The following is a 53,261-nucleotide window of genomic DNA, read 5'->3' as shown; positions in this document are numbered from 1 at the left end:
GAATCGAGTTGGAGAAACCCTGTATTTAGCTAATCAACACTTTTCGTACTGTAGCAGAGGCTACAAAGGTCACCTTGACAACATAATCTATTGTTTTAACACAAATGATAACCATCCTACGGGAGCTGTGTAAACAGTATTATGTAATGTTTTCTGGTGGCAGGTAGCCTAGAGGTTAAGAGCTTTGGGCCAATAATCGAAATGTTGAGGGTTCGAATCCCGGAGCCGCCTAGGTGAAGTCTGTCGACGCAATTAAACTGAGATTATCCATTATATTATGCTCAAGGTCAAATCAAACTTTGACACATGCGCTGAATACAACCAGTGCAGACGTTACTGTGAAATGCTTACTTACAAGCCCTTAACCAACAGGCCAGGTCAAGAAAAGAGTTACCAAGTACATTAAAATAAAAAGTAATAAAACGTAACACAATAAGAATAACAAGGTTATATACAGGGGGCACCGGTACCAAGTCAGTGTGCGGGGTTACAGGCTAGTTGCGGTAATTTGTACATATTGGTGGGGGTGGTGACTATGCATAGATAAACAGCAAGTAGCAGCAATGTACAAAAGGGAGGGGAGGGGAGGGGGGGGGGGTCAACATAAATTGTCCGGTGGTGATTTTATTAATTGTTCAGCAGTCTTATGGCTTGGGGTTAGAAGCTGTTGAGGAACCCTTTGGTCCTAGACTTGGCGCTCCGGTGCCGCTTGCTGTGTGGTCGCAGAGAAAACAGTCTATGACTTGGGTCTGACAATTTTATGGGCTTTCCTCTAACTCTGCAAAAAAAGAAACATCCTCTGTTCACTTCGTTTATTTTCAACAAAATTAACATGTGCAAATATTTTTATGAACATAAGATTCAACAACAGACAAACTGAACAAGTTCCACAGACATGTGACTAGCAGAAATGGAATAATGTGTCCCTGATCAAAAGGGAGGGGGGGGGTCAAAATCCAAAGTAACATTCAGTAGCTGTGTGGCCACCAGCTGTATTAAGTACTGCAGTGCATCTCCTCCTCGTAGACTGCCCCAGATTTGCCAGTTCTTGCTGTGAGATGTTACCCCACTCTTCCACCAAGGCACCTGCAAGATCCCTGACATTTCTGGGGGAATGGCCCTTGTCCTCACCCTCCAATCAAACAGGTCCCAGATGTGCTCAATGGGATTGCGATCCGGGCTCTTCGCTGGCCATGGCAGAACACTGACATTCCTGTCTTGCAGAAGTCACCCACAGAACGAGCAGTACGGCTGGTGGCATTGTCATGCTGGAGGGTCATGTCAGGATGAGCCTGCAGGAAGGGTACCACATGAGGGAGGATGTCTTCCCTGTAAAGCACAGCGTTGAGATTGCCTGCAATGACAACAAGCTCAGTCCGATGATGCTGTGACACACCGCCCCAGACCATGACAGACCCTCCACCTCCAAATCAATCCCGTACCAGAGTACAGGCCTCGGTGTAACACTCATTCCTTTGACGATAAATGCGAATCTGACCATCACCCCTGGTGAGACATAACCACGACTCATCAGAGAAGAGCACTTTTTGCCAGTCCTGTCTGGTCCAGCGACTGTGGGTTTGTGCCCATAGGCGACATTGTTGCCGGTAATGCCTGGTGAGGACCTGCCTTACAAAAGGCCTACAAGCCCTCAGTCTAGCCTCTCTCAGCCTATTGCAGACAGTCTGAGCACTGATGGAGGGATTGTGTGTTCCTGGTGTAACAGTTGTTGCCATCCTGTACCTGTCCCGCAGGTGTGATGTTCGGATGTACTGATCCTGTGCAGGTGTTATACGTGGTCTGCTACTGCGATGACGATCAGCTGTCCATCCTGTCTCCCTGTAGGGCTGTCTTAGGCGTCTCACAGCATGGACATTGCAATTTATTGTCCTGGCCACATCTGCAGTCATCATGCCTCCTTGGTGTATGCCTAAGGCACATTCACACAGGTGAGCAGGGACCCTGGGAATCTTTCTTTTGGTGTTTTTTCCAGTCAATAGAAAAGCCTCTTCAGTGTCCTAAGTGTTCATAACTGTAACATTGCCTACCGTCTGTAAGCTGTTAGTGTCTTAACGACCGTTCCACAGCTGCATGTTCATTAATTGTTTATGGTTCATTGAACAGGCATGGGAAACGGTGTTGAAACCCTTTACAATGAAGATTGTGAAGTTATTTGGATTTTTGCGAATTATCTTTGAAAGACAAGGTCCTGAAAAAGGGATGTTTCTTTTTTTACTGAGTTTGTGCAAGATGCTTCCTTGACTCAGGCTGCTTGACTAGACTGACAAATTTCAAAAGGCAGTAAGGTAATTTCTGCATGACCAAATTGACATTTTTTGCTTAGTTTCATTTATGCTTTCACAAAGAATATAAACCACATAGGCTATGGGATTATACGTTTTATATTTGTAGCTACATCCATTATAACAAGAAATAGATGACAATGGTGGTCATGTCAACCCATTGTATTTTCTACAAAAGTGCTATGACTGATTTTCAGTGTAGTATGTCACCACAGGTGGCTCACAGTTCAATGGTTGAGGTTTCTAAACCCACATGAGCTAAAAGTACCCAAAACCAGAGTTCATTTGACCATTGGAAAAAGAGCTACTGTGTAAATACTGCAATGCGGGTTGGATTAACTGAGCCCCTAATCTTCATTTAAGGTGATTGCACTTTCCTTCCAAACACAATGTTGCAATATGCAAGTCTACGTTTAGCATCATTTTTGCACCTCATTGGGGATTTGAATTACATTGCAAGTGGTGGAAATCGATGTCAGGGACTCAGCGCGTTAACCACAGTGAGCCAACTGGCCAGGGACTTAGCGCGTTAACCACAGTGAGCCAACTGGCCAGGGACTCAGCGCGTTACCACAGTGAGCCAACTGGCCAGGGACTCAGCGCGTTAACCACAGTGAGCCAACTGGCCAGGGACTCAGCACGTTACCACAGTGAGCCAACTGGCCAGACATCTGCTCGTAGTGGACATTATTTTATTAGAGCATGCCAGTGGACTTCTAAGTGTGCTTTAGTGAGAAAGTGTTGGGATCAGGTTCAACTACATGTACCCAACAAAATTATTCAGAAGCAATTTCACCCACCCACAACTTCACCAGAATGCATTTTATTAATTTGAATGCGTTGGGCAGAGGCTGCATTTGGGGTTTAGTTACACCCTTTCACCCAAATTGCTCATGTAAGTCACTCTGGATAACAGAGTCTGCTAAATGTTGACATCCAATTGCGCAAAATTGTTGTGGTGAGTCATAACTCCTGTGGGCTCATTTTACCTGTTGGAGCATACTTACCCAATGGATTGTTTTGGGCTCTGTATGCTAATTCAATTACATTAAAGAGGTACATTAAAACAGCTAAATGCATGTGTTTGGTACCACAGCACTGCTCAAATTAACTCCAAGATTATATTAATTGTCTTGTGAAATCAGAGCACATTGCAAAGCCATCGTGTGTCAATATTTGATATGTAGCTACTGAAAGTAGATATACACACCCCAAAAGAAGTACTTTGCCTCTGAAAAGTATTAAACCATTTCCCCAGGTGGCTATGCAGCAGCAACCTGTGCTGCAGAGTACATGCCAGCCATGGCAGACTTCCTCAAGCAGCACAGCCTGTCAGATGACCAGAGGATTTCTGTGCTGGAGGGGCTGTCTGGTGTCTGTTATGTCCACTTGACCAACCAGAAGCAGGCCCACTCAATAGGCCTCTACGCCACACTACAGGTAGCCTAGAGAAAGGTTATTCAACACTTACCCTATGAGGTCCAGAGCCTGCTGGTTCTGTTCTGATAATTCATTGCACCCAGCTGGTGTCCCAGGTCTAAAGCAATCCTTGATTAGAGAAGAACAATGAAATGCAGTGGCATTGTGGTAGAGTTGGCATTTGAAGGGCCTGGAGGTTAGAGCAGCAGGTAGGGACAGCAGTTACCTCTGGCTATAGATGTTCACCTGCCATTGTGGCCTTGAGCAAGGCACTGAAGCCATAATATAAATTTTTGCATAAAATTCCAAGCCAAAATTGATCTTCACCTACAGGAGCTGATGGACCCCACCTGCCCACTGTCTCTATCCACCAAGGCTAAAATGTGGAGCTGCTACTTGCTCAACATCCTGTGTTGTAACAACATCCCAGTTATACGCACCTTGGTGGGGTCACAGAGCCTGAGGCTGACCCTAGAGGTTCTGGAGGGACAGGACTGGTACGGCTGGCCGAAGAACTACGCCAGGGAACTGCTCTGCATGCTAGGGTTCTGGGCACCACAGGCTGTTACAGCACTAGGCGCAGGACAGGTTACAGTGCAAAACTATGGCTCTTAAGCCACTCATTTCTGATGCCTTTGTTTGAGGTCAGGTTTTAACATAGGCCAACCGATGTCACTATTCCTTTGAAAGTTTGAGAAATTAAAAGGCAAATTAGTAAAAAAAAATGTTTATTTCACAGAAGACCAGAAGCATATGTACAGAGTGCATTACAACAGCACTATAATGAACAATTCTCAAACATAGGTTAACACAAATAGATTTAAACAGCAAAGATAAAACAAGGGAAACTTCCATTTTCATAAATCAGGTGGTATGCTGTTGTGGTTTATCAAACAAAAAATCTTATGCAAATAAGATCTTTAGATGTAAGCAGAGAAAATATATAAAGCTACTACAGGCATCAGTGCCAGAATGGCAAGTCCATAACATAGTCCAGACATCTCCCAAAGTTGAGTTTCACCAGTGCACTGGAGTTCTGTCACTCAATCATCCTCTGAGGGTTCATCTTCCTGTTGTTCTGTGACATCATCCAAGACATCAGCCCTGGGTGTGAAATCACTGCTGGTACATTGGTCATCAGATTCATCTAGCGCTTTCAACTCATCTTCGGTACCAAGGGTGATCTCTCTCAAGTCATCCAGACTTTCTGGACTCTTTCCAGTCAACCTCTGAGGAGACAGAATGAGCTTTGAACATCACAAGTGACCTTAGGTTTAAAAGCATCCAGCAAAGACAGACAAATTCCCCTTTATGTCGCATCAATTTCCCTAGTTACTAGTTACCTCTATCATGTCAGCCATGTGATGTATGTGCTGGGCCAGCTCCTGAAGCTCATCATTCTCAGTCTTCAGCTGGGCTATCTGCTCATCCTTGGCATCAATGTCTTTGTGCAACTAATCAAACAAGGTGAAAGTCAGCTTGAGAAATTGACAGTTTCAGGCTTCACCATCAGCTAAAAAGGTAATTTCAGAGCCAACTATCAGCTTAAGTCAACAGCACTATATCCAAACAACCTGGGATCAAAGTGCCACAAGAATGTGAAAAACAGACAACACCCACTGTGACAGAGATAGATTTTGACAAATTGCACCGTGGGACAGGGACAAGTTGATGGCTACACATTAGTCAGTTTTCAGTGATTAACTCACTTTCTCATTCTCCTGGAGAACGCTGTAGAGCGCTTTTCGTCTCTCCTCAGCTACCTCCTTCCAGTAAGAAGAGGGAGGGGTTTCTGAAACAGAGGGGGTAGGCCATTTCAATTGAACAACCATTAGAGATTAATGAGAGAATATAGATTTCATTCTATGGGATTAAAAGTACGACATTGTACATTTAGACAAAAACCCAGTCCAGTCGTGAAACATGGATGTGATAAATGGGATTAGGATCATGGTCAGCCATAAAACAGTTCATGCTTACAATTCTTTGAATACAAAACATACCTTTGACCATTAGTTCATAGGCCTCCTTGGTAAGGCCATCAGGTAGTTCATCATTTTCTGTGTTTATAGATTTGACAGCAACTTCAGCCTTCATCCTCTTTGAGCCCTTCCCTTGTTCCGCGTTCCACTGTTTTCTTTTGGGAACCACCTTTCCTGTCTAACAAAAACTTAATCAGCACATCAGTTGTTGGTAGACCATTTACCAATTAAAATGACAGCTGTGCCACAGGTTGCAAAACAGTTGGGAAGAAACGTGCAATGTTGATTCCGTGGCACATGATTAATGAACTGACAACGCCTACTCCAAAATTAAGTCTTTCAATTTAAATTCTACAAAATTCTAGCAACCAATAGAAAGTAATGTATATGGGGACACAGTCATCCCAGCACTGCAGAGTTTGCTGGAGGCAGTTGTTTTTAGGGCTGAGCCCAATTAGGCGACTGGCCGATTGTTTGGTCTGTTGGTCGAAAGAGATTGCGCAGTAACACAGGTGCACATACCTCAGTGAACTAATCCATTGCAGAGGCCTGGACTAAAAGCAAATGTATGCTTGATTTGAAAATGTGGTCAGAGACTCCATATAGAGGGTGTGACAATTGCAGAGCCCCCAGAGGCCCAAAAATAAAATATAAAGCTCTGTAACACATTGCCCAAAATGTAATAATGCGGAAGGCTCTGTATAGTGCCACATTGACATGACTGGTTGACTGTAGGTGGGGTGGTACATCCTATATAAAACAAACTCATTTCCTTGACAACAGCTCTGTGAAGTAGTATGAATGTCCCAACTTCTGCTCCAGCAATATCACCGTAAATGCTGCATGGCCAATGAGGAAGTTGGATTGACCATGCGACCAGATGCACTTCACTCCAGTATTCTCCTCCCCCCCCAGGAAAGCTGCCGTTACCGTCAATATTACTCACCAACAGGACATCAAACTAATATCCTATGCTTCACGGAATTGTGGCTGAATTACAACATGGATATTCAACTAGCGGGATACAATTACCACCACAGACAGATGCTGGCACCAAGACCGCACTAAGTCAGCTGTATGAAGAAATAAGCAAACAGGAAACCACTCACCCAGAGGTGGCGCTCCTAGTGGCCGGAGACTTAAATGCAGGGAAACTTAAATCAGTGCCACCAAATCTTTATCAACATGTTAAATGTGCAACCAGAGGGATTTTTTTTATAGATCTCCTGTACTCCACACACAAAGACGTGTACAAAGCTCTCCCTCGCCCTCCATTTGGTAAATCCGACCACAACTCTATCCTCCTAATTCCTGCTTACAAGCAAAAATTAAAAGCAGGAAGCACCAGTGACTCGGTCTATTAAAATAAATGGTCAGATGAAGCAGATGCTAAACTACAGGACTGCTTTGCTTTCATAGACTGGAACATGTTCTAGGATTCTTCCGATGACATTGAGGAATACACCACATCAGTCACTGGCTTTATCAATAAGTGCATTGAGGACGTTGTCCCCACAGTGACCGTACGTACATACCCCAACCAGAAGCCATGGATTACAGGTAACATTCACACTGAGCTAAAGGGTAGAGCTACCGCTTTCAAGGCACGGGACTCTAACCTGGAAGCTTACAAGAAATCCTGCTATGCCCTGCGACAAACCATCAAACAGGCAAAGATTCAATACAGAGCTAAGATTGAATCATACTACACAGGCTCTGATGCTCGTCTTATGTGGCAGGGGATGCAAACTATTACAGACTACAAAGGGAAGCACATCTGTGAGCTGCCCAGTGACAAGAGCCTACCAGATGAGCTAAATCAGTTCTATGCTCGCTTCGAGGCAAGCAACACTGTCGCATGCATGAGAGCATCAACCGTTCTGGACGACTGTGTGATCACGCTCTCTGTAGCCGACGTGAGTAAGACCTTTAAACAGGTCAACATACACAAGGCTGCGGGGCCAGACGGATTACCAGGACGTGTGCTCTGGGCATGTGCTGACCAACTGGCAGGTGTCTTCACTGACATTTTCAACATGTCCCTGATTGAGTCGAATACCAACATGTTTCAAGCAGACCACCATAGTCCCTGTGCCCAAGAACAAAGGCAACCTGCCTAAATGACTACAGACCTGTAGCACTCATGTCCGTAGTCATGAAGTGCTTTGAAAGGTTGGTAATGGCTCACATCAACACCATTATCCCAGAAACACTAGACCCACTCCAATTTGTATACCGCATAAAACAGATCAACAGATGATGCAATCTCTATTGCACTCCACACTGCCCTTCCCCACCTGGACAAAAAGAACACCTATGTGAGAATGCTGTTCATTGACCACAGCTCAGCGTTCAACACAATAGTACCCTCAAAGCTCATCACCAAGCTAAGGATCCTGGGACTAAACACCTCCCTCTGCAACTGGATCCTGGACTTCCTGACGGGCTGCCCCCAGGTGGTCAGGGTAGGTAGCAACACATCTGCCATGCTGATCCTCAACACTGAACTCCACAGGAGTGTGTGCTCAGTCCCCTCCTGTACTCCCTGTTCATCCACAACTGCATGGCCAGGCATGACTCCAACACAATCATTAAGTTTGCTGACGACATAGTGGTAGGCCTGACCAGCATCAACGACGAGAGCCTATAGGGAGGAGGTCAGAGACCTGGCCGGGTGGTTCCAGAATAACAACCTATCCCTCAATGTAACCAAGACTAAGGAGATGATTGTAGACTAGAGGAAAATGAGCACATCCCCATTCTCATCGACGGGGCTGTAGTGGAGCAGGTTGAGAGCTTCAAATTCCTTGGTGTCCACATCAACAAACTAGAATGGTCCAAACACACCAAGACAGTTGTGAAGAGGGCACGACAAAGCCTATTCCCCCTCAGGAAACTAAAAGGATTTGGCATGGGTCCTGTGATCCTCAAAAGGTTCTACAGCTGCAACACCATCCTGTCCGGCTGCATCACTGCCTGGTACGGCAATTGCTCGGGCTCCAACCACAAGGCACTTCAGAGGGTAGTGCGTGCAGCCCAGTACATCACTGGGGCTAAGCTGCCTGCCATCCAGGACCTCTTCACCAGGCGGTGTCAGAGGAAGGCCTGAAAAATTGTCACAGACTGTTCTCTCTACTATCTCATGGCAAGCGGTACCGGAGTGCCAAGTCTGGGACAGAAAGGTTTCTCAACAGTTTTTACCCCCAAGCCATAGGATTCCTGAACAGGTAACCAAATGGTTACCCGGACTATTTGCATTGTGTGCCCCCCCCAACCACTCTGTTTATATCTTATATGCAGTCACCAACTATACATTCATGTACATACTACCTAATTGGCCTGACCAACCAGTGCTCTCGCACATTGGCTAACCGGGCTCTCTTTTTACGCTTCTGCTACTCGCTGTTCATCATATATGCATAGTCACTTTAAAAGATACCTACATGTACATACTACCTCAATAAGCCTGACTAACAGGTGTCTGTATATAGTTGACACTTTTTTCAAATGTCTTTTTACTGTTTTATTTCCTTACCTACACACTTTTTCCACACCATTGGTTAGAGCCTGTAAGTAAGCATTTCACTGTAAGGTCTACTACACCTGTTGTATTCGGCGCACGTGACAAATAAACTTTGATTTGAACAAATATGACCAGCAGTACATTTACCATGAATTCACATTTTTAATCTATAATGTTATGGTCTTTTATTTTAATGCAGTCAATATTATTTACAGTCTTCCTGTTCTCAATGTCAGAGTGGCTACAATGTTTGCAGTCAAAATCCTACACTACCCTTGTGAGAAACAAATTTTGGTTACTTTAATTCCACTTACAAGTCGTGTCAATTTAGTCATCGTCTTTTGTTTGGCGCACCCCTGTCAATGTTAATAAGGATGCGCACGCATAGAAGTAGGCCTACACGCTGCCTGCGTGCAAATGTAAGCATACATTTGGGGTATCTGATTGGCTTAACACCACCATTAATGACCTTTGGAGCTTCTCAAACTAATGCTTTCACCTCAAAAAGCAAAATAATAAATAATCTGATTTACATCCATTGAGATTCACAACAGTTCCTCAATGAACGTGAAAAATAATTCCAGCATGCTGCCTTTCCATAACCCCAAAGGGTCATAAAATAGGCTTCTAATCCAAGCTGGACTTGGACTGAAATACTCAGCTCCTGTGAGCTCCTACCCAAGTCAATTGTTGCTTCTTATCCCTTGTGCAAATAGCCTACAGCTGTGTCCCGAGCTCAGTGGCACTGGAACCGGAGGGCCTAGAATATTTTACACAATGTTTCAAGTTCACTAGCACATTGCAGGCAAGTCCCCAAATTAATATGACCTTTCAAGTTTGTTGCTGACAGGCCATGTGTAGCCAATGTGAGTTATAGAATATTTTTTAAATCAGAATATTTTCTACCTGCAAAGTGGGCTATTTTTACATAGTTGGCAATGGCAATAGAAGTTAACTTTAGGTTTGTATCATTTAGATAGAATTGCGATTACCCACATGACAATGATTGAGATATGAAGACAAATGAAATTAAACTGTTAGTTACAAAGCATAGCTGGCTCGATAGAGCGGTAGAAGTGGTAAGAAGTTGGCGGGGTGGTAGGGTCAGAGGGAAATGTATAAATCAAAGGGGATTGGAAATTACACAAACAAAGACATTGGTAGAAGATTCAACATTAAGACTCTTCTCCCCCCCCAATACAACAATTTGTGCGACAGTCCCCAGGACATACCAGCATTCCTCTGCCAAGGTTCTTATTGACTGCAGCTTGCTGGAGGACTTGCAGAGTTTTCCTTGTAGGTCCCATGTCTTGAATGGACCCACCAAAAAAGCTCTGAGATAAAACATGAAGACAAACACATTTAAAGTTTAATCCAGTAGTTGGATAATTGTTGAATTGTTACACAAAAAGCCTGTGCTCATGTGATTCTATACAAGACTAGTCAGAAGTGTTACACCCCTCTCCATGAAAAACCATTAAGGTACAACATTGGTGGGAAACAAACAACCCCCTCCCTGACCTCAACAGTGAGCACATTCAGCATTTACCTGGATATAGTGCCATTCAACAAACCCTACTCTGGTTCCACTGTCACTTTTGGGATAGCAAATAAGTGTAGTGTCTGAACAGCCCTTCTCACGTGAAGGACCTGGGTTCAAATAACATTTTTTATTTTTAAATCACATGCTGTGTTTGAACTTTGTTGCAATGGAACCAATAGAAGATCCTAAACAATCCCCCCCCCCCCACAATCACCCAGGCTCCCTGGCACTCCAGGCAGGCTAAAGCAAATTTCCAATAGTATTTGAACCCAGGTCTGGTAACCAGAGGTGTGGACGCGAGTCACATGACTTGGACTCAAGTCACAAATATGATGACTTGCAACTCAACTTTGACACCAATGACTTGTGACTTAACTTGGACTTGAGCCTTTTGACTTGACCCGACACCCTCCAAGCACAGATATAAAAAATGCTATTTAAAAATAATATATAAATAAAGTGTGCAGCGCATCAACTCTTTACTTAACAGATTACAGTTTGAATTGGACAGCAGCCAATCAAATTGTGCCAGCTGAGAAAAGTTGCTTGTGGCAGTGTAGAGGAATGTCGGCAGGTGAATTCAGATGGAGCCCTTGGAAAGATGATACCTAAAAGTATTATTTTGGGGTATAAAGACTACGCTAGACGGAGGCGCAAAACTTCCAGCTTTGTTCGACATTTGAAGATGCACAAAAGAACGGTAAGTCGTGGCTAATATAGCCAACAGCTATATATTTTAAATCTTTGCTAGTGTAGCATGTAGGCTAACGTAACGTTAAATCAATGAGTATCCACAGTCAATCAATGTGGAAACGTAACTCAATCTTGGGTGCAATGTTCACAACTGGCGAGGCAGTTGGCAGCCTAAATCCTGCCGTGATGTTACCGCTGTTCCTAAAACCATTGACATACCACACAGAGGGTGTGTATGTGTGTTAAGGTTGGGCGATTGTGGGGGGTGGGGATCTCATGGCTACCCTTGCATTTCCATGGAATTATAAAGTTTACTTGGAAAGTAATAAATATTTAAAAGCATTCATGATTAGCGTAAATGTAATATACTAACTAATACTCATTTTGTGAAGAGCACATGACTTGTTCAGGACTTTCCTGTCTTGACTTGGGAATTGAGTGCTAAGACTTGAGACTTACAAAACAATGACTTGGTCCCACCTCTGCTGGTAACTGACCAGATTGCACAGGCAGGTGTGGGAGAAGGGCAGGCTTACCCCCGAGCCTAGCACAACTGCATACATGAGCCAATTGCCTTCCAATTCCCACAGGCTGCAATTTGCCCCAGGTCATCATCTTACCCGCTGACATTAACCAATTAATTACTGTGGGAACTAGTCTTAAAAACGAATTATGGGAAACTACAAGTTAGTGAGTATGCAAACATTAACCCTAACAATAGTAACAGGCACGAGGTAGAGTCATGAATTTCAAAACGTTGAGTTCCAGTTCTGGATGTGCATGAAGGATCTGTGGGTTAAAACCACTTCAGTTAACTTGCTGAATTGTAATGGTTCGCCTCGTTGCACATAATACTTCGTAAATTAACTTGACACTACAGTAGTCTGCTACAAAACACATCGATATCTTAGCACTAGACTGGGGATTTTGATATTATTTGCTTACCTTTATGTTCGCAGAGGCTTTATTCCCAGGTTTCATTTTCCTAATGGACATTTTGACAATACCTGGTGAGAAAGGGACACTGTAAATCCTAAAAGGTAATTTACAACTCGAAAAAAAGTGACTTAAGAATGATAAATTAAATCGTTAAAAATGTAGCCAAGAACGTGTGATTCTGGAATAGCGTTCTCTAGTTGTCACTGTCTAACAGACTTCGCATCTCGCCGGAGGAAAAAAGCCGCCAAAAATGGCTGGCAATTTACAGCCACAGACAAAAGCAGAAAGTTACCAGGATCTTTGGTATGCGGCCAGGTTAAGTAATACCTCTCTACATAGTTAACATTATCAATGTCTTGCTCCAAAGATACTAACGCGGACCAAATTATCTAGTTAGTAAAATAGAAAGGATCAAAATCATAAACTAAACCGGCTAAAACAAGTAACTAGCTGGCATGAGCTAACACAGTACTGGCTAACATTCATTTTGTCACAAAAAAGGCGCTATCATTCGTGGAATACACTTATTGACTTGAGCGTATTTGACCGGAGAGAAATTCAACATTTTATATTACCATATAATAACGTAACTCACAGTTTTGGCAGCTTCCCGGGAGTGGGATCAGATTGGTTTACTTCTTTATTTCTCGGAAGTCACTTTCCTTTCTCGCCAACTCGCGCCAGGAGCTTAAATGTCCTCTTAATCACGTGACGTGATGCTACTTCTGGATTTTTGTCACTCTTTCAAAATAAGAGTTGTCATCCGTTCTCGTTCTGTCCAGTAAACTAAATTAATTATGAAGGTAAAATGCTAGAAAGTATGCACAGTTATCAACAATCAATATATATTAGTTCATTTTCAAACATGCGTTTCTAAAAGTGAAAATAATGAAGTGATATTTGTTTACATTTTATTTTGTACGTTTTAAAAGGTAGACAGCGATATGACACAGATCAGGGCCTCCGGAAGAGGAAAATTGAGTCCATAGAGAAAGCAAGTAAAAGATGAGTGTCATCGATGGGGTGGTATTATTATCATAAGGAGATGTGTACTTGGAAAACAGAGGAGGAATGGAGATGGTAGAGGTAGAAGAGGTCTAAGAAGAGGTCTAAGAGAGTGAGCTTGAGTTGGATAAATGGTGGGAAAAAGGGAGATGGTTTATCAAAGAAAGAAAGAATGGTAGAAAGTATAGGCAGAGGGAGCTGAAGACAGGAGGAGAAATGGAAGTGAAAGAAGTTATCGGAGACAGAGGTTTGCACCAAGGATCAGGATGAAGAAGAGTCTGACAGTAGGATTGAAGTTCCTGGACTCTTGCCTTTTGGCTGATTAATTTGTGGTTTCATGGTGGGTGAAAAAAAAAGAGTTGGGTCATGTGGAATCGGTGAGGGTAACTAGAAGTGGTCTAGTGATAATTGTTTGTTTCTGTTGGGCAGAAGAGGAATGCGCTCGAAGTAAATCGAATGGGGGCAAGAAAAGTGAATTGTTTCGTTCAAGAAAACAGCACCAATGAAAGGAGTGATAACTGGGGTAGCAGTAGATATAAACGTTGACCAGCTTGGGGGCAAAGATTCCCGGTGTATGTGATGCACATCCTTTGATGCGACGCAGACAGGGTGGCGAGAGCGGGGAAACAGAAGATTCATTGTCTGTTCTCTTGAGTTTTGAAGTTGAGTCTTTGCCTGACAAAGTGAAGTTAGGATACAAGTTATCCTGTATGAGTATTAAGATGTTACAGGTGTCAAGCTTATGGGCATGTGGCATTAGTGTGTAGGAGGGAGGGTCCATTGTGTGAGAAGTGTGCAGAAGGGCATGTGGCATTAGTGTGTAGGAGGGAGGGTCCATTGTGTGAGAAGTGTGCAGAAGGGCATGAGACAAAGTAATGTGTAGTATTGGGGAAAGTAGTGGAATGTGTTCATTGTGGAGGTGCCAATGGAGATCTGGGGATCCCTGGGGATCAGAAATGTCTTGTGCGAGAGAGAGGCAGGTTGAGGTTTCCAGGGTTAGAGTAGAGCAGAAGTTGTCATATGCTGAGGCAGTGAAGAAAGTAGAGGAAGATGGGTTAAGGGGGAGGAGTGGTGAGAGTAGTAAAGATATACCAGTACAGAGGAATAGGCCAAAAAGTTAAATATATTTCAGTAAGATGGGATTTTTAGCATTTAAAGCAATGGTTATCAATTGTACTGCAGGGATGGACCGTAAGTCTCAGAATATTGAGGTTGTGGTGGCAGCTGCAGAGGTATGAGTCTTGACAGCAGAAGAGCTCAAAGGATGTGTTAAGTGGTGATGTCCCACCCTTTCAGGGTGATGGCATGAGGTAGGAGTAAATCATTTCATTAGGAGTAGGGGGGTGTTCATTTTAGAACATTTTCAAATTAGTGAGTATAGTGTTAGATGGTAGGGTATTTATTTAGTACATTTTTCTTTTCAAGTAAAGTATAAGGGAGTTGTACTCCAGTCTAGTAGGTGGTGGTAATGCAACACATTGGATGCTAACCGCTGTTAAACCTCAGAAGAAGAAGACACCATAGATCAGAGATGGGCAACTCCAGTCATTGGGTGCCGGAGGGGTGTCACACTTTTCCCCCATCCCTAGCAAACACAGCGGATTAAACAAATTGCATTGTAACCTGAAGATCATGATTAGTTTATTATTGTAGTCAGATGTGTCAGCTGGGACAAAAGTGTGACACTAATCAGGCTCCCGAGGACTAGAGTTGCCCATTCCTGATGTAGATGCTGGAAGTAAACAGCAGCATAGTAGGCCAATTTCCACAACAATAGCATTGAAGCGCAACTTCTCCGCTGTTTTGGTCCTGCACACATACGGAGTGAAATTGAAGTTGTGCATCTCACTCACCCCAATATCTGCAATGCTGCTCATGGCAACATTTCACAGAGTCTACCTTCAAAATGTTTGTGCCTGTGCATTCTCCTATCTAATGGACTGTAAATAAAACAACAACCATACATCATATCTCAATAGAAGGTTCATTGTACTCTGTAGCATCTATATAATATGCAAAACAAAACATTTACATCCCCCTGAACCCATTTTTATTTATATAAAGAATGTACAGGGGCAGTTTGGTAAGTTCCTTCACAAAAATGAAAATAGTGTGCTCTCATGGGAATATATATATAGAAGGCCTTTATTTAATAGTAAAAAGCAGATTAGTATTCACAACTCTGACTGAAGGCATAGCCTGACAGAGAGCATCTACTACATTGTTTTATAGATTATATTGTACACTATGTTCCAATGCACCACCAACCAAAAGGCAGTGTCTATTTTAAACTTAAAGGAGAAGTTTCCTTTTTTTAGAACCAAATCACAATTTTTGATGTAAATGGCATGTTATAGAAGGGTCCATGAACCTTTTTTGTGATTTCCCATGTTTTTGAGAAACTTAACACTAAACAGCAAATCACTTCCCCATTGTGTAGTATGGGGGCCCTGAAAAACATGAACAAATATGTAATTTTATTAGGTCTTTAGATATCGTGTCATTCAGAACTTTATCCGCAACATTTTGTTGCGACTCCAGCAAAACCTCTGTCCAGTCTCCATGTAACTGCCAAAATAAAGGAACGTCTTGAGTAAACAAGAGATATAAAGAGAGGAGGTTAGGGTCCTGGAAGAGGGGTGCCAGGAAAATAACCTCTCACTCGACGTCAACAAAACAAAGGATCTAATTCTGGACTTCAGGAAACAGCAGAGGGAGCACGGCCCTATCCACGTCAACGGGACTGCAGTGGAGAAGGTGGAAAGCTTCAAGATCCTCGGCGTACACATCACTGACGTTCTGAAATGGTCCAACCACAAAGACCTCAGGAGCCTGAAGAATTTTGGCTTGGCACCTAAAACTCTCAAACTTTTATAGATGCATAATTGAGAGCATCCCGTTGGGCTGTATCAACGCCTGGTAGGGCAACTGCACCACCCGCAACTGCAGGGCTCTCCAGAGGGTGGTGTGCTCTGCCCAACGCATCACAAGGGGCAAACTACCTGCCCTCCAGGACACCTACAGCACCCAGGAAGGCCAAAAGACATCAACCACCTGAGCCACGGCCTGTTCACCCCGCTATCATCCAGAAGGCGAGGTCAGTACAGGTGCATCAAAGCTGGGACCTGATATTAGCTGTTTTTCAGTCCATCACTAGCCGGCTTCCACCTGGTTACGCAAGCCTTCACCTTAGAGGCTGCTGCTCTATCTACAGACTTGGAATCGCTGGCCCCTTCAATAATGGAACACTTGTCACTTTAATAACGTTTACATACTGCTTTACTCTCTCATATGTATACTGTATTCTATTATATTGTATTTTAGTCAATGCAACGCCTACATTGCTCAATCTAATATTTATAAATTCCATGATTTAACTTTTAGATGTGTGTATTGTTGTGAATCATTTTTAGATACTACTGCACTGTTGGAGCTAGGAGCACAATCATTTCGCTACACCCGCTATAACATCTGCTAAATGTGTATGTGACCAATAAAATTTGATATTGAAAGCATGGGGTGCTTCCACACAGGAAGTTCCAGACACTTGTAGAATCTATGCCAAAGAGTATAGAAGCTGTTCTGGCGGCTCATGGTGGCCCAACGCCATATTAAGATGCTTTATGTTGGTGTTTCCTTTATTTTGGCAGTTATGTAGCAGCAGGCTACACAGAAAATGGAACAGCTGGATAAGGGAAATGACTTGTGCAAGGTAATATAACATTGTGGATATAGTTCGGAATGAACTAAAAGTACACATTTGGGTGTTTTTGGAGCCTTTGTTCCTGCTTTTTTAGGGACTGTATACTACACAATGAGGTGATTACACAATGAAGTGATTTGCCGTTTGAGTTAAGCTTCTCAAACATGCAAAATCACAAAAAAAGGTGTCTGTACTCTTCAAGAACATGCTATTTACATCAAAAATAGAGATTTGGTTGTAAAAAAATTAACTTGTCCTTTAAGTCATCTTCTGAGAATCAGGCACTTTCATGAAATTTGTGACGGTTCCTCAGGTGACTTTTAAGTAGCGGATTATTTCTAAAGCATCTGCCACAGAATTTGCACAGATACGGTTTCTCTCCGGAGTGAGTGGTCAGGTGTTGTGTCAGGTTGCCTGGGGTGGCAAAGCAATGTCCACAAACAGTGCACTTGAAAGGTCTCTCTCCTGTGTGAACCGCTGTGTGTCTGGTCAGTTCTTCCTTGCGCTTGAAGCTTTTGGGACACTGCTTGCAACCATGTGGTTTCTCACCTCTGTGAGTCCACATATGCATTTCCAGTTGTGTCTTCTGGTCAAAGTCTTGCCCACAGTCCTTACACCGATATGATTTCTCCCCTGTGTGGAACTTCATATGTGCTTTCAAGTATCCATTACAAGTGAAACTTTCTCCACATTCTTTGCATTGAAATGGTTTCTCCCCAGTGTGCAGTCTCATATGCAATTTCATATATCCCTTAGTTTTGAAGCATTTCCCACATTCTTTGCATTGATACTGTTTCTCTCCTGTGTGAGACACCATGTGTGTTCTCAGATTAGCATCACTAGGGAAGCATTTGCCACAAACATTACAAGTACGTGTTGCTTTTATGTGGGTTTGCAGGTGATCTGTCAGACTTGCCATGGACTCAAAGACTTCTTCACACACACCACACATTTTCGTATGCTTTGTGTGTACATTTTTCACATGGTTAACTAAAGGACCAATGTACACAAATGTACTTCCACACAACTTGCAACAATAAGGAGAAGCATTTGTGGTCGCCCTGCCCCCAGCAACGGTATGGAAGCTTAGTTCTTTCTTTGCCCATTTTCTGGATGATTCCAGTGGCTTTGACCCTGACGGTTGTCCCCCACTCTCCACCTCGTTGTCACTTCCGCTGTTTTCACTCTGAGCTGCAGAACAGCCTAGATATCCTTCTGATAGGGACTGAGAGGCACTGGTTGCTTCTGATACTGTGTAGTCCTCTCCATCAGGCTCAGTTTTGATCTCTTTAGGAATGAGGATGCATAACACATCATCCGCTTTGCTCTCGAAAGTGTGGCTTGAGAAATCCATTTGATAGGGCGGATAAGGTGGGTTACTCTCTTTCTCCTCACAGACAGTGAATATGGAGTCGTTGGTATCAGATTCTAGCCTTTCAAGCTCTTCCTCCTGATTTGTCCCGATTTCCTCTTGTTCATCTTTAATCTGTGTGGACTCTGGGTCCTTCTGCCCCAGATTGGGGCCCCACTTCTGCTCACCATGCTGCCGCTCAGGGGGAACCTCCTTTTCAGAGACTGGGAGCGTGAGCTGCTGGGGGTCTAGAAAAAAAAGTGGGGAAAGGGATAAATATGTGATCAATACACATTAGTATTTTATTTATTTACTTTTTACCACTTTTATCTCCCCAATTTCGTGATATACAAATTGGTAGCTACAGTCTTGTCCCTTCGCTGCAACTCCCGTACGGATTCAGGAGAGGCGAAGGTCAAGGAGCCATGCTTCCTATGAAACACGACCCTGCCAAGCCGTACTACTTCTTGACACACTGCATGTGCCCAGCCCGCCACAAGAGTCGCTAGTGCAAGATGGGACAAAGACATCCCGGCCAGACGATGCAGGGCCAATTGTGGGCCGCCTCATGGGTCTCCTGGTTGTGGTCGGCTGCAACACAGCAGGGGATTGAACCCGGGTCTGTAGTGATGCCTTAGACAGCTGTGCCACTCAGGAGGCCCGATCAATACATATTTGAACAATTTATGTAAATAACATAGGCCTATCCAGTGTTGTAGTACTCAAGTCCAGGACACAATTTTCATGACTCAATTATCTCGCTTGCATTATTCAACATGCTAGCTACAACAGCATATGTCAGAGCTACTTTATTTGCTGCTAGCCTTACCAATGTGCAAGACAGTAAAAGCTATCCAGCTTTCCATGTTACAAAATGTATCATTGAGCACTAACAACCCAGTAAGCATGGACTGACGCCCACGTCTTCTGAACGTCTTTTTTGGGTCCCGGACTTGATTTCAATGTCCACGGACCAGCCCGTCTAAATCTGAACCAATCATAGACATCTATGTGTCACAAGTTGACAGCACAGTACAGCAGAGTACAATACATTAGTCAATAAAATGATGGTACAGTACAATACAGTAGAGCACAGTAAAGTATAGTACAATGTACTCTACTGAATTAAACTCTACTTTACTGTACTCTACTGAACTGTGCTGCTGAAATGTGTGAAACACAACTGAACGAATCATAGACGTCTAGGCTTTGGTCTGATCCGGACCGACCAAATGTGTACTTGTTTAGGGTGCAGCTCATTAGAATAATACCCAGTTTTCTTCGTTTAAAAAAAACCCATTTTGGTCATTCAGCAGACGCTCTTATCCAAAGCAACTTACAGTCAGTGCATTAAACTAAGGTAGATAAACAACATATCACAGTCATAGCAAGAAAAAAATGTATGTAACCGTTGCTAAGAATGTTATTGTAGTTGAAGTGGTCTGTGGGTTTATTCTGTAGGTTGGATTACTTTGAACAATATAGCGGCCATACTGCAGTCTTCAGTTTGGTCAGTTTCCCAATTTTAAGTGGATAAAAAAAAAAATGTTGAATGTGACATAATGCTTTCTTCATTGACATGTATACACCTCATTTTCTAATATTGCTATGGGAACAGCGAAACAAAGGAAGTGATGGATTCGACTTCCGCTTTACTTCCCTAAACTTGCCAGGGTAAATTATTTGAAAAAGAGTAAATTTACAGAGTATTAAAGCCAAGTAAACAAATATAAGTATAATTTTATTTCATTAAAGTTTGCTAACGTTAGCTAGACTTACTAGTAGGCGAGTTCTGTTGTAATAATAATGTTAGTTGTGTCAGAGTTAAGGCCCGGGCCATCCACCAAGCCAATAACTATAACGATAAACTAACTATAGGCTACATAACTATAAAACGCTGGTGAGCAGCCACACTACACCGGTCAATCAACTGATCAAGGCACCCTACTGCACGTTTACTATTAATAAAGTGGTACCAAGACCATTCATGAGGTCTCTATCGTACAAATACTGGTTCAGACCATTCTGTGCTGTCAGGGTGTGTTCCTTGTCATAGTAGCAACTGAAAATCATACTTAATGTAAGCCTAATGAAAATAGTACAGTAATTTGTATTTAAATGTAGCAATTCAACAACAAATGCCGTTTAGCCTGTGCATCTTTTACAGCATGTCATTGTGGTTTGCAAGGGATTTCCATTTTGATAATGGTTGTCAATTCCTGTGGGTCTTTTTTTTCACTGTGCTTCACTGTCCTGTGCAACTATTCGTTATATTTCCAGCAATTAACAAGAGCAAGCTTCTTTCCCTGAATAGGCTATTAGGCCTCGTAGAAAAAAAGTATAGAAATAAATGTCCTGTTGCCTTTGTAGCCTATAGCTTTTCCTGGGATTTCACAAGAAGAGGGATGGCTTTTTGTGGAGAGGCATGTGTAGCCTATAGTCTGTTGCGGATGGGAACAGCTGGAAGAGAGGCTCCGCCCTATCTCAGTTCACTGGTTACGATGGCAACACCCACCCGTAGCACGCGCTCCAGCAGGTGTATCTCACTGATCATCGCTAAAGCCAACACCTCATTTAGCCGCCTTTCGTTCCAGTTCTCTGCTGCCTGTGACTGGAACGAATTGCAAAAAAAAAAAAAATATTGCCGAATTTGGAGACTTGTATCTCCCTCACCAACTTCAAACATCTGCTATCTGAGCAGCTAACCGATCGCTGCAGCTGTACATAGTCTATCGGTAATTAGCCCACCCATTTTTACCTACCTCATCCCCATACTGTTTTTATTTATTTACTTTTCTGCTCTTTTGCACACCAATATCTCTACCTGTACATGACCATCTGATCATTTATCACTCCAGTGTTAATCTGCAAAATTGTAATTATTTGCCTACCTCCTCATGCCTTTTGCACACAATGTATATAGACTCTTTTTTTTCTACTGTGTTATTGACTTGTTAATTGTTTACTCCATGTGTAACTCTGTGTTGTCTGTTCACACTGCTATGCTTTATCTTAGCCAGGTCGCAGTTGCAAATGAGAACTTGTTCTCAACTAGCCTACCTGGTTAAATAAAGGTGAAATAAATAAAAAGAGGCTGGTGATGTGTAGTATGAAGCTAAATATTAGCTAGATATTAGGTCATTTATTAGCTAAATATTAGGGTTATAGGCCAAATATTTACCTGACAAAGTGCAAGAAAAATAAATAAATCAGATTTTGAAATGGCAGATCTGTAGTCCGTTCCTCTAGGTTGCACTCTGTGGTCCCCGGGCATGCAAAGCTCCACTATTGATTAGGCCTAGGTTTTTAGACAAGGAAACAGTGCAACAGTGCAATGTCCATAGGATGTAAACTGCAATGATGTACCATAAAGTATGAAATTGTATGAAATTGTATCACTACCGTAAGTCGCTCTGGATAAGAGCATCTGTGAAATGACTCAGAAATGACTCAAAAATAATAATGTAGGCTCATTTGAATAACTGCTCACTCGAACCTAGTGTTTTGTTTCATGCCGATATAACTGCATAGGCCAATAGCCTAGACCTGATTATGCAACCATTTGGATCAGTGTGGGTCTATTCCAGTGGAGGCTGCTGAGGGGAGGACGGTTCATAGTAATGGCTGGAATGAAGTCAATGAAATGGTATCAACCACCATGTTTGATACCATTCCATTGACTCCATTCCAGCCATTATTATGAGCCTTCCTCCCCTCAGCAGCCTCCACTGGTCTATTCTCGACTGTTTAGAAGGTCCAGAAAGGTAGATTAGCAGGCCATTCATATGGTGTCGGCCGTCCTGATGGTGCCGGAGAGGGTGGCTGCTGTTTTATTGGCTCTTTAACAAACCATGCTATTTTTTTTCTCTCGCGTTGTTCGTAACTTATTTTGTACATAATGTTGCTGCTACCGTCTCTTATGACCGAAAAGAGCTTCTGTACATCAGAACAGCGATTACTCACCTCAAATTGGACGAAGAGTTTTTCTTTAATGAGTCGGACGGGAAGGATTTACTCCAAACACCCGAACAGTTACACATCCCTGTCATTCGCTTGAGACGGAAACAGATTTTGCGGAAAGAGATGGCTAATCTGCTTTTGCCCTCCGTACTGCTAGCTAACGTTCAATCGCTGGAAAATAAATGGGACGAACTGAAAGCACTATATCCTACCAACAGGACATTAAAAACTGTAATATCTTATGTTTCACAGAGTCGTGGCTGAACGACAACATTAATAACACACAGCTGGCATGTTAAACACTACCGGCAGGATAGAACAGCAGCCTTTGGTGAGACACAGGGGGGGGGCTATGCATATTAGCTGTCTACATACTTGAGGTCGACCGATTATGATTTTTCAACACCGATACCGATTATTGGAGGACCAAAAAAAGACAATACCGATTATATCATCCGATTTATTTATTTATTTGTAATAATGACAATTACAACAATTCTGAATGAACACTTATTTTAACTTAATATAATACATAAAATAAATGTAGCCTCAAATAAATAATGAAACATGTTTAATTTGGTTTAAATAACACAAAAACAAAGTGTTGGAGAAGAAAGTAAAAGTGCAATATGTGCCATGTAAAAAAAGCTAACGTTTAAGTTCCTTGCTCAGAATATATGATAGCTGGTGGTTCCTTTTAACATGGGTCTTCAATATTCCCAGGTAAGAAGTTTTAGGTTGTAGTTATTATAGGAATTATAAGACTATTTCTCTCTATACCATTTGCATTTCATATACATTTAACTATTGGATGTTCTTATAGGCACTATAGTATTGCCAGTGTAACAGTATAGCTGCCGTCCCTCTCCTCGCCCCTACCTGGGCTCGAACCAGGAACACATTGACAACAGCCACCCTCGAAGCATCGTTACCCATCGCTCCACAAAAGCCGCGGCCCTTGCAGAGCAAGGGGAACAACTACTTCAAGGTCACAGAGCGAGTGATGTCACCAATTGAAACGCTATTAGCGCACACCCTGCTAACTAGCTAGCCATTTCACATCAGTTACACTAGCCTAACCTCGGGAGTTGATAGGCTTGAAGTCATAAACAGCTCAATGCTTGAAGCACAGTGAAGAGCTGCTGGCAAATGCACGAAAGTGCTGTTTGAATGAATGCTTAAGAGCCTGCTGCTGCCTACCACCGCTCAGTCAGACTGCTCTATCAAATATCAAATTATAGACTTAATTATAACATAATAACACACAGAAATATGAGCCTTGGGTCATTAATATGGTCAAATCCGGAAACTATCATTTGAAAAACAAAACCTTTATTCTTTCAGTGAAATACGGAACCATTCCGTATGTTATCTAATGGGTGGCATCCCTAAGTCTAAATATTGCTGTTACATTGCACAAGCTTCAATGTTATGTCATAAGTATGTACAATTCTGGAAAATGAATTACGGTCTTTGTTAGGAAGAAATGGTCTTCACACAGTTCACAACGAGCCAGGCGGCCCAAACTGCTGTATATACCCTGACTCTGCTTGCACGGAATGCAAGAGAAGTGACACAATTTTCCTAGTTAAAATAAATTAATGTTAGCAGGCAATATTAACTAAATATGCAGGTTTTAAAATATATACTTGTGTATTGATTTTAAAGAAAGGCATTAATATTTATGGTTAGGTACACATTGGTGCAACGACAGTGTTTGTTAAATCATCACCCGTTTGGCGAAGTAGGCTGTGATTCGATGAGAAATTAACAGCACCGAATCGATTATATGCAACGTAGGACAAGCTAGATAAACTAGTGATATCATCAACCATGTGTAGTTAACTAGTGATTATGTTAAGACTGATAAGATAAGATAGTTTTAATGCTAGCTAGCAACTTACCTCGGCATCTTGCTGCACTCGCATAACAGGTAGACAGCCTGCCACGCAGTCTCCTCGTGGAGTGCAATGTAATCGGCCACAATCGGTGTCCAAAAATGCCGATTACAGATTGTTATGACAACTTGAAATCGGCCCTAATTAATCGGCCATTTCGATTAATCGGTCGACCTCTACTACATACCACAACAGACCGATGGTGGCACTAAAACCACACTGAATTAGCAGTATACCACCATAAGCAAACAGGAAAACACTCATCCAGAGGCAGCGCTCCTAGTGGCCGGGGACTTTAATGCAGGGAAACTTAAACCAGTTTCACCTCATTTCTATCAGCATGTTAAATGTGCAACCAGAGGAAAAACAAACAACAACAAAAACACTCTTGACCACCTTTACTCCACACACAGAGACAAGTACAAAGCTCTCCCCCACCCTCCATTTGGCAAATCTGACCAGAATTCTATCCTCCTGATTCCTGCCTATAAGCAAAAATTAAAGCAGGAAGCACCAGTGACATGCTCAATACGGAAGTGGTCAGATGACGCAGATGCTACACTACAGGACTGTTTTGCTAGCACAGACTGGAGCATGTTCCGGGATTCCTCCGATGGCATTGAGGAGTACACTACATCAGTCACCGGCTACATCAATAAGTGAATTGATGACGTCGTCCCCACAGAGACTGTACATACATACCCCAACCAAGCCATGGATAACAGGCAACATTCGCACTGAGCTAAAAGGTAGAGCTGCCACTTTCAAGGAGCAGGAAGCTTACAAGAAATCCTGCTATGCACTCCTGACGAACCATCAAACAGGCAATGCTTCAATACAGAACTAAGATCGAATCGTACCACACCGGCTCCGATGCTCGTCAGATGAGGCAGGGTAACTAAGGTAACCTAACTAAATGACTATTTATTCATTATTTTATTTAACTAGGCAAGACAGTTCAGAACAAAATCTTATTTAAAATGACGGCCTAGGAACAGTGGGTTAACTGCCTTGTTCAGGGGCAGAACGACAACCTTTTGTTTACTGGACCAACGCTCCAACCACTAGGCTACCTGCCTGACTACCGACCCGTAGCACTCACGTCTGTAGCCCTGTAATGCTTTGAAAGGCTGGTCATGGCTCACATAAACACCATTATGCTAGAAACTCTAGACCCACTGCAATTTGCATACCGCACCAACAGAACCACAGATGATGCAATCTCTATTGCACTCCACACTGCCCTTTCACACCTGGACAAAAGGAACACCTATGTGAGAATGCTATTCATTGACTACAGCTCAGTGTTCAACACCATAGTGCCCTCAAAGCTCATCACTAAGCTGGGACTAAACACCTCCCTCTGCAACTTCCTGACAGGCCGCCCATAGGTGGTAAGGGTAGGTAACAACACATCCGCCACGCTGATCCTCAACACAGGGGCCCCTCAGGGGTGCGTGCTCTGTCCCCTCCTGTACTCCCTGTTCACCCACGACTGCATGGCCAGGCATGACTCCAACACCATCATTACGTTTGCAGATGACACAACAGTGGTAGTCCTGATCACTGACGACGATGAGACAGCCAATAAGGAGGTCAGAGACCAGAATAACAACCTATCCCTCAACGTAACCATGACTAAGGAGATGATTTTTGACTACAGGAAAAGGAGGATCAAGCACGCCCTCATTCTCATCGACAGGGCTGCAGGTTGAGAGCTTCAAGTTCCTTGGTGTCCACATCACCAACAAACTAACATGGTCCAAGCACACAAAGACAGTCGTGAAGAGGGCACGACAAAACCTATCCCTCCTCAGGAGACTGAAAAGATTTGGCATGGATCCTCAGATCCTCAAAAGGTTTTACAGCTGCACAATCGAGACCATCCTGATGGGTTGCTTCACTGCCTGGTATGGCAACTGCTCGGCCTCTGACCGCAAGTCACTACAAAGGGTAGTGTGTACGGCCCAGTACATTGGGGCCAAGCTTCCTGCCATCCAGGACCTCTATATCAGGGTGTGTTAGAGGAAGGCCCTAAAAATTGTCAAAGACTCCAGCCACCCCAGTCATAGACTGTTCTCTCTACTACCGCATGGCAAGTGGTACCGGAGCGCCAAAGCCTAGGTCCAAGAGACTTCTAAACAGCTTCTACCCCCAAGCCATAAGACTCATAAACAGCTAATCAAATGGCTACCCAGGTAATTTGCATTGACCCCCCCCTTCCCCGCTGCTGCTACTCTCTGTTACTATCTATGCAGTCACTTTAATAACGCTACCTTCATGTACATATTACCTCGACACCGGTGCCCCCGCACATTGACTCTTACCGGCACCCTCTGTATATAGCCTCGCTATTGTTATTTACCACTGGAAATTTGTGGAAATTAATATTTGTGTCATTCAAAACTTTTGGCCACGACTGTACACTATGTGTGCTCAAAGTTGTCCCCGGGTACTACCTAAAGCTACCATATCGTTTCAGTTTTTTTAGGGACAAAAAAATGTTAGACCGCTGCGCCACTCGGGAGCCTAAGGCACTACATCTCGAGGCGTCACTAGAGGCGTCACTACAGACCCTGGTTTGATTCCAGGCTGTATCACATCTGGCCGTGATTGGGAGTCCCATAGGGCAGCGCACAATTGGCCCAGAGTCGTTCGGGTTTGGCCGAGGTAGGCCGTCATTGTAAATAAGACTTTGTTCTTAACTGACTTGTCTAGTTAAATAAAGGTTAAATAAATAGTTAATAAATTCTACATAGGCAACAACACGTAATGAAGAATGTTATTATTGTTTTCTAGTGAGTACAAAACTCTATTCTAGGCTGTAAACTGTATGTCATTTGATTAACTGCTCAAAAGCCTGGTGTTTTCAATGCGTATTCATTGAAAATAATGAAATAAATGATTGTGGACTACAGGAAAAGGAGGACCGAGCACGTCCCATTCTCATCGACGGGGCTGTAGTGGAGCAGGTTGAGAGCTTCAAGTTCCTTGGTGTTCACATCAACAACAAACTAGAATGGTCCAAACACACCAAGACAGTCGTGAAGAGGGCACGACAAAGCCTATTCCCCTCAGGAAACTAAAAAGATGTGGCATGGGTCCTGAGATCCTCGAAAGGTTCTACAGCTGCAACATTGAGAGCATCCTGACTGGTTGCATCACTGCCTGGTACGGCAATTGTTCGGCCTTTGACCGCAAGGCACTACAGAGGGTAGTAAATACGGCCCAGTACATCACTGGGTCTAAGCTGGCTGCCATCCAGGACCTCTACACCAGGCGGTGTCAGAGGAAAGTCCTAAAAATTGTTAAAGACCCCAGCCACCCCAGTCATAGACTGTTCTCTCTACTATCTCATGGCAAGCGGTACCGGAGTGCCAAGTCTAGGATAAAAAGGCTTCTCAACAGTTTTTACCCCCAAGCCATAAGACTCCTGAACAGGTAATCAAATGGCTACCTGGACTATTTGCATTGTGTGCCCCCCCCCTCTTTTATGCTGCTACTCTCTGTTTATCATATAGTCACTTTAACTATACATTCATGTACATACTACACCATTGGGCCGACCAACCAGTGCTCCCGCACATTGGCTAACCGGGCTCTCTGCATTGTGTCCCACCACTCGCCAACCCCTCTTTTACGCTACTGCTACTCTTTGTTCATCATATATGCATAGTCACTTTAACCATATCTACATGTACATACTACCTCAATCAGCCTGACTAACCGGTGTCTGTATGTAGCCTCGCTACTTTTATAGCTTCACTACTGTATATAGCCTGTCTTTTTACTGTTGTTTTATTCCTTTACTTAACTATTGTACACCTAATACCTTTTTTTGCACTACTGGACTTGATCTTACCTGCCTGATTGGGCAACCATTTTAATCAGTTATGGGTTTGTATAATACAATAGGTCCAAGCATATTAGCAGGACAGTAATATTATGTATTTTGTCATGATGTATCAGTTTACAGAAACATGCTGATGCAGGGATTTGTAGTGGTGCGCATATTAATTATTTTTATGCGCTAGCACAGATGAAGTTGTAGCAATAGTTTCCATGTTTGGCTTCAGTGTTTAAAAAGCCTTAAGAAAAAAATGAAGTGGATATAAGTGAATGCATGTACATTTAAAGCTGGCTCTAGAAACAATTATCAAAAAAATAAGTATTTTCAACATCTGTAAGCTACATATTTTCGACGTCTAAAATGTATTTCCAACCTCTTTAAAATATGTGTTTTCAACGTCCGTAAATTAAGTCTTTCTCCAGGAAAATTACTGTTTTCAACATCCGGAGAATACATATTTTCAACTTTCATTCATAAAAAATGTTTTACCTATTTCGTCTGGAAAAGACATATAGAATAAGCATTTTCAACATTATTTTGCTCACTGTGAAGGGACTCGCGACTCGATCATAATTAAAGGCCCTGGACTTGGTTGATAGGGTCTTGGGATTCGACTCATTTACTACATTACTGGGCCTATTCATAGTCCTTTGAAACTCATGCAATACAATTTGTTTGTTTACAGTATGTTTAGCTAGTTAGTTTACAGTTGGATAAATCCCCAAATACTGCTGATTCAAGTGAGCGAATTCAAGTACAACATTGCAAGTAGTGGGTCTTTACATCAGTAACTAACCACCCGATTCGTTTGATTTAAATCGAAACAAACCTGTTCTGTGTAATTTGAAATCCAGCAGCCGTCGAAGACGTTCGTTCTCCTCCTTTGAACGAGATATTTCTTCCTGGTATTCTGTTATTGTTCTCTCTACCACCCCGGCTATCTCCACAGCCACCGCTGTTAGCCGTTCAGTTATATACACATTGAACAATGCCAGTTTAGACATTTTGAGAGGTATGAACGTCGAGATTTCTTTGTGTTTTGCTAGCTACTTATTTTTTCACCACGGGCAGAAAATGTATTCCAGATGATGGTGCTGCTATTTTCCACAACCCTCCGCTGCTTCCGGTTCCAGCTTGTGTTCAGGAAGTTGGGTGTTTGACAGCTGATACAGAAAATAGATCACGGGGACCGCTTTAAAATTAACAAATAAATAAAGGATAAATACCCAGTCATCTTTACAAGCCTGTAACCCAATACACTATGTCAAGGCAATCCAACCGAACCACAGACAGCAAAAAGATGGTAAGAAGTCGCGTTCTGCTTAGCATTTGGGCTACTCAATGAATGCTAGGTAGTTAGTCAACAAGCTAACGCTAGGTGGCTAATTTAGAAGACAAGCTGCCTTTTATTAACCTCCAAAAACACGTTATTATGTTGATCTGATAATGCGTGTTTTGATAAGGTATTAAGGACATATTAGCTTAGCTGTAGTGCAATTTAGATATTACATGAGAAATCAATGAATGACAAATACAGGAAGCTATCCTGCTAGCTAGTTAGCTAGTATTTCATTAGCTAGCAAATTAGCTAGCTACCAAAATGACAGTAAGTGTTACAAAAAAAATGACTATTCAGGCGTAGCTACCTTTTACATTTGCTAAACATATGAACTATTACCCTGGCATGGATGGCAATTGTAAAGTCATAATATGCCGTATGATATTGGTACTTGTCTTTATGGTAGGTACCTGAACCAAGTCTACATAATTTAGTCAGGCTGGATTAATTTATGAAAGTGCTGCATCTGCAATACAATAAATGATTCACTGTCTCTGAATCAATAAAAGATGTCTGTTGTTTTGAACTTGTTACACCAGGGGGTGCTGACAGTTAAGTTTTTATTTCTCCCTTTCTTTTCCTGTCTCCCTTTCATGTAGAACGCAGAGTTGTTCACACTGACATACGGGGCCCTGGTGACCCAGCTGTGTAAGGACTATGAGAATGACGAGGAGGTCAACAAACAGCTGGATAAGATGTGAGTCTCTTCTCAACTCTCTCTCTCTCACGTATACGTGATTAATGAAAGGAAACAAGGAGAACAATTGAGGCGTGTGTGTGAGAGAGAGAGAAGTGCACTAATTTGCTCTTAACCTGTAACTTCTGCCACTCCTCTTTGTTTCATTTTCAGTTTATCCTTTACTCTGTAAATGGACAAAGTGGTGCTAGCGCTTTCTGCCTCTGATGTTTCCCATCAACCTACACCACATTGGCAAATTCTCAATCCCTCTAAAACTTGACACCAGTAGACTAGTGATTTAGTGTGTGTGTGTGTGAGATGTAACAGGTGGTCCACAACCAGGGCAGTAATCACCTTTCACACATCCATGTTAGGAGTCTTCTTCGCTTTCCAACCGTCTCCTGGAATTTACTGGCTCCATCCCCTCCTCTTTTGAGGAACAGACAAATGAAAATCAATTTGAAAAGGGGAAAAGGGGGTGGTGTACCCATTGTGAATAATTGTGCTGTCTAGTAAAGGTCTATGCTGGCTTAGAAACCTTTAAAGGTGTAGTTAACTTTTCCAAAGTAATAAAATGGCAAAATAATCTTTTAAGTCTGAGAGGCTGAGAGATGGGCTTGTGTGATATGGCCTGTGAAGGTATTCTGCTCTTGGCTTAACTAATATACCTACTGTAGCATGGTCTGCCCCAAATATGGTTAATTCGGGTGATGATCTCATCTGACTCCTTTAGGGTCCAGATGCTTCTCTATTGCTCTCTATATCTCCCTCTTTCTTTCAGCGCTGTGTTGAGGTCTGACTAAGCCAGTGTACATGTCTGAAATCTTTACCGGAGATGTGGAATCTCTGCTCTGAAGTGGTCACTTTTAATAATGTTTACATATTTTTGATTTACTCATCTCATATGTGTATATACTGCATTATAGTTTATTCCACTCTGACATTGCTCATCCTAATATTTATATATTCCTTCATTCCATTCTTTTACCTTTAGGTTATGTGAATTGTTAGATGTTACTGCACTGTTGGAGCTAGAAACACAAACATTTCGCTTCACCCGCAAAAACATCTGCTAAACATGTGTATGTGACAAATAAAATTTGATTTGATTTGTATAGCATTTAGCACTCATTCTCCTTTATTCACTCTTTCCCCACTCTTTTGTTTTTTTCCAGGGGATACAATATCGGAGTGCGTCTCATCGAGGACTTCTTGGCACGCTCCAGCGTTGGGAGGTGTCAGGATTTCCGAGAAACAGCCGATGTCATTGCTAAGGTAGTGGGGACGTCCCCGAGCCAATCAGAGCGTGTCCTTGGAACACTCCCAGAAAGGAGAGAGGAGAGGGGGAAGAGCGAGATGAAGAGAGAAAGGACAGGGAGAGAAAGAAAGAGAGGGACAAGGAAGAAGAGCGAGAGAGATTGAGATCTGGGAGAGGGAGAGAGCTGGTAAAAAGAGGGAGGGAGAGAAAGAGGTTGACTGTGAGTGAGTTAGAGAGCGAGAGAGTTGGCGACTGGAATTTGAACTCCAACCTGCAGTAGTCTGCATAGTTTCTGAGTTTTCATAGGTCCTCTCTACTGCTTTTCATTTCTCTGCACTCACGCAGGTAGGGAAGCATCCCAGCTATGTCACCGTAAAGCCAACTAGACCCAGCCCCCCGTGTGTGTGTGTGGGCTCATGTTCCCCACTGCTTTTTGTCTTTGCTATACGGTAGTCTGAGCCGCACGGTCAACCTACACCTAGGGTGAAACCCAACCCCTCGGCCAAATATATTAGTTCACACTGAAGGGATGACACCACACACTTGTGCCTGTGACTATGTGGTCAGACAGTAGTGTGCTGTACATTACATTGGTAAACTGTTGAACAGCAGGCCCGATACCAAACCACTGTAGACTTTAAGCACAAAACCACTTCTCCCATCTTGTGGTTGAAATGCAATTAACCATGTAGAGCACTCTTGTCTGTTCTAACAGTTCTGCTAAGTCGTTTCACAGGTGTAATCTTGCATTGTAGGCCTATGGTTCAGTTATATGGAAGGCAGTAGTATGGAATATTGGTCTAGATGATAAACTGTAAGCCTCAACTGCTGTTCAGACTTGCCGAGATAATGAGCAACCTAGCTATCAGTGACCGGACATGTTCATGTAGACACACAGCAACTTCGCACTCTGGGCCCGGTTTCCCGATAGCAATGCAACTTAGCCTTAGAAGGGTTTTAACAATGCTTCGTTCCTACAACGGCCGAAGATCCAAAATACTGACCACGGATCAGCTCGTAGAGATACAGCTTATGGCTGCAAATATTGAGGCGGCTTATTCTAATGATTATGTAGCCCATAGTCATCTCGTTTTTCATTTGTATCATCTTTGTATCCTTCGCTTGTTCAATATCAAAGACATTGGCAACTGTGTATTTGTAGTCGACTTCGTTACGAAGTTATCGGCGGTTACAGAGAAACAGCTACCAGTCTTTGATATTGGCTAACAACCAGTGACTTGATCACTGATTATCTCAACAAGGGGGCATTCTTGGTAAGGAAAGTTTGTACACACCCTGGCTTGTTCAACCCTCTCTCAATATAAAGTGTAAGTGTCGGCATTCAGTGATTCATCTTGTATGGGAGTGATGGTCTCTGTTCCATTATGAACACAGCACATATAACACCATTGTAACATTAACAGCATTGTGTGATTGTATGTGTATTTCAACAGGTGGCGTTTAAGATGTACCTGGGCATCACCCCCAGTGTGACCAACTGGAGCCCGGCGGGAGATGAGTTCTCCCTCATCCTGGAGAGTAACCCCCTAGTGGACTTTGTAGAGCTGCCTGACAACCACAGCTCATTGGTCTACTCCAACCTGCTGTGTGGGGTACTCCGAGGAGCTCTGGAGATGGTAAGGATAGAGCTTCTTTAGGCCTTTTCACACTACTGAGACAAGCCTAACCGAGCCTGATATATAAAAATATCAGAGCACGGTAGTGTGAAAATTATGTTTGCGTGATTTATGTTATGTTCATGTGTCATGAGAATAGTTCTCTATTTCCCCCTTCATTTCTAATACCTTCTCTCTCTCCCCAAGGTGCAGATGGCAGTGGAGGTGAAGTTTTCTAATATCTCCTTCTCTCTCTCCCCAAGGTGCAGATGGCAGTGGAGGTGAAGTTTTCTAATATCTCCTTCTCTCTCTTCCCCCTATAAGGTGCAGATGGCAGTGGAGGTGAAGTTTTCTAATATCTCCTCTCTCTTCCCCCTATAAGGTGCAGATGGCAGTGGAGGTGAAGTTTTCTAATATCTCCTTCTCTCTCTCCCCAAGGTGCAGATGGCAGTGGAGGTGAAGTTTTCTAATATCTCCTTCTCTCTCTTCCCCCTATAAGGTGCAGATGGCAGTGGAGGTGAAGTTGTCTAATATCTCCTTCTCTCTCTTCCCCCTATAAGGTGCAGATGGCAGTGGAGGTGAAGTTGTCTAATATCTCCTTCTCTCTCTTCCCCCTATAAGGTGCAGATGGCAGTGGAGGTGAAGTTTTCTAATATCTCCTTCTCTCTCTTCCCCCTATAAGGTGCAGATGGCAGTGGAGGTGAAGTTTTCTAATATCTCCTTCTCTCTCTCCCCAAGGTGCAGATGGCAGTGGAGGTGAAGTTTTCTAATATCTCCTTCACTCTCTCTTCCCCCTATAAGGTGCAGATGGTAGTGGAGGTGAAGTTTTCTAATATCTCCTTCTCTCTCTCCCCAAGGTGCAGATGGCAGTGGAGGTGAAGTTTTCTAATATCTCCTTCTCTCTCTCCCCAAGGTGCAGATGGCAGTGGAGGTGAAGTTTTCTAATATCTCCTCTCTCTCCCCAAGGTGCAGATGGCAGTGGAGGTGAAGTTTTCTAATATCTATCTCTCTCTCCTCTCCCCAAGGTGCAGATGGCAGTGGAGGTGAAGTTTTCTAATATCTCCTTCTCTCTCTCCCCAAGGTGCAGATGGCAGTGGAGGTGAAGTTTTCTAATATCTCCTTCTCTCTCTCCCCAAGGTGCAGATGGCAGTGGAGGTGAAGTGTTCTAATATCTCCTTCTCTCTCTCCCCAAGGTGCAGATGGCAGTGGAGGTGAAGTTTTCTAATATCTCCTTCACTCTCTCTTCCCCCTATAAGGTGCAGATGGCAGTGGAGGTGAAGTTTTCTAATATCTCCTCTCTCTCCCCCTATAAGGTGCAGATGGCAGTGGAGGTGAAGTTTTCTAATATCTCCTCTCTCTCCCCAAGGTGCAGATGGCAGTGGAGGTGAAGTTTTCTAATATCTCCTTCTCTCTCTCCCCAAGGTGCAGATGGCAGTGGAGGTGAAGTTTTCTAATATCTCCTTCTCTCTCTCCCCAAGGTGCAGATGGCAGTGGAGGTGAAGTTTTCTAATATCTCCTTCTCTCTCTCCCCAAGGTGCAGATGGCAGTGGAGGTGAAGTTGTCAGATGGCAGTGGATGTGAAGTTTTCTTAATATCTCCTTCTCTTTCCCCAAGGTCAGATAATATCTCCTTCTCTCTCTTCCCCCTATAAGGTGCAGATGGCAGTGGAGGTGAAGTTTTCTAATATCTCCTTCTCTCTCTCCTCCAGGTACAGATGGCAGTGGAGGTGAAGTTTTCTCAGGACACCCTGAGAGGAGACAATGTCACAGAGATACGCATGAAGTTCATCAAGAGGATGGAAGAGAACCTACCGGCCGGGGATGAGTGAGAGAAACGCACAGAGAGTGAGTGAGAGAGAGAAACCTCCACCTCTCCTCTCGCTCTCCATCCATCCTGAATCTGATGTCACTCGGGGGGGTACGGAGAGAGAGGGCGAGAAAGAGTTATTAGGTAACCCTTCACTGAAAGAATGGAGACAAGGAAATTAAGTCCTTGGGCGTGTCTCAAATGTATTCTATCTTCCTCTCCTTGTCTCCTTCCCTTCATCTGCACCGTGTAAAGATAATGGATAGATAGATAGATGAGAGTTCAACTCAGGGAAGGAGAGGACTTGGCCTTTGAGATGCACCGTTTGGTTTATGGAAGGACTTCTGCTGAACTATGATCCTTGACCTTTACTGTCTGCTCATATGACCCCTGACCTTTCCCCACTCCTTGGCCACTTCATCACATATGTTAATTTCTGAGAAAAATGTTGTCCCTTAGATATTGTCTAGGCTTTTTGTCTAGTGAAAGTAGTCAGGAAAAGCTCCTGGCCCATTACAAATGGAAATGTTTTTGATTTTAAATTCTGTTCATTTAATCAATTTAGATCACTGAATGGAATGTGATGGTTTCACTACCAAGTGATGTGATGGTTTCACTACCAAGTCAATTGTGTTGTACACGGTGGACCAGATTTTGACATGATAAGTTTTGTTTTGACATTTAGTTTTTTAAATATAAGATCAGAGGTTCTGTTAATGTCTGTGTATAATATGTTTATTTGTTGTGTCTATGCATTAAATCAATAAAAAAGATACAGCCACATGTATGTTCAGTTAAGTAGGCTAATATGTCAATCTGTTAAGTTTTATTAATGACATATTACAGCTAAAGCTGGTAGAAAACACACATGTTGGATGTGTGCGTCCATGAGGGTACATAGTAGGATCTGTGTTCCATGTTAACCTGCTGCAGGTCTCTTCACACGTAATGAAGTGTCACACCCTTCCCCAGTGCACTGAGGCAGTTATTCCTCTGGAGCTGCTTCGTCCAGTCAAACAACAATTACACAGACCTAAAGGCTCAGATGTTTGTTCAGGCTTCATGGAAACAGTCAGGATGTGTGTGTGTGTGTCTGACAGCCATGTTTTAGGAACAGCCACTTAATAACAGGCTGTCTGGAACAGGGGTGTGTGTGTGCGAGTGAATGAGTGGGCGGGGTGTTTGGACAGGGCTAGCAGGGCAAGTTGTCATTAAATGCCAGAGGTCCATTCTGCCCGTAACTGACATCATCCAGGAGTCACCAACACAATCGCTTGTTGAGGCAAATCACTCACCTCGTCAATCACAACAGAGCACACAGGGCTGGTCATACACACACACACAAATGTATTGTTCTGTGGTGTTCATACTGACAGAAACCACCAGAGGTCACTGTGGGCATTGCATTCCCCAACACTCACTCAAAAAACATTCCCTCTGCAGGTCACTCTCATTTTAAGAGTTTCCCCTTAGACACTGATCTAAGATCAATTTCTGTTAACCCCTTTAATTGTAAAGCTTATGATTTTAATGGTGAAGCTTATAAAGGCAGCTTTTACCTATAGCTTTGATTCAGGTTTTTATTATTATTGAAAGACAGGGATGAGGTTTGAATATGTAGGTGAGAAGGTTACTCTGCACATAATGAGAATCAAATTAAATGTATGATAACAGTAAAACAACCTTCCCACAGACAGAAAGACCAATATTTATTCTACAATATTCCAAAATACTGTAGATAGTTCAAAATAGGTTTGATACAATCAATGTGTGCTTTCCAACCTTCAGGGAAGGGGCTGTCCTTCATTACTAACTAAATAAATCCTATATCCACTCTCCCGCCTGGAATCGGAGACATTGGAGAGGATAAACAGTGGAAAGTGGACACACTGTGAGGACTGTCAGTGTGAAGTAAGCCCCTCGTCCTCTGAAGAGCTCTTGCTCCAGTTTACACCCACATATATATACATTTTGTAGGTCTATAATGTGTGTATTGGATGGCGAGCAGGGAGGAAATGGTTTTGTGCAGACGTTCCATGTAAATCACTTGGCAGAATTAGAGCCGTGTACCAGGGGGATATACAGCTGGGATACTGTGGACTGTTGCTGTGAGAAAACCTGTATCACTCTTCCACATGCGCTCAGGAATTTAGGTGCGTGTGTACACACACAAACACACACACACACACACACACACACACACACACACACACACACACACACACACACACACACACACACACACACACACACACACACACACACACAGGAGAGCGCACACATTCAAGACACAGGAGCACACACACACTCAGGACACAGGAGCACAGACTTGCACTCAGGACACAGGAGCACAGACTTGCACTCAGGACACAGGAGCACAGACTTGCACTCAGGACACAGGAGCACAGACTTGCACTCAGGACACAGGAGCACATACTTGCACTCAGGACACAGGAGCACAGACTTGCACTCAGTGTACAGGAGCACAGACCTGCACTCAGGACACAGGAGCACAGACCTGCACTCAGTATACAGGAGCACAGACCTGCACTCAGTGTACAGGAGCACAGACCTGCACTCAGTGTACAGGAGCACAGACCTGCACTCAGTGTACAGGAGCACAGACCTGCACTCAGTGTACAGGAGCACAGACCTGCACTCAGTGTACAGGAGCACAGACCTGCACTCAGTGTACAGGAGCACAGACCTGCACTCAGTGTACAGGAGCACAGACCTGCACTCAGTGTACAGGAGCACAGACCTGCACTCAGTGTACAGGAGCACAGACCTGCACTCAGTGTACAGGAGCACAGACCTGCACTCAGTGTACAGGAGCACAGACCTGCACTCAGTGTACAGGAGCACAGACCTGCACTCAGTGTACAGGAGCACAGACCTGCACTCAGTGTACAGGAGCACAGACCTGAACTCAGTGTACAGGAGCACAGACCTGCACTCAGTGTACAGGAGCACAGACTTGCACTCAGGACACAGGAGCACAGACTTGCACTCAGGGCACAGGAGCGCATACTTGCACTCAGGGCACAGGAGCGCACACATACTCCTGTCCTCACTCTCTGACCCGAGCAACAATCAGATGTGTTACATCACTTTATCTTTGGTTGTTAGGGTCTGTAAAGCTCAGGGTAAGAACTGTGTATCTGAGATAAGAGTATCTCCCCCCCTTCTCTCTCTCTCTCTCTCCCTCTCTCTCTCTCTTTGTCTCTGTCTCTGTGGCTGTATGGCTTATGCTTGTTAAACAGCACAGAGAAACACATGCAGGATTGAGAAAGACGCCCCATCATTCATATCCCACGCACACAATTTGTTCACGTGTTACACACTTAATTCTTTACGTAGCTCCCTCTATTTTTCAATAAAACTTTACTATGACAGCCCCGGACAAACAAGCAGAAAATGTTGCAGACCTGAGACAATGCACCCCGATCTGCTTTAAACTTGCTAAACTTCCATAGGGTCTTTATAGGAAACACATGGAGAACAACATGCTATGACAGAAAAGGCCTCGCTAGCACATAGATGTCACTGTGCTGGCCTATATTATTGAATAGCCCATCCTTCCTCCACCACCCTCCATTGTATATCTATCACGTCTTGTCTATCCCACCCTATCTATTCCACCCTATCTATTCCACCCTGTCTTTTCCACCCTGTCTATCCCACCCTGTCTATCCCACCCTATCTATTCCACCCTGTCTATCCCACCCTGTCTATCCCACCCTATATATTCCACCCTGTCTATCCCACCATGCCTATCCTACCCTGTCTATTCCACCCTGTCTATCCCACCATGCATATCCTACCCTGTCTATCCCACCCTATATATTCCACCCTGTCTATCCTACCCTGTCTATCCCACCCTGTCTAAATCAAATCAAATCAAATTTATTTATATAGCCCTTCGTACATCAGCTGATATCTCAAAGTGCTGTACAGAAACCCAGCCTAAAACCCAAAACAGCAAGCAATGCAGGTGTAGAAGCACGGTGGTTAGGAAAAACTCCCGAAAAAGGCCAAAACCTAGGAAGAAACCTAGAGAGGTACCAGGCTATGTGGGGTGGCCAGTCCTCTTCTGGCTGTGCCGGGTGGAGATTATAACAGAACATGGCCAAGATGTTCAAATGTTCATAAATGACCAGCATGGTCGAATAATAATAAGGCAGAACAGTTGAAACTGGAGCAGCAGCACGGTCAGGTGGATTGAGGACACCAAGGAGTCATCATGTCAGGTAGTCCTGGGGCATGGTCCTAGGGCTCAGGTCAGTTGAAACTGGAGCAGCAGCACGGCCAGGTGGACTGGGGACAGCAAGGAGTCATCATGTCAGGTAGTCCTGGGGCATGGTCCTAGGGCTCAGGTCCTCTGAGAGAGAGAAAGAAAGAGAGAAGTAGAGAATTAGAGAACGCACACTTAGATTCACACAAGACACCGAATAGGACAGGAGAAGTACTCCAGATATAACAAACTGACCCTCGCCCCCTGATACATAAACTACTGCAGCATAAATACTGGAGGCTGAGACAGGAGGGGTCAGGAGACACTGTGGCCCCATCCGAGGACACACCCAGACAGGGCCAAACAGGAAGGATATAACCCCACCCACTTTGCCAAAGCACAGCCCCCACACCACTAGAGGGATATCTTCAACCACCAACTTACCATCCTGAGACAAGGCTGAGTATAGCCCACAAAGATTTCCGCCATGGCACAACCCAAGGGGGGGCGTCAACAAAGACAGGATGACCACATCAGTGAATCAACCCACTCATGTGACGCACCTCTTCCAGGGACGGCATGAGAGAGCCCCAGTAAGCCAGTGACTCAGCCCCTGTAATAGGGTAAGAGGCAGAGAATCCCAGTGGAAAGAGGGAAACCGGCCAGGCAGAGACAGCAAGGGCGGTTCGTTGCTCCAGAGCCTTTCCGTTCACCTTCCCACTCCTGGGCCAGACTACACTCAATCATATGACCCACTGAAGAGATGAGTCTTCAGTAAAGACTTAAAGGTTGAGACCGAGTTTGCGTCTCTGACATGGGTAGGCAGACCGTTCCATAAAAATGGAGCTCTATAGGAGAAAGCCCTGCCTCCAGCTGTTTGCTTAGAAATTCTAGGGACAATTAGGAGGCCTGTGTCTTGTGACCGTAGCGTACGTGTAGGTATGTACGGCAGGACCAAATCAGAGAGATAGGTAGGAGCAAGCCCATGTAATGCTTTGTAGGTTAGCAGTAAAACCTTGAAATCAGCCCTTGCTTTGACAGGAAGCCAGTGTAGAGAGGCTAGCACTGGAGTAATATGATCAACTTTTTTGGTTCTAGTCAGGACTCTAGCAGCCGTATTTATCACTAACTGAAGTTTATTTAGTGCTTTATCCGGGTAGCCGCAAAGTAGAGCATTGAAGTAGTCTAACCTAGAAGTGACAAAAGCATGGATTAATTTTTCTGCATCATTTTTGGACAGAAAGTTTCTGATTTTTGCAATGTTACGTAGATGGAAAAACGCTGTCCTTGAAATGATCTTGATATGTTCTTCAAAAGAGAGATCAGGGTCCAGAGTAACGCCGAGGTCCTTCACAGTTTTATTTGAGACGACTGTACAACCATTAAGATTAATTGTCAGATTCAACAGAAGATCTCTTTGTTTCTTGGGACTGAGAACAAGCATCTCTGTTTTGTCCGAGTTTAAAAGTAGAAAGTTTGCAGCCATCCACTTCCTTATGTCTGAAACACATGCTTCTAGCAAGGGCAATTTTGGGGCTTCACCATGTTTCATTGAAATGTACAGCAGTGTGTCATCCGCATAGCAGTGAAAGTTAATGCACATTATGTTTTCGAATAACATCCCCAAGAGGTAAAATATATAGTGAAAACAATAGTGGTCCTAAAACGGAACCTTGAGGAACACCGAAATTTACAGTTGATTTGTCAGAGGACAAACCATTCACAGAGACAAACTGATATCTTTCCGACAGATAAGATCTAAACCAGGCCAGAACTTGTCCGTGTAGACCAATTTGGGTTTCCAATCTCTCCAAAAGAATGTGGTGATCGATGGTATCAAAATCAGCACTAAGGTCTAGGAGCACGAGGACAGATGCAGAGCCTCGGTCCGATGCCATTAAAATGTAATTTACCACCTTCACAAGTGCCGTCTCAGTGCTACGATGGGATCTAAAACCAGACTGAAGCATTTCATATATATTGTTTGTCTTCAGGAAGGCAGGGAGTTGCTACGCAACAGCCTTTTCTAAAAATTTTGAGAGGAATGGAAGATTCGATATAGGCCGATAGTTTTTTATATTTTCTGGGTCAAGGTTTGGCTTTTTCAAGAGAGGCTTTATTACTGCCACTTTTAGTGAGTTTGGTACACATCCGGTGGATAGAGAGCCGTTTATTATGTTCAACATAGGAGGGCCAAGCACAGGAAGCAGCTCTTTCAGTAGTTTAGTTGGAATAGGGTCCAGTATGCAGCTTGAAGGTTTAGAGGCCATGATTATTTTCATCATTGTGTCAAGAGATATAGTACTAAAACACTTGAGCGTCTCTCTTGATCCTAGGTCCTGGCAGAGTTGTGCTGACTCAGGACAACTGAGCTTTGAAGGAACATGCAGATTTAAAGAGGAGTCTGTAATTTGCTTTCTAATAATCATAATATTTTCCTCTAAGAAGTTCATGAATTTATCACTGCTAAAGTGAGTCATTCTCTCTTGGGGAATGCTGCTGTTTAGTTAGCTTTGCGACAGTATCAAAAAGGAATTTCGGATTGTTCTTCTTTTCCTCAATTAAGTTAGAAAAGTAGGATAATCGAGCAGCAGTAATGGCTCTTCGGTACTGCACGGTACTGTCTTTCCAAGCTAGACGGAAGACTTCCAGTTTGGTGTGGCGCCATTTCCGTTCCAATTTTCTGGAAGCTTGCTTCAGAGCTCGGGTATTTTCTGTGTACCAGGGTGCTAGTTTCTTATGAGAAATGTTTTTAGTTTTTAGGAGTGCAACTGCTTCTAGGGTATTGCGCAATGTTAAATTGACTTCCTCAGTTAGGTGGTTAACTGATTTTTGTCCTCTGGCATCCTTGGGTAGACAGAGGGAATCTGAAAGGACATCAAGGAATCTTTGTGTTGTCTGTGAATTTATAGCACGACTTTTGATGTTCCTTGGTTGGGGTCTGAGCAGATTATTTGTTGCAATTGCAAACGTAATAAAATGGTGGTCCGATAGTCCAGGATTATGAGGAAAAACGTTAAGATCCACAACATTTATTCCATGGGACAAAACTAGGTCCAGAGTATGAGTGTGACTGGTGAGTAGGTCCAGAGACATGTTGGACAAAACCCACTGAGACGATGATGGCTCCGAAAGCCTTTTGGAGTGGGTCTGTGGACTTTTCCATGTGAATATTAAAGTCACCAAAGATTAGAATATTATCTGCTATGACTACAAGGTCCGATAGGAATTCAGGAAACTCAGTGAGGGACGCTGTATATGGCCCAGGAGGCCTGTAAACAGTAGCTATAAAAGTGATTGAGTAGGCTGCATAGATTTCATGACTAGAAGCTCAAAAGATGAAAACATAATTTTTTCTTTTGTAAATTGAAATTTGCTATCGTAAATGTTAGCAACACCTCCGCCTTTGCGGGATGCACGGGGGATATGGTCATTAGTGTAGCCATGTCTATTCCACCCTGTCTATCCTACCATGTCTATCCCACCCTGTCTATCCCACCCTGTCTATCCCACCCTGTCTATTCCACCCTGTCTATCCTACCATGTCTATCCCACCATGCCTCTTCTACCCTGTCTATCCCACCCTGTCTATCCCACCCTGTCTATCCCACCCTGTCTATCCCACCCTATCTATCTCACCATGCCTCTTCTACCATGTCTATCCCACCCTGTCTATCCCACCATGCCTGTCCTACCCTGTCTATCCCACCCTGTCTATCCCACCCTGTCTATCCTACCCTGTCTATCCCACCCTGTCTATCCCACCATGCCTGTCCTACCCTGTCTATCCCACCATGTCTATCCCACCCTATCTATCCCACCATGCCTGTCCTACCCTGTCTATCCCACCCTGTCTATCCCACCCTGTCTATCCTACCCTGTCTATCCCACCCTGTCTATCCCACCATGCCTGTCCTACCCTGTCTATCCCACCCTGTCTATCCCACCCTGTCTATCCTACCCTGTCTATCCCACCCTGTCTATCCTACCCTGTCTATCCCACCCTGTCTATCCCACCCTGTCTATCCCACCCTGTCTATCCCACCCTGTCTATCCTACCCTGTCTATCCCACCCTGTCTATCCTACCCTGTCTATCCTACCCTGTCTATCCCACCCTGTCTATCCCACCATGCCTGTCCTACCCTGTCTATCCCACCCTGTCTATCCCACCCTGTCTATCCCACCCTGTCTATCCCACCCTGTCTATCCCACCCTGTCTATCCCACCCTGTCTATCCCACCCTGTCTATCCCACCTTCTGTTTGTCTCTCTTCTCCATGACTCTTGATTTCTCTCCTCATCACTGCCTCTGTTTCTCATTCTGTCAAGCCTTGCCAAAGAGAGTGAGGTGAGGCAAATGAAAGAGATATGAAAAAGATCCCACCTTTGGGAATATCGGAACACTGGGAATATCAGGCAAGCTCTGGGAACTCTGCAGATGCTTGCATGACGGAAAGTGTTCTCTCATTCTCTCAAGTGAGGTAGGCTTGAAGCATCCCTGGTTTTCCGGAGCGTGTCTCATGTCTGGACAGTGGAGGGAGGTGGGAGATGACAAGTGTATGGACAGTATTCCGGAAGACGCTCTGTGTGTTTCAGGGAAGGAGAGGATGCACTAAGACATGGAACAGCTTGTTTCCGTAAGGAATCCCAGACCCGGAATTTCAGACAGTTGGCAGGGAAGTGGAGGGAAGAGGCATGTCTGATGTCACCGTCTGAGTTGACTGTTGGAGTACATAGGCAGAGACCGACTGTCCAAATAGCAGTTCAGGCAAATGACAGATGGCCTTGGCCATCCTTAGGCCAGTAGGCCGGTCTAAATTGGGGGTTTTCCACCCAATTATCATTATTTGGCCAATAACTCAGCCTCAAGGAAACAAATGGGCCAGTGTGTTAGAAATGCCCAGGCCGATTTCTGGTCCCTGTCTGTCCCTGTACATTGGTAACATGATTTAAAAGAAGAATCGCCCCTCCACATGGCTTTCTTTGTACACCAACTTCCTGCAGAGCTTTTCTAATAAACAGTGAGAGAGTTGCCCATCTAAACCACATAGTACAGAATTCACACCTTTATTTCTGTGAGAAATAAATCATTGCTGAGACTGTTTTCCAATTTTCTTTGTCATATTTACTTATTAATATGTTATGAACAAGCGTTACTTCGTCGTACGCCTGTATCTATGTTCTAAAAACCACAGAAATCTACACAGTTCCACCTGCAAGGCATTTTGGGAATGAATCATCATCTTACTGTGGCGACTAAGGGTACAACCAGTCGGCTAGAGAGAGATTTTGTGTCTAAAAATTAACAATTGAGTCAATGGTTTAAAAATGGGAGACATTTGTTGACGGAGATGATTGTCCATCAAAAAACACTAAATATGTTGACCTTTGTGCAAATGTATTTTTGATGGAAAAAAGCAGATAATGATGTTTGATTTCATCCTTATTCATGTGTCTCAGTGTTGGCCACAGTCTGATACAGACCAACTCCAAACCCAACGCCTCAAAGCCTGGTGGACCTCATGTAGGGCCCTGAGTTCGTTCTGGTCAGGTCACACGATTAGGAACAACTCAATAGTGTTCAGTGTTTGAAGGGTATTTTGTGTGCTTCCAAAATGGCATCCTTTTTCGTACAGGGAATAGAGTGCACAGAGATCCTATTAAATTACATATTTTTAATGTTCTAATATGTAATTATATAATATGGTGCCATTTGAGAAGCTGCCTTTTTGTCTCCATATGTTAGAATAAAGAATATTGAAACATGCATGTTATATGAAAACGCATCACAAGTTATCATGCAGTGTCTGACTGAAGTATGCGTCAAAGGTTAGATAAGGAGTGAGCTCCAGTACAGCCATGGTTGAGCTGCAGAGGCCAACCCGTCTGATACATTGTTTCTATTTTTCCTCTTTCTCTTTCTTCCCATCTTTTTGGATGCTCGCTGCTAAGCTGCCATCCCTCTGGTTCCAATTTCCTCACGATCTTTTGTTCTTCCTCTGTATGAAAAGGACTGTATGAAAAGAAAAGAGCTTTCCTTTTAATGATCATACAGGTTTAATCCCATTAATTCTTTACCACTCTTATCACTTTATTCCTCTATATTTTATCCTCTCTCTCTTCCTCTCTCTTCCTCTCTCTCTCTCTTCCTCCCGCTCTCTCTCTTCCTCTCTCTCTCTTCCCCCCTCTCTCTCTCTCTCTCTCTCTCCTCTCTGTCTCCTCTGACCTCTACACTGATCTAGGTTGAGTTTATGTAACACAGGCAGAGCTTTCCAACTTGGCACAGTTGAAATGAAAACATTTAGGAAAGAGAGAGAGAAAGAGCAAGAGATAGATAGAGAAAGAGAGAGAGTAAGTGAGAGAAAAGTGTCATGTTTAATTTTACACCAGTTGGCCTTGGGGCGAATGTATGGTACCTCACCTAAGACTTCATTATTCCAGGGTTTTGCCTACAAAACGCACATATGTAAGCATATATTTATATCAATCATCCAGGCAATAACGAATATTGTAATTCCTATTGAAACGCAGGAATGCTAGAGAGAGAGTCCTGGATTGCCCTTGCCTCATATCAAACCAAGCTTCCCTGAGAGAGAGAGAGAGAGAGAGAGAGAGAGAGAGAGAGAGAGAGAGAGAGAGAGAGACCACAAGGCTGCCTGGAGGCTGGAGCTCAGCTGAACAGGACTGGATATCACGGCTCACAACTGCCAAACATGGACCGAAACACCGTGTGTGTGTGTGAGTGTGTGTGTGTGTAGGCGTGTGTGTTTGTGATTAGTGTGGGGATGGCGTGGGGTGAGGTGCGGGTGTTAAGGTGCCATCGGCCTAACATCAACTCAACATGATTGTTTGCGAGCCTCAACACCACAGAAACCTACTTAGCTCAAGCAAGATAGGGAAGGCATTGTAGATCGGGGAATCGTCCTATTGAAGAATAGACTGCTGTGAGTATTCTGCATCCCAAATGGAACACAAACTAGATCTGATTCCACTTTCCACATGAAACACCTCAAGCTGTCCGGCTGGAGAATGGAGGGAGACAGGGATATAACGGGTGAGCTGGAGATTTGAACAATCCTGAATGTGGGAGACATGTGTGACTGGAGACATAGAGGCCTCCATCTCTATTTTGTGTGTGTATGTGTGTGTGTGCGTGTGTGTGCGTGCGTGCGTGTGTGTGGATGTTGGTGTATGGGCTCTACTCCAGGCCATTGTGGGTTAGTGAGAGTCCATAAGCAATCATGTTACCCTGTATCACAGTAACTCCCTTCACATATGAAAGGGGGTCCCTATTATGGAGTTGTTAAAGCTGCAAAGCTGGTTATATGGATGTGTAAAGCACTTCAATACAAATATTTTCAAGTACTACTTAAGTTGTTTTTTGAGGTATTTGTACTTTACTTTACTATTTATATTTTTGACAAGTTTTAATATTACTTCACTACATTCCTAAAGAAAATGATGTGCTTTTCACTCCATACATTTTCCCTGAAACCCAGAAGTACTCATTACATTTTGAATGCTTAGCAGGACATGAAAATGGTCTAATTCACACACAATAGAACATCCCTGTCATCCCTACTGCCTCTGATCTGGAGGACTCACTTTCTTAGTTTGTAAATTATGTCTTAGTGTTGGAGCATGCCCCTGGTTGCCGGTAAATGAATCAAAACAAGAACATGGTGCAGTCTGGTTTGCTTAATATAAGGAATTTTAAATGATTAATGCTTTTGTACTTTTACTTTTGATACTTAAATATATTTTAGCAATTACATTTACTTTTAATACGTAAGTATATTTAAAAACCAAATACTTTTAGACTTTTCCTCAAGAAGGATTTTACTGGGTGACTTTCACTTTTACTTGAGCCGTTTTCTGCAAAGGTATCTTTACTTTTACTCAAGTATGACAGCTGGGTACTTTTTCCACCACTGTACATACATACACACACACACACCTGTTGGAACCGACACGATCTGACGTTTTGGCCAATTTAACTTAAATTGCAGACTTTTGTCAACGTCAAATTTCTAAGTTGCTCCAAATGTCAAGTTACTGTAAGGAAGTGAAAACTGAAGTGGTCTGTTAGTGGTACTGGAAAGCCAGTGGTCTGTTAGAGGTACTGGAAAGCCAGTGGTCTGTTAGAGGTATTGGAAAGCCAGTGGTCTGTTAGAGGTACTGGAAAGCCAGTGGTCTGTTAGAGGTACTGGAAAGGCAGTGGTCTGTTAGAGGTATTGGAAAGCCAGTGGTCTGTTAGAGGTACTGGAAAGCCAGTGGTCTGTTAGAGGTACTGGAAAGCCAGTGGTCTGTTAGAGGTACTGGAAAGCCAGTGGTCTATTAGAGGTACTGGAAAGCCAGTGGTCTATTAGAGGTATTGGAAAGCCAGTGGTCTGTTAGAGGTATTGGAAAGCCAGTGGTCTGTTAGAGGTACTGGAAAGCCAGTGGTCTGTTAGAGGTACTGGAAAGCCAGTGGTCTGTTAGAGGTACTGGAAAGCCAGTGGTCTGTTAGAGGTACTGGAAAGCCAGTGGTCTGTTAGAGGTATTGGAAAGCCAGTGGTCTGTTAGAGGTACTGGAAAGCCAGTGGTCTGTTAGAGGTACTGGAAAGCCAGTGGTCTGTTAGTGGTACTGGAAAGCCAGTGGTCTGTTAGAGGTACTGGAAAGCCAGTGGTCTGTTATTAGGTATTGGAAAGCCAGTGGTCTGTTAGAGGTACTGGAAAGCCAGTGGTCTGTTAGAGGTACTGGAAAGGCAGTGGTCCAATCCTCTGCTGTCCATAACGTCCTCCCTTCGCTGCTCCAGCTGCCTGTTAACACGCTGCTCGGTCCGTGTGTGGTGGGTGATTCTGTAACGGCGTTCTTCGTTTGTCGAAAGAAAGTCGGACCGAAATGCAGCGTGTTGGTTACTCATGTTCTTTAATGGAACAAATGACGATACACGAAATAACTTATAAATACAAAAAAACAACAAAACGGAACGTGAAACCTATTACAGCCTATCTGGTGAACACTACACAGAGACAGGAACAATCACCCACGAAATACAAAGTGAAACCCTGGCTACCTAAATACGGTTCCCAATCAGAGACAACGAGAATCACCTGACTCTGATTGAGAACCGCCTCAGGCAGCCAAACCTATGTAACACACACCCCTAATCAGCCACAATCCCAACACCTAAAAAACCCCACTAAGAAATACAACAAACAATAAACCCATGTCACACCCTGGCCTGACCAACTAATTAACTAAAACACAAAATACTAAGACCAAGGCGTGACAGAACCCCACCCTAAGGTGCGGACTCCCGAACGCACCTCAAAACCATAGGGAGGGTTCGGGTGGGCGTCTGTCCATGGTGGCGGTTCCGGCTCGGGACGTGGACCCCACTCCAAAAATGTCATAGTTCCTCCCCTTCGCGTCCTGGGATGATCCACCCTCGCCGCCGACCATGGCCGAATAGTCCTCACCCAGAACCCACTGAACTGAGGAGCAGCTCGTGGCTGAGGGGCAACTCGGGACTGAGGCAGCTCGGGACTGAGGGGCAGCTCGGGACTGAGGGGCAGCTCGGGACCGAGGGGCAGCTCGGGACCGAGGGGCAGCTCGGGACCGAGGGGCAGCTTGGGACTGAGGGGCAGCCCGGGACTGAGAGGAAGCCCAGTACTGAGAGGAAGCCCAGTACTGAGAGGAAGCCCAGTACTGAGATGAAGCCCAGCCAGGCAATTGAATCCGGCAGATCCTGGCTGACTGGCGGATCTGGAAGAGTCTGGTTGACTAGCAGATCTGGAAGAGTCTGGTTGACTGGCAGATCTGGAAGAGTCTGGCTGAATAGCAGATCTGGAAGAGTCTTGCTGACTGGCAGATCTGGAAGAGTCTGGCTGACTGGCAGATCTGGAAGAGTCTGGCTGACTGGCAGATCTGGAAGAGTCTGGCTGTCTGGCAGATCTGGAAGAGTCTGGCTGACTGGCAGATCTGGAAGAGTCTGGCTGACTGGCAGATCTGGAAGAGTCTGGCTGTCTGGCAGATCTGGAAGAGTCTGGCTGACTGGCAGATCTGGAAGAGTCTGGCTGTCTGGCAGATCTGGAAGAGTCTGGCTGTCTGGCAGATCTGGAAGAGTCTGGCTGTCTGGCAGATCTGGAAGAGTCTGGCTGACTGACAGATCTGGAAGAGTCTGGCTGTCTGGCAGATCTGGAAGAGTCTGGCTGACTGGCAGATCTGGAAGAGTCTGGCTGACTGGCAGATCTGGAAGAGTCTAGCAGACTGACGGCTCTGGCTGCTTCATGCTGACTGACGGCTCTGGCTGCTCCATGCTGACTGGCGGCTCTGGCTGCTCCATGCTGACTGGCGGCTCTGGCTGCTCCATGCAGATTGACAGCTCTGGCGGCTTCTTGCAGACTGACAGCTCTGACTGTTCCATGCAGACTAACAGCTTTGGCAGCTCCTTGCCGACTGGCAGCTCCTTGCAGACTGGCAGCTCCTTGCAGACTGGCAGCTCCTTGCAGACTGGCAGCTCCATGCAGACTGGAAAACTCCATGCAGACTGGCAACTCCATGCAGACTGGCAACTCCATGCGCAACTCCATGCAGACTGGCAACTCTGGCTGCTCCAAGCAGACTGACAGCTCTGGCTGCCCCATGCAGACTGGCAGCTCTAGCTGCTCCATGCAGATTGACAGCTCTGGCAGCTTCTTGCAGACTGACAGCTCTGGCTGCTTCATGCTGACTGACGGCTCTGGCTGCTCCAAGCAGACTGACAGCTCTGGCTGCCCCATGCAGACTGGCAGCTCTAGCTGCTCCATGCAGATTGACAGCTCTGGCGGCTTCTTGCAGACTGACAGCTCTGACTGTTCCATGTAGACTAACAGCTTTGGCAGCTCCTTGCCGACTGGCAGCTCCTTGCAGACTGGCAGCTCCTTGCAGACTGGCAACTCCATGCAGACTGGCAACTCCATGCACTGGCAACTCCATGCAGACTGGCAACTCTGGCTGCTCCAAGCAGACTGACAGCTCTGGCTGCCCCATGCAGACTGGCAGCTCTAGCTGCTCCATGCAGACTGGCAGCTCTGGCTGCTCCATGCAGACTGGCAGCTCTAGCTGCTCCAAACAGGCAGGAGGCTCCGGCAGCGCTGTAGAGGAGGAAGGCTCTAGAAACGCTGAACAGGCGGGAGACTCCGACAGCGCAGGAGAGGGAGAAAGCGCTGGCTGCGCTGAACAGGCGAGGCGCACTGAAGGCCTGGTGCGTGGTACTGGAACTGGTGGTACTGGATCAAGGACACGCACAGGAAGCCTGGTGCGGGGAGCTACCATCGGAGGACTGGTGTGTGAAGGTGGCACAGGATGGACTGGACCGTGAAGGTGTACTGGAGAGCCTGAGAGCAGGACTGGCACAGGACGTGCAAGGCTAGGTAGGTACACAGGAGGCCTAGTGGGTGAGGCTGGCACATTTTTCACCAGCCGACTAACACACACCTCAGGACTAGTATGGAGCGCTGACCCAGGTGCCATTAAATCCCCGACACGCTCCGTCGGACGAATCTTATATCTAAAGCACCAAACTAGCAACTCCCTCATTACTCTCTCCTCCAATTTCCACATGAACTCCTTCACAGTCTCTGCTTCGTCACCTCCAACACCGGTTCTGGTCTCCTCCTTGGCTCCTCACGATAAACAGGGAGAGTTGGCTCAGGTCTGTCTCCTGACTCAGCAACTCTCCCTCTGAGCCCCCCCCCAATACATTTTTGGGGCTGATTTTCTGGTTTCGCTCTGCGCCGCCGTGTCACTCTTTTCGACTCCATTCTCCTATAGCCCTCTTCGCACTGCTCCAGCGAATCCCAGGCGGGCTCCGGCACTCTCTCTGGGTCGGCCGCCCACCTGTCTATTTCTTCCCACGTCGTATACTCCAATCCTCTGCTGTCCATAACGTCCTCCCTTCGCTGCTCCAGCTGCCTGTTAACACGCTGCTCGGTCCGTGTGTGGTGGGTGATTCTGTAACGACGTTCTTCGTTTGTCGAAAGAAAGTCGGACCGAAATGCAGCGTGTTGGTTACTCATGTTCTTTAATGGAACAAATGACGATACACAAAATAACTTATAAATACAAAAAAAACAACAAAACGGAACGTGAAACCTATTACAGCCTATCTGGTGAACACTACACAGAGACAGGAACAATCACCCACGAAATACAAAGTGAAACCCAGGCTACCTAAATACGGTTCCCAATCAGAGACAACGAGAATCACCTGACTCTGATTGAGAACCGCCTCAGGCAGCCAAACCTATGCAACACACACCCCTAATCAGCCACAATCCCAATAACTAAAAAAAACCACTAAGAAATACAACAAACAATAAACCCATGTCACACCCTGGCCTGACCAACTAATTAACTAAGAGAGAGACAAGGCAAGAAGGGCATTCTATGCCATCAAAAGGAACATGAAATTCAACATACCAATTAGGATCTGGCTAAAAATACTTGAATCAGCCATAGAACCCATTGCCCTTTATGGTTGTGAGGTCTGGGGTCTGCTCACCAACCAAGATTTCACAAAATGGGACAAACACCAAATTGAGACTCTGCATGCAGAATTCTGTAAAAATATCCTTCGCGTAACAACGTAGAACACCAAATAATGCATGCAGAGCAGAAATAGGCCGATACCCACTAATTATCAAAATCCAGAAAAGAGCTGTTAAATTCTATAACCACCTAAAAGGAAGCAATTCCCAAACCTTCCATAACAAAGCCATTACCTACAGAGAGATGAACCTGGAGAAGAGTCCCCTAAGCAAGCTGGTCCTGGGGCTCTGTTCACAAACACAAACACACCCCACAGAGCCCCAGGACAGCAGCACAATTATACCCAAGCAAATCATGAGAAAACAAAAAGAGAATTACTTGACACATTGGAACGAATTAACAAAAAAACAAAGCAAACTAGAATGCTATTTGGCCCTTAACAGAGAGTACACAGTGGCAGAATACCTGACCACTGTGACTGACCCAAACTTAAGGAAAGCTTTGACTATGTACAGATTCAGTGAGCATAGCATTGCTATTGAGAAAGGCTGCCGTAGGCAGACTGGCTCTCAAGAGAAGACAGACTAAGTGCACACTGCCCACAAAATTAGGTGGAAACCTAACCTCCTGCCCATTGTATGACCATATTAGAGACACATATTTTCCTCAGATCACACAGATCCACAAATAATTAAAAAACAAACCTAATTTTGATCAAGACAGCAGCAGCAAGATGTGTGACCTGTTGCCACAAGAAAAGGGAAACCAGTGAAGAACAAACACCTGTCACGTTCTGACCTTAGTTCCTTTGTTTTGTCTTTGTTTTTAGAATGGTCTGGGCGTGAGTTGGGGTGGGCAGTCTTTGTTAGTTTTTCTATGTTGGTTTTTGTGTTCTGCCTAGTATGGTTCTCAATCAGAGGCAGGTGTCGTTAGTTGTCTCTGATTGAGAATCATACTTAGGTAGCCTTTTTCCACCTGGGTTTCGTGGGTTTTTATTTCCTGTTTAGTGTTTTGTCATTCACTTTACGGGACTGTTCGTTTGTTGTTTATTGTTTTTGTTCAGTGTTAATTTTGCTTCATTAAATTATGGACACGTACCACGCTGCATTTTGGTCCTCCGATCCTTCTCGCTACACCTCCTCAGAAGAGGAGGACGAGATCCCTTACAACTCTGTATATATACATAATATGACATTTGTAATGTCTTTATTGTTTTTAAACTTCTGTATGTGTAATGTTTACTGTTATCTTTTATTGTATATTATCTACCTCACTTGCTTTGGCAATGTTAACACATGTTTCCCATGCCAATAAAGCCCCTTGAATTGAATTGACAGGCAGACCAGACACAAGGAGAGCAGCCCTAGTTCCATGAACCAGGTGACGGCCCAAACCTGCTTGGCGCATAGTTGGATGGTGGCCAGGCCTCTCGTGCTGAGGGTCATGGTGTCTGGGCCTCCGACTGTCGTCAGTCACAAATACGTCTGGGCTTTATTGGCTAGAGAGACTACAATCATATGGTTTCAGTGAGGGACAAATACGTCTGGGCTTTATTGGCTAGAGAGAGTACAATCATATGGTTTCAGTGAGGGACAAATACGTCTGGGCTTTATTGGCTAGAGAGTACAATCATATGGTTTCAG

The 53,261-nt window shown here is 44.2% G+C and overlaps 2 protein-coding genes across 4 annotated transcripts; one reads left to right on the top strand and one right to left on the bottom strand.

The window, feature by feature from the left end:
• Positions 1 to 4,433: 4,433 nt before the first annotated feature.
• Positions 4,434 to 29,291, bottom strand: LOC135551896 (zinc finger protein OZF-like). 3 transcript variants are annotated; one of them, XM_064983173.1, is made up of 7 exons: positions 28,999 to 29,291; positions 12,409 to 12,470; positions 10,460 to 10,561; positions 5,726 to 5,882; positions 5,432 to 5,514; positions 5,066 to 5,176; positions 4,434 to 4,951 (listed from the first exon to the last, which is right to left on the bottom strand). In XM_064983173.1, exons 1-7 carry the CDS (start codon positions 29,171 to 29,173, stop codon positions 4,766 to 4,768), a joined length of 876 nt encoding a protein of 291 aa, XP_064839245.1. In that variant the 5' UTR covers positions 29,174 to 29,291; the 3' UTR covers positions 4,434 to 4,765. The 3 variants fall into 3 exon arrangements, with proteins under 3 accessions (XP_064839245.1, XP_064839246.1, XP_064839244.1); XM_064983174.1 differs by lacking the exon at positions 28,999 to 29,291 and adding an exon at positions 12,998 to 13,114; XM_064983172.1 differs by lacking the exons at positions 4,434 to 4,951; positions 5,066 to 5,176; positions 5,432 to 5,514; ... (1 more) ...; positions 10,460 to 10,561; positions 12,409 to 12,470 and adding an exon at positions 15,376 to 18,709.
• On the top strand, positions 29,268 to 35,650 carry LOC135551898 (trafficking protein particle complex subunit 3). The gene is made up of 5 exons (XM_064983175.1): positions 29,268 to 29,472; positions 30,108 to 30,205; positions 31,363 to 31,462; positions 32,900 to 33,082; positions 34,770 to 35,650. The coding sequence occupies exons 1-5, from the start codon at positions 29,431 to 29,433 to the stop codon at positions 34,887 to 34,889; spliced, it is 543 nt and encodes a 180-aa protein (XP_064839247.1). The 5' UTR covers positions 29,268 to 29,430; the 3' UTR covers positions 34,890 to 35,650.
• The last annotated feature ends 17,611 nt before the right edge of the window (positions 35,651 to 53,261 follow it).

The sequence above is a fragment of the Oncorhynchus masou genome, chromosome 13 (genome assembly GCF_036934945.1).
Source record: "Oncorhynchus masou masou isolate Uvic2021 chromosome 13, UVic_Omas_1.1, whole genome shotgun sequence".
Lineage (NCBI taxonomy): Eukaryota > Metazoa > Chordata > Actinopteri > Salmoniformes > Salmonidae > Oncorhynchus > Oncorhynchus masou.
The sequence above is the reverse complement of the archived record's forward strand: the minus strand, read 5'-3'. Positions and strand labels throughout refer to the sequence as shown.

Bases quoted from the DNA above. Each gene is read 5' to 3' on its own strand.
- LOC135551896 (XM_064983172.1), bottom strand. From the start codon at position 29,173: ATGTCTAAACTGGCATTGTTCAATGTGTATATAACTGAACGGCTAACA. The intron at 18,710-28,998 runs GTTTGTTTCGAT...TTTTTTTTCTAG, and splicing joins TTTCAAATTACACAGAACAG to ACCCCCAGCAGCTCACGCTC.
- LOC135551898 (XM_064983175.1), top strand. From the start codon at position 29,431: ATGTCAAGGCAATCCAACCGAACCACAGACAGCAAAAAGATG. The intron at 30,206-31,362 runs GTGAGTCTCTTC...GTTTTTTTCCAG, and splicing joins AACAAACAGCTGGATAAGAT to GGGATACAATATCGGAGTGC. The intron at 31,463-32,899 runs GTAGTGGGGACG...GTATTTCAACAG, and splicing joins CAGCCGATGTCATTGCTAAG to GTGGCGTTTAAGATGTACCT.